The sequence below is a fragment of the Dermacentor variabilis genome, chromosome 6, assembly GCF_050947875.1.
Source record: "Dermacentor variabilis isolate Ectoservices chromosome 6, ASM5094787v1, whole genome shotgun sequence".
Taxonomy (NCBI): Eukaryota; Metazoa; Arthropoda; class Arachnida; order Ixodida; family Ixodidae; genus Dermacentor; species Dermacentor variabilis.
This window is the reverse complement of record NC_134573.1, coordinates 67874387-67946475: the sequence shown is the minus strand read 5'-3', so window position 1 is coordinate 67946475 and position 72089 is coordinate 67874387. Positions and strand designations below refer to the sequence as shown.

At 45.3% G+C, this 72089-nt stretch overlaps 2 protein-coding genes across 4 annotated transcripts in view; both read left to right on the top strand.

Moving 5' to 3' along the window:
- LOC142584199 (uncharacterized) overlaps positions 1–17293 on the top strand; it is a 19302-nt gene extending 2009 nt beyond the window's left edge. Inside the window, exons 2-4 of one of the 2 annotated variants that reach the window (XM_075694360.1) lie at positions 4530–4583; positions 5197–5272; positions 17048–17293. In XM_075694360.1, coding sequence (XP_075550475.1) covers positions 4530–4583; positions 5197–5272; positions 17048–17061 — 144 coding nt within the window. In that variant the 3' untranslated portion in view covers positions 17062–17293. The remainder of the gene's footprint in view (positions 1–4529; positions 4584–5196; positions 5273–17047) is intronic. The other variant, XM_075694359.1, reaches the window with a different exon arrangement.
- Positions 17294–20108: 2815 nt separating this feature from the next.
- LOC142584836 (glutamate receptor ionotropic, kainate 2-like) lies at positions 20109–67538 on the top strand. 2 transcript variants are annotated; one of them, XM_075695131.1, is made up of 16 exons: positions 20109–20214; positions 30415–30554; positions 32527–32690; positions 34731–34995; positions 35803–35981; positions 36833–36886; positions 39612–39773; positions 45730–45888; positions 47592–47696; positions 47953–48066; positions 49698–49907; positions 50819–51379; positions 54936–55161; positions 58848–59119; positions 60634–60869; positions 63503–67538. In XM_075695131.1, the coding sequence occupies exons 2-15, from the start codon at positions 30470–30472 to the stop codon at positions 60817–60819; spliced, it is 2742 nt and encodes a 913-aa protein (XP_075551246.1). In that variant the 5' UTR covers positions 20109–20214; positions 30415–30469; the 3' UTR covers positions 60820–60869; positions 63503–67538. The 2 variants fall into 2 exon arrangements, with proteins under 2 accessions (XP_075551246.1, XP_075551245.1); XM_075695130.1 differs by lacking the exon at positions 20109–20214 and adding an exon at positions 21774–21929.
- The last annotated feature ends 4551 nt before the right edge of the window (positions 67539–72089 follow it).

Here is a 72089-nt window from a genome sequence, read left to right as displayed (position 1 = left end):
GTCACAAGGTGGGAATCCCTGGTAGTTCCTGTTCACAAGGTGGGAGGCGCATCAAAATATTTTTCTGAGTCCGTCGGAGACCTTTTCGCGGACATACTGCGCAGCAATAAAGTGGCTACGAAACTTATAAAGTTGCCAGACCATTTCTCCATCCCAAATCTAAAGTTACGGAACCTTTCTGCGGCCCGCAAAATGGCGGAGCGTATGCCGTTACGAAAGGGTGACATCCACCACCGAAAACGACACCTAACCGAATACATTCCGTGATTAAAAGGCATATTGAAAGGTTAAGAACATAACAGTGAGTGGCATGATACACGAAGTTGTCGGTGTTTGGCCTCGCCTGAAGATCGTGAGGATTAACGGCACCCTTGCCGGGAAGCTTCGCACAAGCGGACTTTTTGAAACCCTCTCCTTGAAGCAAAGCAAGGCTGCTGTGGCCTTAGCGTGAGATATTGCGGATATGTACTTACCTCAACGAGCAGCAGCAGCATCGGGGCCTCTACCGCCTCTTTCTGAAATCACCACTAACCAGCATACAGTGATATTGTGCTACGGGCCCTGGCCTCGTAATTACGATCTGTCCAAGCAGCAAAGACAAGATCCACTTGTTTTGTCCAACAATGCATGGTACACAGATCGGGTAGAGGTGTGGGCAGTGGCGGGGGTAGTTCCCGTTCTAAAAGTCAGAAAAAACATCGTTGATTTCTCCTCGTAGCGTTTTGTTTGTTTCCGCTTGTGGACCTGGCTATTAGGTGTTTCTGATGGGAAACCGCCTGAAATGATAGAGGAGGTACCTCTTCCTCTGGTTTCCAGTAGGTATATGACGTATGTTGAAGATTAAGCCGGCTTTTGCAAAGCGTATAACTGGACAGACCATCACCGGACGTGCAATAGTGCATGTGCTTCCATTTTCGCCGACCTTGAGAGCATGCGTTACTACAGCTGGTTCATTGTAGTCGAGGACCACAGACACAAACGAAAACATGACAGCAACAAAGTGATTGAACAAAACACCACTATATTTGCTAATCGATGCCATCCAAAATCTGAACTTTGTCAAGAGACTGGCCCTAACTCTCTATATTTGGAAACTGGCCCCTGGACATGTTGAAAAGGTGCGAATTCAAGAAAGAGCATTCTCATCGCTGACTAGTTCATGCATGGCCAAGTTGGACACACTGAAAACCGTTCGGCTACTTAGACACAGCGGTGCGTTCTGTCATCACGCGTAGTCGTCGCACGAGGGCTGGCGTCATTTACTATGTCGGCAGTTTCATCGCTGGTATACAAGCGCTCCTGTCCTCTTCAGTCAAGATTCTTCAGTTGCGTTGTCTTGACTGGTCGGCGAACCTAGAGCCTTATCGGCGCAAGTAAAGGTCAGTTACGTAAGCTAACCGCTATGAACCTACATTGTCGCAGCCATAGAGTTTCTCCGTGTAACACCTAGAGGGAAATCTGGCGCCACCGTCTACGGGAGTTTCCTAAGGGGCGCTGTGCCGTCATGGGAATGATGGTATACGTGCCTGCGAGGCTTGTGTTGGCGGGTGTTGTAAGAGGCTTCGTATAAAACGTGGATATGGGTACACAAATAACGCGTTCTTAAAGTAAAATCTTCATAAAATGCTTACCACTTTACTCACCTACAATGCATGATCAAGCGAAGAATAGCAAAAACAGACGACAAACTGTTTCAAAGCAAGCGCGAATCTTGTCTCTCCTCCAACTTTAGCGGCCCGCTGTTACATTTTACGTTTAATATAATTGTACATGGAACAACAAGTTCTCATAGTTAAATAAAACATGTTTTTGTGTAATAATAAAGCTAAAACAGCTTTTTACGTGCTGTTTTAGTAGAAAATGAATCATTGTGACAGACGGAACAGTGCTTGCCTGGCTCTCCGAGACCGTTGCCAATCCGAAGTCACAATATACCGGCACTCCCACGCATACCGCAGCGCAGCATCGCCAGATTTCCCTCTAGGTAATACAGTGAGAAACTATATGGTCGTAGCGGTACAGTTCTATGACTGCTTGATGCTGGGTCATGTTAGCATGGTCTACACAGGCCAGATCAAATCAAGTCCTCACTGCAGATACTTATGCCCAAACTTCACTTATATTACACAAAACAAAGCGCTCGCACCGCAGCGGACTACACGAAGCGAGTTCGAACGAATGTCCCAGGCTGAAAAAATAGGTCACCTTAGACAGATAATGACTATGGACAATTATACCTACACCGAGACAACAACTTGATACGCTGTGGGAGGAGGCGTTCGCCTCCTCCCATCTGGTAGCAAGAAGCGCATTCTATAACTATTCGCCTAACGTTCATCACGCTCTTCAATAAAAAAAAATACTTTAACATTTCTCCGAAGAAATAAATATTTGCTGGCGTGCACTGGAGCAAGCATGTAAGGTCGGTGCCCAAAGGACGCAGTGTCCTAATCACTAGTAGGATAGTTCACTAACTGCCACTGATGTGTTCATTAGAGAGCCAGTATGAACGGTTAAATATTAAGCATAGAAAAGGTATCCGTTTTTTTTTGCGTTCCTCAAGCATGCTTCAGGCAAGGAAGTCACACATGAGGCACACTGTTTTCGTTTACCTGCACTGGTCTCCCAAGCGTTGTTGAGCTAACTTCTGCGAGTGGCTGAGGTCTTCCTTCTCAAAAGCGCTTTCCAAGTACTTAGCAGTAGGCCTATAGGTAGCATTAAATATACTATAGTATATTTACTGTAGTATATACTACAGTATATAGGACCGTGGCACATTGCTAGACTACACTATAGTCAAGATTGATCCATATTTTTGGTTACATAGCTAAATAGCCAGTAAGAAGATTGGTCATATAATGTCCAGCATACTGTGTGCAATAAAAATTACATTCTGGAGCGTTATGTGACAAAAGCACGATTTTGTTGTGAGTCAGGCTGCAGGGGGTCGCCGAATTATTTTTGACCACCTAGGGTTCTTTAACGTGCTTCAATGCACGGTACACGAGCGTTCTTGGATAGGCATTCTCGATCTTAAGAGTCCGAGAGAAAAGAAGCGAGCTGATCCACCTTAGTAACCGAGGACGTCGTTTACGGCCTACCAATTCCTGGGCTGCACTCGAAGCGATTGACTCCTCCTTAGGCTCGATGTTCAATGCTGGAAATGTTGAACACGACTTATCCGAACCACCTTAATGCCTACATTGACGAATAGCTTAGTGGGATTCTTATAGCCGTGCAGCTCTCGGTACTGCACGACCAGGACCTTTGAACCGCCTGCTTTCTGCAACTATTTCAAAGAGACTACTGCTATCGTTGTTGCACTTCTGGAACTCATGACTGGACTCGGCACAAAAAGCTGTCCTACTCTTGGATTCGATTTTGCCAGTTCAGCAACTTACTCGTGGGATGCTTTCAAAAATGTTCCGTCGTCAGTGAGCGGCTTCATTTGAAGATGCCGACAACAAAGATGACGTTTTAGTGAATACCTTGGCATGTTGATGCCACTGCATAATGAAAGAGCAGGTGTTTTTTTGTCAATAAATGCCTTTTCAAGGCAGCCGGCAGTGAGAGCTCCAGTTAGTCACCAACTCTATAATAAATAGACAATCGGGCTTCGGTTTGATTGTCTTCCGACATCACCGCGTTAGCTCAATGTTGTAAAGAGAATTGGCTGCAAGGAATTTAACTGGAAACTTTCACATAGTAAGAGAACAGGTTTGACGTATTCACTCCGGCACGGGCTAATATTGTGGGTCGTGCTGCTTTTCCATGTTGCACTGATTGCAGTGATATCGGCAACATGAAACAATTCACCTGGTCCTGTCAGAACTTTTGTGTTGAAAGGAAATGGACGCTGGATAGCATGAGACGAAGAGAGTTTTGTCACATGGTGACGGAAGATTTATTTTTTCTAGAAGGGTCGCTCATAGTTGGAAAAGAATATGTGGAAAATGAATTGCTTCCTTTCTTCTCTTTGTTGACTTTTACGCACAATTTATATCTTGGCGATGTCGAAGAACGGTGGTTTCGCGATTTGTTCTGTGGAGTTTATTCACGTACGCGGTTAGAAAAAAGCGATGCAGAATATTAGCATAGGTTTATACGCTTATTAAACTACGAATTTTGCACACATGATCGAATGGAGTTTGGTTCGGAAATTGTTCGACTGTTCAACTATGAGCGGCAGGGTATAGATGAGCACGGCAGAATGAGTACGAACCGACGAGCGCTGCTGAAGAGAGAGACAAGTTATTGCGCTGCCTTAGTGCAGGTCTTTGCTTTTGGGAGATCGTGCGATGGAAGTTGTCAGCTGTGGAGGTAAAAAAAGTCGGCAGATTTTATTGTTCGTCAATATATCAGTACAAAGGGAATGAAAACTCAGTTTTTCTCATGAAAAATCAGTAGACGCTGTATCACTGGTTACGTGCTAGCTTGGGGCGCTATCAGCTCATGCCAGAAAGCAGTTTGTTTCCATCGAGATGTTTTGTGTGTAACGTTGCATGTTCAGCGCTCTTTTTTGTTCGCAGTCTTCCGCTGTTGTCCGGTATGACGGCCTTCCAGAAGGACAGTACTGCATCACGGTAAGCAAGGCCTTGGAAAATATGAACCACTGTCCGAGTTGCGCATTTCGTAGTAGCGAACTCGACTTTGATCTTGCGAGCAGTGTTGAACTGTACAGCTGAACTCCGGATGTTTTCCAGCAAACGAATATTTCTCTTCTAAAGCAAGTTAGTACAGTCTCCTCTTTATAAAACAAGAGGGTTATCTGGCAGATAAAATTTCTGTTTATTATGTATGTTGTAGAAAAGCCGTGGCCTACAGCACTTCTCGTTTTCTGTAACCACGATGTCACTGGGGCTGTCCTTCAACGGGGCTCCAGGCGTTGGTCTCCCACAATACGTGGAACTGCTCACTTTGCAGTAACGCCAAAGTGGGTGTACAAATAATTTCACTAAATTTAAGGAACCGGTGCAGCCGTGGTGTGCCTTTTAATTACACAAAAATATCCTTTACCATCGCGCCACAGAAACCTCGCGCTTCAAATGTCATTTACGTGGAATGTGGTCTAAACATTGTGCTTGGAGAAAACGCGTAAGCACAACTTGGTGGGTTTGACACATTGTGGGGTTACTACATTCATTCAAAAGATCAATCTTGAGATGTGCTTCAAGGAATGTCCACCTTGTTTTCTAGGTGGATCCTATTACTGCGCGCTGTTTCCCTTCAAACTTTTGTTACAGACTGACTACCTCCACTTTTCCCATCAAAGGTGAGTTGTCTGAACGAATTGTTAGATTCACGTTTGTTCTCGCAGAGCCAAATTTAACAATTCAAACGAAAAAATAAACTGCAGCCTAAGCCTGTCAGCATGTACAGGTAGACGTAATACGATGAATGCCTGTAATCCGAGTGGTAGTACGTATCGTTGCCACCAGGCTCTTCCTACTCTCCTTACATTTCCTAAAAGTACTGACATGACTTCTATTTGAAGCTTCTCTTGAGAATAGCATTACTAATCAGCCTCCTTAGGTCACCTTGGGTCTCTCTTGCCACTGCGCCGTACTTGAATGAAAAGAAATATTTAAAATTTACCCGTCGCACGATGGAATCGAACCCTTGTCGCATGCGTTCCTGAAGTACTGCAGGTCCACGAGTTAGCGCTGGGCCACCACTGCCCATGGGAACCAATGGAATAATTCTCATCGCTTGCACGCACCGGCGTGCCACACATATCGGAGGCAAGGCTTGGGCTTTGTCGACTCGCCGCTAGATAGCGCAGCCTGCATGGAGCGAATAGAGTTACTGTATATGCTACCGTAGGTAGCAGAGTTGCGCGTAGGTCCGCCATCTTGCCTGAGAAGCAACCAAGTCTATGCGGCGAAGCCGCACTCCGTTTTTGCAGGCGACATGCCTAGCGCATTGACGATCGACCGTGGGCGCTTTTGCATCGCTGTGCACCGCTTTTCCGCCTAATCGCAAACAAAGCGCATCGAAACAGCTGACTGGATTAGATTGTGAAGAAAAAGGCGCTGCCCTTTTTTAGCGCGCGGCGTAAGATGCAGCGCGTATATTAGTTGTTTTTTGGACTTGCATTCACCTGTGCACTTTCTCCGCCCTAATAACGCATGGGCACTCGCGTATCTAGAATAGATTGTGTATTCTATATACGCCGATCAGATGCAGCATTCGTGAACCGCGACGGTAACGATTAGATCGCACCGAATAAACTTAGGGAATATTGTGATGTTATTTTATAGATGCCGGAAATCCTACAAAAAGTTTTGTATTTATACTTTTTGTGCGCAAACAAACAGGGACGAAGAATAGGGGCAACACAAGGACGAGCGCTTTCTAACAACTGATAGGGGCAACACAAGGACGAGCGCTTTCTAACAACTGTCCCTGTTTGTTTGCGCACAAAAAGTATAAATATGAATATGTTCCAACTAGGCCGACTCGCAGTTATGCTTCAGTTAAAAAGTTTTGTGCAAAAAAGCCACTTCACAAGGTAGTATAAGGTTCGGAATAACAGCGTATTAAAAACTGGACAAACGTTAGTAATTGAGGTGAACAATCAGATACATTAATAACCTTCATTCGCTTGAATACTGCTTGGCACTCAGGTTTTGTTTCAACAGAGATAAATACGCTACTAAGAGCAGTGCAGTGCTCTTTTAGCATGTAAACAGTAACAAAAAGCACCGAGCCGCAACTGCCCCTTTTTTTGGCAATAAAATCACAATGCGAATTTCAGAGAAAAAAACAAGAACACTAGTGTATGTGCGTGCAAATATTTTGATGTAATGACCTTTATCAATTGGTGCTCTTTTACAAAGGGAACTGTACTAAATATAATGAGGCCCATACTTGCTTATGTGCCATAGCTCTCGACATGTAGCCAGTCTAAAATATTACTGGTCAATCAGTGACCAACCATTCATATTTCGACTCTGGTACCCCATTAGATATTGTGTAGGAACATATCCATCTACCAGCAAGCAATGGATACCAGCTACACCGGGAAGTGTGACTTCATTATGTGCCTTTTCACTGCAGGGATTCCAAAAGTAGCCTTCTGTGGGAGTGTAGCGAAAGTTTTTCTCGCAGGATTGACATAGCTACATTATAGGGAATAATTCAAAACACAGTTAGGCCCTTACCGTATGTTAATTGACGACATTCATTCCTCTTGCATCCTGCTTCACATAAGCTGTAGCAGATTAAATATTGCCACGTGGTGGTGACGTTGAATAACACAGTAGCAGTACTGTGAACAAGAAAACTAACTTTTATTGGGCGAACCTGTGCCTACAAAACAGGCTACACTTATAGCGCAACGATAGCGGCGAACACGCTCGGCGATCGTCGAAAATCTGATCAGCGGGTCAAGCGCGTCGGCTTTTATGCAGCAGTCATCGAATGTTCCAGACTAATCGTTGGGACCCGCATGCCTTCTACAAAGTTCTACACCATTCGCGTCAAGCGATGAAATCAGATAACACAAGGTTCGGCGACAACAGACAGCCGGGTAGAAGCATCGATAACTTTCCAGAAACGTCGGATACATGCAGGCGCGTCCCTCGCTGTGCGATTACATTTGTTAAGCGGCGAAACGTGGTCGCCCGATAAAGATAAGTACACGTGTCAATATATTTACTTAGTAGTAACCTCTTTCATATTCAGAAACAACCCAAGCAGTGCATAATCATGAAAATGTGAGCTGGCTTCTTTTAAGACACTTCTGTGAAAGCAGTGTGGTGCATCACATGCAGAAAACTGGTAATTCCAGCTAAATCTCCTGTATAGCTCTACGTGCTTCCATTATTTTTAAGAAAATCCAGACTTGCAGAATATTCCAGCTGTGAATTTTTTAGCGCAGCCCAAAAAGCACGTAGCTGTTAGTCAAGCAATTTAATCTCATACACACTTGACGCAATAGGCAGTTGGCTCGAAATTTGTTTGTTCAGGTGTCTTTACCTGAACACCCTTCACTAGTTTTACAAAGGAAGAAAAACAATTACTGCAGTAAGGTGTCACGAGGCAGGCCGACGAAACAAACGTGAGATGCGCTGCGCACGTTGCGTTGTTGCTACGCAGCTAGCACGCACGTGGACAGCGAACGGCAAGATCGGCCGGATTGGTTTGAATTTGACTGGCGATAACTTGTGTCAATCCAGTTCGCTGCAGCGGCGGCGTCGGGAAATACAAAAAAATTGGCCCGAACATCTGCTTCTCCGCAATGCACGGTTGCTTGGCTACCACGTGGTGACGTTCTGCCAATAGAGGCGCTAGCGGCGTGATAAAACAGACGCGCAACTCTGCTACCTGCGGTAGCACATACAGTAACTCTAGGAGCGAATCGCGACAGAGGAACCCCATGGGAGCCCGCTTAAGGTAGACGGCTGACACATGACGCGTTTCGTTGGTGTTCATACGGGGGTTCGCTACATTGCTTGAATGCTAGTCACATTAACTTCGACAGTCATGTGATTGGTTCTGCCGGAATTCGCGTTCTTTTTTTCTTATTTCTTCAATTTTTTTTACTCCTTTAATAGCGCGACCTGCAGTGATTTCTTTTTTTCCTACTGCCGTACTGCATTCGTTGTCGTTTCGCTTTAGTTCTTACGATCTGTCATCTTGCTCTTTGTTTTCCCATTCCTTCCCTTCTTCCTATCTTCCATTTCTATGTTTGAATGCCTTCCTTTCTGAATAGTAGGCAGACGTTGTATTTCTTCCGCTGGCAGTTGCCAGGCGGCTGCCTTTCTTTTTCTCTATTTTGATTGCATATATGTTTTCAAACCAAATAATAATAATAATAATAATAATAATAATAATAATAATAATAATAATAATAATAATAATAATAATAATAATAATAATAATAATATTAATAATAATAATAATAATAATAATAATAATAATATTGTGATATTAACAAATATGAGTTCGGAAACATAACAATACTAGTCATTATCAGCAAATGCTTGCTTAGTGCCTACCAAAGAGCTTTAGGAACTCGTCATATATTCGCAGTTCTTCTGTCAAGGTAGCTCTTGGAAGGATGTTCGGGGTTGTGAGGGACTGTGAAGTGCTTAGTTGCGACGGATTTTGGGAGGTCATAGGGACTTTGTAGAGAAAAAACATTATTTAAGCTGTACTATTGTATGGGCTCTTATACAATACCAAGAAAGCAACTTTTACTCTTAGAAGAGTCTTGGCAAGTCATAAAAGAAGTAACATCGAGACACCACCAAGTGGCGGCGCCGTTATAATGTTATCGCACTAGGTCGTCGTGACGCCATGCATTTTGAGGGCGTCTGCTTGGGCCTAGTTATCTATTTATCGGCAAAGATGGACTACATTTAACTCTAAGGGAGTCGAAGACTGACCTTAACAAGTTCACTTTGAGATCAGTGATGTCACACTGACGTATCGGCGCTGTGGTTCCCTCTCGACATTTAAAATGAAGAGTTCTGAGGCTTTACGAGCAAAAAAAAAATAATAATAAAATATACCCACACACTCCCTGATTATGAGGCAGGGCACTCCGGAATAATTTTTGCCACTTGGTACTCTTTAACATGTATCTAAATCTAAGTACAAGGGCGTTTTTTTTTGCATTTCGCGCCTATTGAAACGCCGCCACCACGACCAGGGTCGAAGCCGCGACCTTAGCAGCGCAACGCCATAGCCACTAAGCTACTGCGACGGGTATCCAAGTTTGGATAATGGAAGGGTTTACGTTTATTTTATTTTCGAGTAATGAACCGGTCCACACGAAATCACCTAAAATAGAGTTTTTAGCCGTGAAATTGACTTAATGTTTGTATTTGATGTCTCTTTAGCGAGCCCTCAAAATAACTCTAGTACAGACTCTTGCACGTAGGTTACCTTAGAACGTACTTTACGTTGTCTCGGCAAAAAAAAAAAAAAAAAGTGGGAACTTATTGTGGGTGCATATGGGGGAGCACCTGCTCTCGTCCACCCTTTGGTGTCGCACCCGAACATCGGCGTTTTCATGACATCACAGATCCGGGGTTTTCTTTTAAGTAACATGGCAACTCTGTCACGTTACTTTCGTTCTTACATTAAGGCAACTAAATTTTTTACGCGCCTTACTGACAAAGCTTTGCTCACTCGCCGTGGTGGTTTAGCGGCGTAGTAGTAGTAGTAGTAGTAGTAGTAGTAGTGGTGGTGGTGGTGGTAGTGGTAGTGGTAGTGGTAGTAGTAGTAGCGGCACGTAAAGGTCAAAATTAACCCCGAGTGCCCCGTCCTGCGCAACCTTGAGCGATCGGAAAGCGCGTTTTCCACGCCTGGCCGGCGGAGAGGGGAGGCTTCGTTCCGGCCGCGAAGCTCTCCACATCCCCGTAGGGAGCCTGGTGGTGGTCTCGTGCTGATGACGCCCTCTCGGTGAGCGCATATTCCCCCCCTCATCTTTTAAGAGATTCAATACATACAAGCATTTGTCTCGCAAACCAGATTAATTTCAAGGGAATTTTCCACGTCTCAATTATTTCTCTCGTCGTATTCGAGTGCTCATTGCCGTGTTATAGTTTATTAACGAAACTACCCCTCAATTCTAAATATTGTAAGGCAGTTTGTCGTGTGCGTATCATGGCCACGCATGCTTATATCGCCTTTCCGTTTCTCTACCACGGTTGCGCTTTAAAACCACGGCGCTGCAAGTTTGCTTTCTTTTCCTTCCCTCTTCTCCGCCCTTAAACTGGCTCTCTTAACTACTACACGCAGAGGCAAGAAACAGCGCGAGCTTTAGATCCTATAGATGAGATGAATATGTACAATTATTATTAGGGTTATAATTATATTCGAGTGCTGAATGCCGTGTTATAGTTTGTTAACGAAGCTTCCCCTCAAGTCTAAATATTGTAAGGCAGTTTGTCGTGTGCGTATCATGGCCACGCATGCTTATATCGCCTTTCCGTTTCTCTACCACGGTTGCGCTTTAAAACCACGGCGCTGCAAGTTTGCTTTCCTTTCCTTCCCTCTTCTCCGCCCTTAAACTGGCTCTCTTAACTACTACACGCAGAGACAAAGAAACAGCACGCGCATGCGATCGCATGGATGAGATGAATACATATATATAGAAAAGCATCAGTCATAGCTCTCGAAGTATAATATAATATAGTATAGGATAGCTCTCGAAGATAGCTATTCCGGCGGCTAGCTTCCCACGCTATGCGTGCCATCCTCGCACCTGTTAAAGCTTTTCCTAGACGCTAGAGCTACACTATTCCTGCGCAACCTTGAGCGATCGGAAAGCGCGTTTTCCACGCCTGGCCGGCGGAGAGGGGAGGCTTCGTTCCGGCCGCGAAGCTCTCCACATCCCCGTAAGGAGCCTGGTGGTGGTCTCGTGCTGATGACGCCCTCTCGGTGAGCGCATATTTCCCCCCTCATCTTTTAAGAGATTCAATACATACAAGCATTTGTCTCGCAAACCAGATTTATTTCAAGGGAATTTTCAACGTCTCAATTATTTCTCTCGTCGTATTCGAGTGCTCATTGCCGTGTTATAGTTTGTTAACGAAACTACCCCTCAATTCTAAATATTGTAAGGCAGTTTGTCGTGTGCGTATCATGGCCACGCATGCTTATATCGCCTTTCCGTTTCTCTACCACGGTTGCGCTTTAAAACCACGGCGCTGCAAGTTTGCTTTCTTTACCTTCCCTCTTCTCCGCCCTTAAACTGGCTCTCTTAACTACTACACGCAGAGGCAAGAAACAGCGCGCGCTTTAGATCCTATAGATGAGATGAATATTTACAATTATTATTAGGGTTATAATTATATTCGAGTGCTGAATGCCGTGTTATAGTTTGTTAACGAAGCTTCCCCTCAAGTCTAAATATTTTAAGGCAGTTTTCCTAGTCTCTAAAGCCGCTCGAGTTCACGCTGCTCCTCTGGCGGCCATTTTTCCAAGAAATTATGCCTTCCAACCACTCAGAATCGACTGTCGCGGACAACACCAGCCCCTTTCCACATAAGTATGAGGCTCGGAGCAGGAGCTATGGCGCTTGAAAGTAACCGCTGGCTTGACGAACCAACCGACTGAGCTACCTTTCCGGGCAACATTGAAGGATCACGAGTTCAAATCACAAGTTATGTTCCTTTCCCCCCCCCCCTTTTTTTAATGTCTTTTCCTTCATTTTATCACTGTACGGAAACCCTCCTAAAAGAAAATTATATATTCTCAATTATGTGTGGCCACACATGTGCAGGTCATAAATACCAGGTTCTCTAGCCGAGTGCCATCCATGCGGTATAACCGAGCTCAGATTGGCCCACCTTGTCTGATCAAATTGGGCACCACTGTAGGTTAAATGAGGCGTACAACTCCTGCGGGACCCGCCGTGGTTGCTCAGTGGTCGTGGTGTTAGACTGCTGAGCACGAGGTCGCGGGATCGGACCCCGGCCACGGCGGCCGCATTTCGATGGGGGCGAAATGCGAAAACACCCGTGTACTTAGAATTTGGTGCACGTTAAAGAACCCCAGGTGGTCGAAATTTTCGGAGTCCTCCACTAAGGCGTGCATAATCAGAAAGTGGTTTTGTCACGCAAAACCCCATTCTCCAATTTCTAATTTAACTCCTGCGGGGACGGTAGAGTATCCGTCTCCAGTGCAAAAGGACCGTGATTCAAATCCCGGTGCAGCGCAATTCTCCACCGGAAAATACAAAAAAAAAAACGTGTGTTGAGAAAATTGCACAAACAGGCCTGGAGTGCGGCCTGATCCCGGTGACCAGAACCGGTAACGCACTCTCTCACCAGAGCAGGATTGGCCACCCTGGTGCAGTACTGGGCCACAACCTCCTATATGAATACAACAATCAAACCCCGGCCCTCAGTCCCCAGCAGCCGCGAAGCAACTGACCACGGCGGCGGTCAGATCTGTGACGCTGCAGAGGGTGCTAAGAATACCTGGCTCCGGACAGGCCGCCATTGGAATCTGAACCTGGCAACGTTTAACGTTAGAACGCTATCTAGCGAGGCGAGTCTAGCAGTGTTATTGGAGGAATTAGAGGGTAGTAAATGGGATATAATAGGGCTCAGTGAGGTTAGGAGGACAAAAGAAGCATATACAGTGCTAACAAGCGGGCATGTACTGTGTTACCAGGGCTTAGCAGAGAGACGAGAACTAGGAGTCGGATTCCTGATTAATAAGGAAATAGCTGGTAACATACAGGAATTCTATAGCATTAACGAGAGGGTGGCAGGTCTTGTTGTGAAGCTTAATAAGAGGTACAAATTGAAGGTGGTACAAGTCTATGCCCCTACATGCAGTCATGATGACCAGGAAGTCGAAAGCTTTTATGAAGACGTGGAATCGGCGATGGGTAAAGTCAAAACAAAATACACTATACTGATGGGCGACTTCAATGCCAGGGTAGGCAAGAAGCAGGCTGGAGACAAGTCAGTGGGGGAATATGGCATAGGCTCTAGGAATAGCAGAGGAGAATTATTAGTAGAATTTGCAGAACAGAATAATATGCGGATAATGAACACCTTTTTCCGCAAGCGGGTTAGTCGAAAGTGGACGTGGAGGAGCCCGAATGGTGAGACTAGAAATGAAATCGACTTCATACTCTGCGCGAACCCTGGCATCATACAAGATGTAGACGTGCTCGGCAAGGTACGCTGCAGTGACCATAGAATGGTAAGAACTCGAATTAGCCTAGACTTGAGGAGGGAACGGAAGAAACTGGTACACAAGAAGCCAATCAATGAGTTAGCGGTAAGAGGGAAACTAGAGGAATTCCGGATCAAGCTACAGAACAGGTACTCGGCTTTAACTCAGGAAGAGGACCTTAGTGTTGCAGCAATGCACGACAATCTCATCGGCATCATTAAGGAGTGCGCAATAGAAGTCGGTGGTAACGCCGTTATACAGGAAACCAGTAAGCTATCGCAGGAGACGAAAGATCTGATCAAGAAACGCCAATGTATGAAAGCCTCTAACCCTACAGCTAGAATAGAACTGGCAGAACTTTCTAAGTTAATCAACAAGCGTAAGACAGCGGACATCAGAAACTATAATATGGATAGAATTGAACAGGCTCTCAGGAACGGAGGAAGCCTAAAAACAGTGAAGAAGAAACTAGGAATAGGCAAGAATCAGACGTGTGCGTTAAGAGACAAAGCCGGCAATATCGTTACCAATATGGATGAGATAGTTCAAGTGGCTGAGGAGTTCTATAGAGATTTATACAGTACCAGTGGTACCCACGACGATAGTGGAAGAGAGAATAGCCTAGAGGAATTCGAAATCCCACAGGTAACGCCAGAAGAAGTAAAGAAAGCCTTAGGAGCTATGCAAAGGGGGAAGGCGGCTGGGGAGGATCAGGTAACAGCAGATTTGTTGAAGGATGGTGGTCAGATTGTTCTAGAGAAACTGGCCACCCTGTATACGCAATGCCTCATAACCTCGAGCGTACCGGAATCTTGGAAGAATGCTAACATAATCCTAATCCATAAGAAAGGGGACGCCAAAGACTTGAAAAATTATAGACCGATCAGCTTACTGTCCGTTGCCTACAAAGTATTTACTAAGGTAATCGCAAATAGAATCAGGAACACCTTAGATTTCTGTCAACCAAAGGACCAGGCAGGATTCCGTAAAGGCTACTCAACAATAGACCATATTCACACTGTCAATCAAGTGATAGAGAAATGTGCAGAATATAACCAACCCTTATATATAGCTTTCATTGATTACGAGAAAGCGTTCGATTCAGTCGAAACCTCAGCAGTCATGGAGGCATTACGGAATCAGGGTGTAGATGAGCCATATGTAAACATACTGGAAGATATCTATAGCGGCTCCACAGCCACCGTAGTCTTCCACAAAGAAAGTAACAAAATCCCTATAAAGAAAGGCGTCAGACAGGGAGATACGATATCTCCAATGCTATTCACAGCATGTTTACAGGAGGTATTCAGAGGCCTGGAGTGGGAAGAATTGGGGATAAAAGTTGATGGAGAATACCTTAGCAACTTGCGATTCGCTGATGATATTGCCTTGCTTAGTAACTCAGGAGACCAATTGCAATGCATGCTCACTGACCTGGAGAGGCAAAGCAGAAGGGTGGGTCTGAAAATTAATTTGCAGAAAACTGAAGTATTGTTTAACAGTCTCGGAAGAGAACAGCAGTTTACGATAGGTAGCGAAGCACTGGAAGTGGTAAGGGAATACATCTACTTAGGGCAGGTAGTGACCACGGATCCGGATCATGAGACTGAAATAACCAGAAGAATAAGAATGGGCTGGGGTGCGTTTGGCAGGCATTCTCAAATCATGAACAGCAGGTTGCCACTATCCCTCAAAAGGAAAGTGTATAACAGCTGTGTGTTACCAGTACTCACATATGGGGCAGAAACCTGGAGGCTTACGAAAAGGGTTCTGCTGAAATTGAGGACGACGCAACGAGCTATGGAAAGAAGAATGATGGGTGTAACGTTAAGGGATAAGAAAAGAGCAGATTGGGTGAGGCAACAAACGCGGGTAAACGACATCTTAGTTGACATCAAGAAAAAGAAATGGGCATGGGCAGGACATGTAATGAGGAGGGAAGATAACCGATGGTCATTAAGGGTTACGGACTGGATTCCAAGGGAAGGGAAGCGTAGCAGGGGTCGGCAGAAAGTTAGGTGGGCGGATGAAATTAAGATGTTTGCAGGGACAACATGGCCACAATTAGTACATGACCGGGGTAGTTGGAGAAGTATGGGAGAGGCCTTTGCCCTGCAGTGGGCGTAACTAGGCTGATGATGATGATGATGATGATGCCCCTTTACGGTGTACCTCATAATCTAATCGTGGTTTTGGCCACATGAAATCCTAGAATAAATTCACAAAATTTAGTATGCATTCTGATCATTCGCATTATTCCGTATCATTAGCGCAGAAATGATACAAACAATGTACGAAATTAGGACAATAGCATACACATTTTTCTGTAAGATGATTGTCAAGAACTACTGTCGCCAAAGAGATGAAACATTATGGCGTCATGGAAATCGCTTTGAGGATTGGAAGGTGGCCCTTCCAGTAACTCGCCAAAAGAATCCGCTGTCATATACCTACATATTAGGGTCTTCACCATTACAAGAAGTAAATTGCTATAAATATCTCGGTGTAACACTCACTTCAAACCTGTCTTGGAATCTTCATATTGATAATGTTTGTTCATCCGCCTTCCGCAAGCCTTGTGTTCTTAAACATAAACGTAAAACTGCTCCCACTAATGTTAAGCTGCTCTGCTATACTGCTCTTGTGCGGCCAAGACTGGAATATGCGAGCATTATATGGGATCCTCATACTAAGCGCAACATTGATTGTCTTGAACGTATTCAGAGAAGGGCCGTAAGGTTTATTTCTAACAAATTTTCAGCATTAGATTAACATTCTGATTTAATACAAGCAAATGGCATTCCCGTATTACAGGCAAGAAGGCAAAAATTTAGATTAGAATTTCTTTCCAAACTTTTGGAAAACAAACTAGCGCTAGATGCATCAACATATTTGTCACCCTTAAATAGCAGGCCCACCCGACGCCACAATGAAAACGCCCTAACCCCATATTTTACTCGCACAGACATATTTAAGTTTTCTTATTTCCCGAGAACCATTAGTGAATGGAACTGCCTTATCAAAACAAGTGGTCAAACTGTGAAATAACCTTTCTGAGCCTGTGTTATTGTTGCTTTTTTTGTTGCTGCTTCTTTTGTATTCCTTGTATTTGTATCGGCCACTCTGCTTGGACCATGAGTCCGCAGTATTGTATAAATAAATAAATAAATAAATAAATAAATAAATAAATAAATAAATAAGAACCCCTCATTTAAAGAAAAGCAACGCGTTCATGTCTTCTTTTGCCTAACCGCGTCGTTGGTCTCCGCAAAGGTAGTCTGTTTCCTATTAAAGCAGCGTATTCTGCCAATCTGCTATAGCTGAATGTTGTTCTTTACTGTCTCCTCTTTTTATAACTGGCAAATTTTGATAGCGCAGTCGTCTGTTGAACTTATTCCAGGAATTATGCCCTAACTTGCGCAGGAGTTCGGAGACCAGGAGGGCAGCTTTGAGTGACTACGAGCATTGCTGAGTACCACCGTCAGGAGCAAAGAAGAAACAGCTGAGGAAGAAATGAGGGGTCACGGATTATCGTCGGAATATGTTGTCTGACGGACGCCTGGAGAGCGGAAAGAGGCCGCGTATGAGTTCAAGATTTCTGCAGCGGTTTACGAGTCTCGGTGGTGCATTAAACAACTCAGCGAGTCTTTATGTCTATACTCCGTGCGCTGTTTTTACAGTCTCTAACCAGTTGATGAGTACTTGTCGCCTCAACGGCGTCATCAGCTTGGTGTGAGGCTAGAAACTGCGTTATGCAGTTTCCATAGTACCGCTAACGACGTGTCCTCAAATCGAAGGCTGCTAATGTTCACCAGAGCTTCCACTGATATATGTGACCCGTCTTATTGTCATGGAGGTAGCAAAGAAAAGGATTACCCAACCTTTGCCCATTGCCCAACCAAAGAACCGAACCCATTGCCCATCGAAGCCAAACGTATGTGCTTAACACGTGATCGCCACGTCAGAGCGTGCGGTAGCTTTTAGTGCAGCCGCTCTGCAGGCATAGCTACAGTAGGGCAGCCGAACAAATGCGCATCGAATTAAAACTACCGGAAACTAGGCTGTCATCGCCAATACGCTGATTCTCAGAAGTCGTGTGTCGGGCCGCTACTGCGAGCGAATAAGCGAAGAAGACGTCTTGATGAAGAGTTCGCTTGCCAAGGCTGGCTGGGAGACGTAATGCTTCCTCCTGTAGATTATTTCTATTTTCCACGCGCATTGTTTTGCGACCATCAACGTCACATAGCGGCGCTTCCAGACGTCGTCGGTGGCTGCACCTATATGCCGTGGCGCCATCCTTCCCTCCGGTCTATTGTGCGGGTGTCGTAGAATGTGCGCGAGACTGGCCTTGGGAGTGTATACCAGCGCCCCTCATGGCCAAGCCGGCGAATGACGGATATCCTTTCGACAGCAGGCGTCACGTGGTACGCGTGCTTAGGAGCACTCAAGTCGCAAATAAACCCTCGTACGCTGTACCTCACGGCGTCAAGGTTGCCAAACTCGAGGCTGTCGCCATGCAGGGAGCGAAAAGAATACGGGGATCTGGGGGCCTCGCGTTTTTTGTTATTAACAACCATATACGAGCAAATAGACAAATTGAAGACAAATCAATCAATCAATCAATCAATCAATCAATCAATCAATCAATCAATCAATCAATCAATCAATCAATCAATCAATCAATTTATTCTAACATCGAAGCAGACGTACAATCAGTCACAACAGTGATGCTGCGGGGTGAAAGCAGAAAGTCATTAAGGCCTGACAGAGGTTTCGCCTCGCTTCACAAAGCAACAGCAGTAATTGAAAAAAAAAAGAACAGGAATCTTATACAATGTTGAACATCGCCGTAAATATCACAGCGGGTGCATATTCCCCGCCCGTGTAATGTGCACAAGAAAACTTTGGCAAAAAACTTTGAAGAAAAAGATATGCAGATCCCACGCACTCCACAGTTCCGCAGTCGTGATGCGATGCTATGTTAAATATTAGCTTGCGCAAACCACTTGCGTTTGCCTACACGTAGTACGCAGACCCCACCGCGACACGTGTTTCCTCGAGGCGTTGTTGTGCGCGAGTGTTCTTAGCCGGCGATAAAGTTAGCACTGTTATTCCCTCACAAGGGCGCATGGCATCGTGGCTGCAGTGTTGATTTGCTGGACAGACGCTTGCGCTTTGTCTTCTTGGCGCTCCGGTGCTTTGATACGGCTTTGCGTCTGCACGCTCTGCGTCAGTTGACCGCATGCACAAACTTGCACGATGTTTACTTTTCGGAAATAGCTGAAACGTACCGTACCATACGTTGAATAAATTTTTTTAGTCCCTTCGCAACTGTTGCCATGTCAACTAGCAGCGTTTCTTTTATTGAAGAGACCCCAAAAGAAGCATGCTTACTGACGGAGTCTTTCCCTTCTCCCGTGATCCTGCCATGTATGCAAGCTGCCGCGTGCGAAGAGTGAAAAGGCTGTTTTTCGACCGTTTCGTCCGGGAGTTGTCTATACGCATTCGCCGTCTCCTCTTTCTACCTACTATCCCCTGGATTAAAATGAGTAAAAGCCGAGGCTGCCGCTTATGGCGACAAAAATTTCGATGCATCGTGTGATAAAGTTTCTAATAACACGACGCCCGGCACTACATGTGAGTTGCTCCTGTGAATATTATTATGCGTTATACTTGTCAACTACGGCGCTCGGCGATCGTCTGTAACGCTCATATTCTGTGTGTGATCCGACGTGAGGTAGTGCGTCATCTTCGCTTTCGGTTTCTTTCTTCTCTTGCTTCTTCAAGCGGGCGAGCGTGGTGTCCGTTTCAGGAGGCAATTGTCAGCCTGCGTCTTTTTCGGTCTGTGCATCTGTGGAGTTTATTTTATGTTTATATAATTGATAATGTTAACTATTTAAACATGATCCATGATGCGTTAAAGCATCACGAAAGTAGCCGGAATGTCAAAATTGTAGCATACGTGTTACCATTCTACGATAAGGTATACCTCAAACTTGTTACCTTTACGAGGTTAGGGAGCCAAGCGTGCGCCAAGAAACATTCATTCATTCATTCATTCATTCATTCATTCATTCATTCATTCATTCATTCATTCATTCATTCATTCATTCATTCATTCATTCATTCCATATTCATTCATTTCATTCCATTCCAATAGCAATGTTTCCTAGGCGCAATAAATATTTTCGGTGCCTGTTGCCGAGCGCGCCTGCCCTGCATGTTTTGGTGCCATGCATTGCGTAGCCTCGCACCCGAAACCGGCGTGAAACCACCACAACAGCACACTGGCCACCGCACTCTTCCCGCGGCTCGCGGGCGAAGACGCGACGCGTGCAAAGTCTATCAAGGTTTCGACCTCCGAACCCTTTCCTTCCCCGGCGGCGGCCGCGGCGGGTCAGGGAGTGCTGGGGGGAGGGAGAAAGGAGCGATGGGAGACGGGATGCTGCGGCACCGATCGATGCCGCGCCATCTTGGATCGGCGGCGGGCTGCGTCGGCGCCCCAGCGTAGTCTCCCCGTGCTCCGGCGGTGAATTCCCCCAGGGACTGGGACGCACCACCCGGCAGGTAAGTCTTCACGCCGTCCAACCTGCGCAGGGGCGCAGCTTGGAAGTGCACTGAGGTGTTCCGACACTCGCCCGAAACGAAAGCTCGTCAAGGCGTTTATGCGGCGCAGTGCGCGCCGACGACATCCCAAAGCCGACGGCGCTGTGCGTACTTCTATCAAGTGCTTCTTTCGTCTCCGTCTGCTTGCAGTGAGTTGTGTCGCGCACACGCGTTTCTTTGTGAAAACGTTTTGTCCCTTTTCTCTGTGAATGCAGGTATTCTTAGATAAGGCCGTTTGCTGTAGTGTGCGTCGCTGTATCCACTGTACGTTCGGGACGTGAGAGAAACATTAACTATCACTGATACCGAGTACTTGGAGGAACGTTTTAAGAATACCTTGATTTTATGAATCCTCAGCTTCCCGTCTCCGCCTGGAAACACGCCTTTGCAGGCAGCGCACATGAATTTAGGCAATGCAGTTATTCTTTGTAACTTTCAAGCTACGGAGCCATTCGAAACGTTTTTAGATCGGAGGTTCGTCAGAGTCTTCGAGCTTGAGAGTCCTACTGCGGGTAATTAATGGCTAGTTAAAAACAATACTGCCTCTTGTAACGCACTCAATGATAAATGAAAGAAGCTAATGAAGGCTTTAACAAGAGCAATATATATATATATATGAAGCATAAATATGATAGTATCTGCATGCCTACGCCATGAAGATGTCCAGGACACTATATCTGCTGTTCTGAAATATTAATGTGGGGATTGGATAAAAAACCATGGTAAATAAAGTGCACCATATCGCAATGTTCTCGAATATGCGACAACCTCCCTTACGGCTTTCACTACGAACCTTTCTTGGACAGTATTTTTTGAATGAACGGTTCGTAAGCTATACTAATTTCAGGGCGCCATGCAGCTGCCTCTAAAGGGTCGCTAGTTTGACTTGAACTTTTAACTCCACGTAATCAAGGATTGTCTACGTTTACTACGTGTACACGTAATTGTTTGATGACGCCAAATACCACTGTTCGCGGCGTAGAATAATAGAACGTTAATTAATTGGACGCATAACCTTAGCTGCATAGATAGATAGATAGATAGATAGATAGATAGATAGATAGATAGATAGATAGATAGATAGATAGATAGATAGATAGATAGATAGATAGATAGATGCTATGAAGTTGTATTGTTCTTGTGAAACTTATCTCGTCAAAAAACTGGACCACATGAGTTTCCTTCATGAAGTGATAAACCTATTCTCATATAATACAAAATTAGGGACAGATCGGAGTTTCAGCATGGTGTTTGATTTAAGTATTGTTGCTTTTTCGACTCGGTTTACTGAGCGACAAAACACCCGAAATCACTTGCTTCTCTTTGTACTTTGGAAGAAACTGCGAACCTTTCTACGTTGTGGTATTGCCATTTACATTGTAATCTCGAAAAAAAAAAAGAAAAGAACGGGCAGACGTCCAGTGGTGCTATAGATCCGCATTGCGTGCGTCTTCCGTCGCATCTGGTCGCTGCACAAAGCGCCTTTGTCTCAGAGATCCCGCTCATCGTCCGATGTCTCTGCTATGCGAACGCCTCTTTTGACAGTCCGAACATCTGCTATTCACGACAAACCCAGAGCGACGGGGTCCCGCGAAAGAAAGCTGCGCCGGAACAGTGTTACGCAACCCTGCAGCTCCTCTGTAGTCGCGAGTGGCTGAGTAACTTGCTCCCAAACGGTGAGTGCTGTTCGCGCCACAGCGGCTCGGCAAGTGCTTCTCTCATATAATGTAAGCGACAAGTCAGGCGACGCTGAAGTTGTACTTATTGTTCTAAGGTGTGAAGAGAGAGAGAGAGAGACAGAGAGAGAGAACCGACAAGCTCGTAAAGCCTTCGCAGCCTTAAATTATTCGCTGCGATAAGCAGTTTAGCTTGTAGACGTTGCTGTTGTTACCGCTCCACAGGTGACGCATGTCCAACGTGCGTTATCGGCCAGGAAGTTGGTACTTCGACGTTGTTTTTGCTCGCTTCGCTTCTCCTATTGCTTCTGCATGGACTTTGTTTCCACTTTGGAGTTCTCGGAATCCTGTTTACCTTTATTTTTCTCTTTAAATGTACAAAATTGGAAGGTAGGCCTCATTAGATTGGGCTATCCCGGAGTTCCAAGTAAACTCAAGAAAAAAATAACGAAGGAAACTCTGTGGTTGCAATTGTTGTTGTTTTCCAGCAAACATATATGGCTCACATACACACCCCGCGGGAGACTGGCCAAGAAGTGGATTCACTATTCCAAGTTATTATCGGAAATAAATTTTCAGGGCAAATCATAGTAAATAATGCGGAAAAACCAAGTTTGACCACCTGGGATTCGGTGACGTGCGCCAGTGCACTGTACGCGCGTGTTTTTTTTTCTCTTTTCTTTCTTTTTTTCTCATTTCGCCACCATTGAAATGAAGCCGCCGCGGCCAGGTTTTGATCCCGCACCCTGGTGCTTGGTAGCAAAACGCCATTTCCCCTAATACATCACGGCGAGTAAAAATGAGAACAGTAAAATGAGTAATCATCAGTTGAAAAGTACAAAAAAGAAAGCAAGAAAACAAAAGGGAGGCAAAATTGAACTGGGCAATCGGGTGGACTCAATAAGGAATTCCTGTACGGGGAAGCAAGCCCCAGCTCCGCGTCGATTCTCTATGCCAACTATGTCTTGGGCCGGCCTACACAATTGCACCCTCTATGATATTTTATTGCGCCAACTGGCACTGTCCAGTGTCACTGAAAATTTATATCTCACAGCTTTATGCATTCTGTGCGCTCTCTACTAAACATCTTGTCTCCTTATCTCTTTTCGCTTGTCCATGACGATCATTCAAAATAGGCAAAGTAAGCGTGACGCACATTACCTATACCTACCAAAATTGTTATGGCGCAAGAACTTATCAGGTGTAAAAGAAAAAGAAAGCTACCTAAAAAAATTAGGGGGTTTTCCGTGCAGAAACCACGATCTGATTATGAGGCACGCCGTACTGGCGCACTCCGGAAATTTGAACCACCTGGAGTTCTTTAACGTGCACCTAAATCTAAGCACACGGGTGTTTTCGCATTTCGCCCCAATCTAAATGTGGCCGCCATGGCAGGGATTCAATCGCGTGACTTCGAAAGCTACCTTAATCGTAGATCACTATGAAATGACGCATAAATTAACATCACCCAACATGGTGGCGCCGTGGATGTATATGTTTGTGTTGTCGAGTACGACGTCGCGGTTTCGAAGCCCGGCCACGGCAGTTGCATTCCAATGGGGGGAGAAAAACAGGAAACACTTGTGCAGTACGCACTTTGTGTGCCCGTTAAAGAAACTCAGGGGTTCAAGTATAATCAGGAATTTGCCACTACATATCATATGCTGGTTTTTGGCACGCAAAACAAAGAAAAATTTTTTTTTGCCATTGCGCGAGAAGATACTACATGTCAAAGAAAGCGACACAGGTCCAAAGGTGCATTTACCTGCGCACAGTGACGCATGCCCTTGTGAGCAGCAGGCTATATATACACTATAAAGAATACGCGAATGAATTTGCGACTTCATGGCAGTGGAAATTATGGAAGCATTTACGAAAAGAAATAATGCGGTGGTATAAGCGACCTTTAAATTATGCTTCGTAGCGCGGAGTATAAATTATGAAAGAAGTTTACATTATTATTCCAGGCTTAGCTGTTCTCGTTTTTGTATGTGCATAGCATGTAAAAAGATGCCGTAAAATTTGCACTTGTGTATTTTTTGGATGCTGTATGGGATGGTGCGTACGAATTAAGAAACACAGAGCGCCTGTGTCGCTATTTTTCGCGTATAGCATACTATGAAAATAGAGAAATGATACTGTTTCATTTGCATCGCGGTCGTTTTCGGTGTGTCCTTTGATGTAGCGGCTTCGTGAGTTCAGTGATAGGTGGCGCATTAACAGCGGCTAAGTGCGAAAAGTTTCTGCCCGTACATTCTCCAAAATGCGCGTCGAAGGCAAGTTGTGTTGTTTAGTAGCACAGCTAGAGCTCGTGGTGTCTTGTCAGGCGCAATGAGGCACATGCCTGCTTTTGCTTGAAACGTGCTGCTGAGCTTCTTAGTTCGTGGCTCAAACCTGGGAGTAGCAAATAAAAACAAACTGCACGCGTATAAGAATCACAGGACGGGCGCCAGCTTCTAACGAAGCCATTGATGCAAGAACAACTTTAGAATGTACGCTACGCGTTGATTCTACGATTGCTGCGATGTTTATGGTTGGCCGGTTACACAGCTTCGTCGTAACAACTATTCGAGGTCGAACGGGATTTTTCTACTGCAGCTATCTCGAAGTCGCCATTTTCTTAATGTCGCTAATAACATGAGGAATAGCGAGAAGTCAGGATTTTTTAATCTGTCCCCGTGTGTCTGTGTGTGCGTGGGGGGGGGGGGGAGAGGGGGAAAATGCCGCAATCACCTTCACCTTTCTTACCTTTAGGGAAAGCGGTCAAGGACAGAAATGTCTTAGCAGAAGCGGGAAGGTGGGTACGGGAGTAAAAAATAAGCTTCGAGAGAGAGCGAGAGCGAGAGCGAGAGAGAGAGAGAGAGAGAGAGAGAGAGAGAGAGAGAGAGAGAGAGAGAGAGAGAGAGAGAGAGAGAGAGAGAGAGAGAGAGAAGGTGATCATGGCGTGTAAAAAGGCTTTCTGCTGTTGAGCGCGATGTTGCTTCACGAAACGTTCATGACAACAGACACTTCGAATGAAGGTGTTAAAAAGCCTACCAGAGAAAGCCTGTGTCATGAATCAATGAAAAAAAAAGAACGAAAATCTGAGCTTTGCTGTTTTTGAAATTAAAATTGAATTTGAAATTGAAATCACGAGATATTTACTCATCTACCCAGCTCTTGAGGTCCTTGGCAAACTGAGTTAATTTGACGATGATGACAACTAACCTCCTCTGTGTAGCCTGATCATTCTGTTAAACTATGTTCAACTCTTCCGAACGAACTACAATTGTCGAAGAACACTGTTGTACTCGAAGAGAAGCATTGACAAAGCGTCATGCCCAGCACCTGCTTTCCAAGAGCGTTCTTTTTACTTTTTCTTTTGCTTATTCTTTAGTTTCTCATGTTTTGGAAGCCGATTTCTTGAAGTATATAGTTCAGTGGATGTAAGCTGAATGAGCAACTTCACTAATGAGCAAATTCACTAATGAACGTCACATACAGCCGTCATGTGGCTGTAGGTGTGGATGAATACACTCCCGTTGAATTATTACCTTAGCATTCAATGTTTGAGTGATTGCTCGTATATGTTAACTGTTCCTGTTCGAATTTGCTTCCTGGTTACGTGCCTCACATGTAAAAATTGACTGATGTTTCATTCATTTTCAATACCTTGATCTTAGTCCCGAAATGCACTCAATGCTCACTAAACATTACAACATGGTAACACAGCTTGAAATGAAGTTTGCGCATTTGCACTGACTCGCAGTTTTAATTGTCGTTGAACAGTAAGCAAACATTGCCTTTCAGCTATGTCTAATTTAAATTATTTACCAATTAATGCACGGAAAAAGTACGGCATAGATTTGTTTCCGAGGCTTATATATGTAATTGTTTCCTTAATGTGCCTAAAATATGGTGAATTTTTTGTATAATCACTGACTTATTCCTATTTTGTATTTTGCAATCTCTCTACACCGTGTTGTTGGTTCCGTTTGGAGCTGTTGTAAATAAATGTGAAAATGGTGTGAGTGTGGCGCCTGACTATATGGGAACACAAGCGGCTGTCAAAGCGAAGCTTTGCGGTTTTTTTATTTTTACCCATGCTAATGACGCGATGGCAGAGAGACAAACGAGGAAGTAAAGAAGGTTAACAGAGGGGAAAATCCGGTTTTCTACCTTACAGTAGGTAAAGGAAGAACGGATGGTAGAAGCAGAGGAAGAAAGCAGAGGAAGAAAGCACAGGGAGAAAGAAATGGGGAACACTGACACACGATCACAGCCCGTCACAGCCACCGCGCACTATCACAGGACAAGTGTAAGTGCAGTACAATGAACGCCAATTCAGGGTAAAGCCTATTGTACAGGTAGGTTTTCCTTTAGGCTGTGGCGGCTTGACTATCGCCTCCACAGCCGGTGAAGAAGAAGACGGCTGACGTGCACGCAGCGCGCTCGACCCATTTCTTGGCCAATCCCCCATCGTGGGTAGGAGCCACACACGGGATAGGCAACAGCGACCTCAGCGGCCGCGGCATCTGCCGCTCCCGAGATCACGCTGCACCATGGCTGGTCGGCCTAAATAAACCGTTACTATGGCGGCTACCCCACAAATTGGTGAACCGGACTACCGAGCCCAACCATGCCAGTGTCAACGCACAGACTCTACCAAGGCGCGAGTGACGTGGCCTCACGCGGTCCGGCAGGCGTCCCGCGGTTGTAGGGAGTCAGGGAATTCTACATAGGCATGCCGGATGTCTGGTTCATCCAGCTGGACAGCCACTTCCATATTGACAAGATTCCAGGCTACGGCTGCCATTCACCGGCCCCGACTTCTGCGAGGACTCGCGGCAAACCTCCTTGCCCACTACGCCACCTAGAGCGTTCAGTCACAACAGCTCTCGCCATTTTAACCGTCGCGTCATTCATCGGCGCCATTCATCGCCTGTGTCCACCTCTGCCGATCGTCAGCACGTTCCGGTCCCATGCATCAAACTTCTTCTCGGTCCGTTAGCCTCAATCCTAGCTCAAACGCAGCTGCGTGACGACTCTTTCCGAGGAATTCACGGGGCCAAACGCGAGCGCTTTCAGCTACTCTACGGCCCGTCGCTCTCCTGCCTTGGGCGTTACCGCAAGCTGTCCGCTTTTCGTTTGGGGGCACCTCACTCATCAAACAAAAAAAAATTAAATTATGGGGCTTTACGTGCCAAAACCACTTTCTGATTATGAGGCACGCTGTAGTGAGGGACTCCGGAAATTTCGACCACCTGGGGTTCTTTAACGTGCACCTAAATCTAAGTACACGGGTGTTTTCGCATTTCGCCCCCGTCGAAATGCGGCCGCCGTGGCCGGGATTCGATCCCGCGACCTCGTGCTCAGCAGCCCAACACCATAGCCACTGAGCAACTCACTCATCACCGATACAGAGGTTCTCCAACCGGCTCCACTAGGCGCAAATTTCACTCTCGCAGGCATGGAGACTCCACAGGCACAACCTTCGCAATGCATTGAGCGATCACCGCAACCCTAATGCTATTGACATTCGAGATTTCACCGCAAGCAACAGCAGTAGAGTCTTACAAAAGCGTATGCATGGCCTACCGAAGTTTTTCATGAGCTGCTCTACCATCTTTTTTTCTTCAGCTCGAGAATCACTTCTACGCCAACAACGCGAGTGACCCACGCTTGCGCTATCTCCACGCAAGTCGCTAGCTGCTAGAGAGTCATCTTTTGGAGCTCCGACATCGGCTACTTCTTCGCGCCGCCTCCGACACGGTCAAAAGAATCGATAGGGAAATCGAAGCGGTAAAGTATTGTGGGTTTCAATTCATGGCACCTGGCACCTAACATGACGCTAGTGCTTCATCGGTGCAGTTGAAGTGACTTGTATCAGTATATTTTTTATTGCGATATCAATTACGCTGACACTGCAAGCGAATTTTTGCCGTCGCCGTCGCCGTGATGTTCCGTATAAAGTCCAAGGGCGATAACACCGTCGCCGCGCGATCTATGCTGTATTTGCTCGGGAAAGCACGCGAGGGAAGCCGACGCTCGCGGCTCAACAAACGCTGGCCCCTTGGGAGCCAGCGTTTGTGTACATACCCTGGCATTCGAAGACCATGGTAAAATTAATTTATATGCCGCTGGGAGGCGGCTATCAAAAGTTCAGAGCTGGCAAACCAGCTCTGGGCCGTTCGGCAAGCCGAAGATGCCGCTCGAGTCCAAGGACTTCGAGCCGTCACCTGAGGCCACCGCAGCAAGAACTGCCGGACTATTCTTTAATAAAGTTTCTTCTTCTTCTATATGAAGGCACAGCCACGCAACGTGGTTATCCGTCAGTGCATTGCATTGGTCAAACAAGCACAAGTGGGCACTACAACTTTATTTCCAGCTCCATGCTTAGGCCGAGAAAAATAGTTTTTTTCGCAAGATATGCAGACACCAGACCTTTGCTTACAACTTTATGTAGACATTTCACCTATGTATTTTCACCCTTAGATATTGTTATGTATACCTATTATTTATGCTCAATCATTAATCCAATGTTTCTGTTGCTGTATATACGGGATACAGTCTTTTGTCAATCCAACACTTGCTTTTTTTGCTGTACTTTCCAACAATTGAATATTGTTGTTAAAAAAACAAATACAGTACAAATATTTAGGCAATGTTAAGGATGTTAATAAATAAATCGCTTAAAGCAGCATTTATTCGTGATAGTTGTAGCTGTTTCTGGAAGCTTATTCCATGCTGAGGTGGTCCGAGGTAAAAATGCATTTGAATAAGTAACAGTTCTACAACGACGAACATCAACTTTCTGGGGATGGTCAATTCTACATGATATGGAGGGAATTTAATAAACTGTTCACGAAGACGATTGCTGTGATAATAAATTATATGAAAAAGAGTTAGCCGGGCTATCTTACATTGAATGGTAAGCTCTGGATGGTTAAGCAGTGTCTTCATCATGGTAACACTGGCTGTGCGGTCATGATAAAATAAGATAAAGCAAATGGAACGATTCTGCACTCTTTCGAGTTCGTTTATCAGTGTAGTACCGCTAGGATCCCGGACATATTACACCTATTCAAGTGACGGACGAATGTAAGTAGTGTAGAGAAACTTTTTAAGTGATACAGGTGCCGTATAGAAGTTTCTTCGAAAGTACCCGAGTGAAAGGTTAGCTCTGGCGATCATGTATCTTATTTGATGGTTGCATGATAGGTTACTACAAATATGAACACCGACATATTGGTAATATGCAACAGACTCAAGAGAAGTATTATCAAGATGATAGTGTGGACATGCTAATGAGGTGCGAGATACGTGCATTGATTTGCATTTTCAAATGTTTCATTCCATGTTCCACCTTTGACACCTGACAAGCATGCTATTTAAATCGGTCTGCAGTAAGCCGACTTGGTTAGCTATTTTCCGGTACATTAATACAGTCATCCGCGAATACGCAATCCTCTAATTAAATGTTATTGGGTAGGTCAGACTTGAAAATTAAGAAAATGAAGGGTCCCAACACAGACCCCTGGGGAACAGCCAATAGCACTGGCTGGACTGGGGAATCAGCAATATTAGCAGAAACAAACTGAGGACGTACGGCCAGAAAGGAAAGCTCGAATCCAGCTAAACACATAAGGAACTAGATTTAACTGGCCGAGTTTAAGATGTAGTAAACGATGTCTAACTTTGTGAAATAATATAAAGTAATTTAAAAAATGCAGTCTATGGCGAATACAGAATCAAGCAAATGATGCAGGTTGTTAGTAAAGACCAGAAGCTATGTTTCGCGAGAAAAATTGTATCCAAGAAAAATAATATCCTCTTGATCAGGCCCATTGTACATAATATTGCACAATGTTTTCAATCCTCTTTACATTTCTGTACGAAATGATTACGTAAAATATTTATCCCATATATGCAGTCAGATGCCGGCAGAATTGTATGGAAGTGGTTTAGTCATATTCTTGCCTTCGACGTTCCAGAATATTGACACTAATGTGATCTAGACCATTCTCTCGCCACATACGATGAAAAACACCCATGAAACGCGTTTCGAATACTGCAAGATGACAGGAAAACGCAAAATACAGCACCAGCCTTGGTGGAGGTGGGAGGGAAGGGCAACTTATTGCACGGTGTGACATCTTAGTCTCGTTGTTTAATCAAAGGAAGGCGGTACTATTATCATAAACTTGTCGAGGTGGTATCATGGTCCTCGTACACGGAGAGGCTGCTCTTTCACGTCTCAGTGTTGTATATAAACAAAAATGAAATTTTCATGTTCGTTACATATACGAGTCGGTGATATGTTTCGATAGGTTTGTATTACCGAGTTTATAGCGGCAAATGTAAAGTAATATTGAATAATACCAACTTAATCGGTTAGTATTACAAACCAGTCGGTAATATTAACCGACTTGGAAAACGAATATGACTCTGAGCTACAAAAAGCGTATATAATATTGTGGCAGCCTGTCCTGTCTCCCACTCGTAGGCTTGCCATGACGACCCCGCTCGGCTGAGCGACGATCAACGCTCAGGACGCCACAATGCGGGAGCACAAACTCGTCCCGGTGCTGCTGCTGCTGCTGCCGCTGCTCAGCAGCCGGTCAGCCATGGCTGACATCAAGATCGGTAAGGGCCTCGTCAAGCCTAATTTTGCTACCTTTATTAATACGATCGTTGTCACGCAGCGTAGTGCAGCATAAATTACAGTGTCCAGGTTCCTGCGGAAAGTCCTGAAGTGCCTTCAGGAACTCATTGTGCATGGTTAACCATCACCCTGTATTCAGGGACGTCTGTCCGTATCCCGGTGCCCTTAGGTTTTAATTGTCCCTATTTATTGACCGAATTTCACTAGCTCCAAGAAAGAGTCGTTAAATCACTAGCCACGTCAGCATAGTTCCGCCAGATGGCACGTATTTTACTTCTTATGTCGCCCGAAATACGCTTTTGCTACCATCTAGAGTCGGCATGAAGTAAGCATTCCGTTTTGCCGATTTTATTTATTGCTACCAAACATCATTAACGAGTGGCCGATCGTGGTGATAACTTGGGCAGAGACTGATAACGCGTGTGATCGGACCACTGACGACACGCGGAAGGGATATCACTGGAATAGAACCGTGTAACGTTATGTTTAACAGCTTCAGCAAAGCAATTCTGCAGAAATTCGCAAGGTAGGAGAACTTTCATGAAAGAGCAGAATCTTCTAAACAATAGCATGAAGCTACAAACTATGCCTTCATATGTATAGTATAGGACAGGATAGCTTATTTTGGGTTTATGAGGGCTTTTCCAAAGTGAAATTCCGCCGTTGATGGGGCCTTCGTCCTGCCGCGAGGATGGGAACGAATACGAAACCCTAGCAGAACGTAATGGCCGCATAGCCATGACAAGAGCGAGAATGGATTCTTAGATTATATATAATATTGAATGGAATATAGCTAAAATAAAATATAGTGGACTTGCGCGCTGTTTGTAGTGAAACGCCTCCTCATAGGACGTTCTTGACGCGTTTTATTTCGTGAAGCACTCACGATTTGCGATTATCAATAATTTCACTGCATATCGTGTAAAAAATGTAGCGAGATAGAAAACTTAGGTGACTTGAGTATATGCGGACTTGTACACTTCTTTAAAACAATTTAGACGCTTCGGGGCTTATCTTTATCCCACGACAATAATTGTCATCTATCTTGCGCGTCTTTTCTTTCATTAACGCTGCACGCCCGGCACTTCCAGGTCACGAACGACATGCGCGTCATTAACGTGGAATAGCATTCTTCAGAGGAAAGTAGCCAGGAAAGAATTTTCAGAAAAGGAAACGCAAGCAGGACAGAATACGATTGTTGTTTTGAGACAAAGATACGGCCTTACTGAGCGTATAAGCAGTCTTTAGAATGTATTATATTGAAAACTTATGCTTGCTCTATTTTCAGCAAATAATTTTAACTTGCCGCCGGAAAGGTTCCGATAGAGCTTTAGTAGCCGATTCATATACCAATTTTTTGCCGATTCGATCGAATTTTATGTTTTGTTGTGAATTCTTTTGACGAAAAATTGGCAAACAGAAATGCATAATGCTCTGGAGCATCGCATAAAGACGGGGGACATCCAGCTGAAGAGATTTGTGTAAGGCTCGCTGGAAGCGGGAGAGCTGGCACTGTGGCTATGGTGGCTAGCCACCATACTGTGGCACCGCACTCGCCCAGTCGCCGCTAGAACCTCGGCTGCAGGTGGATTTTGCTTACGCTCCGGCACTGGCGTCCCTGGTTACGTTATTCAGATACGCATAGAAATATACTTGAACGTGCTTAGTTCTCCTTGGTTCCCTTTTTTCATTATTATTGAGGCCTAGTTTTGCTCGTTCAACTTGAAACCGAAAAAAGTTTCAATATATATATATATATATATATATATATATATATATATATATATATATATATATATATATATATATATATATATATATATATATATATATATATATTGATTGACTGAATGATTGATTTTTGCTTAGAGAACACCAACTAAACAATTTAGCGAGTCACTAATGCAAAATAAGTGACAATTTACCCTTCGATGTTTGTCACCTCGACCACAGGCGGGATCTTTGAGACAGGCGAAGACGTGCTCGAAATGGCCTTCAGCTCGGCCGTGGACCGGATCAACACCATGGGCTTGGGCGAGCCCGGCGCCCAGTTCGTCACCCCTGGTTCACGCCTGCTAGCCCGCGTCGAGCACACCGAGCGCCTTGACTCCTTCCAAGTACGTTAGGACCGCGATCACTTTCTATTCTTACCGGAAAGACAAAAAAGATGAAAAAAAAAACAACTTTGATACGTCAGACTACGGAGGAATAAGTACAAAGCAGAATACAGAATACAGAATTAGTTGGAGTGCATGCACCAAACTATGCCAAGTCACGACAGACAGCTTACCGCTAGCCTTCAAACAAATATTTTATAATCATTGCATTACACCGGTACTAACTTGAGGGGAAACTTTGTTAGGGCAACAAAAATGCTTTTGATAAGTTAAGGACCACGCAGCGAGTGATGGAACGAAAAATAATTGATCTAACGTTAGGAGACGAGAAGAATATCGTGTGTATTGGAGAGAAAATGGGAGTAGCCGATACTGTAGTTGAGGTCAACAGAAACGAATAGTTAGGCACATCATGTAATGCGTACTGCGGATAACAGACGGCACATTAGAGTTACCGAATGGATGTCAATAGCAGTGTTGTAATCCGGTTCTGGGGTTCGTGGTTCAGACTCGGGCCTCACTCAGAGGGTGGCTTGCCTACGCCGTCAGGGCGCCTAAAACATGGTAGCTGGCCTGCGCTATATCGGGGCGTGGCACTGAGCTGGCTAGGCGGGCCCACGCCGTCGTGCTATCTATCAACGCAAATGGCCTGTTGGTGAGGAGGTGAGGTAGGGAAGTTGAAGGAAACGTGAAATAGGTTTATTTTACATATTTACGTATGGAAGAAAATACGTCTACGTGTATACCTTTACATGTATACCAAATAAATGTATACATTTTAGATATGAAAGCCCGCTGCATGTCGGAAGAAAATACGTCAGTTCTCACTGCATGTATGAGCACACACGTGTCAGCACACACATCACGAACAAAGGTGTCCGCCTTTAAGACGGTCGTTTTCGCTATAGGCAACTAGACGAGCGAATCTGATGACTGAGTCTAGGCCAATCAGATTGGTCGAACTGTTCGCAAAATCCCACCAATGATCACACGACCTTGCTTGGACTTCACCTCTGCATGATGTCCAACCTTCGAAGCAAGGACGAGGCAATCTGAAAACAAGGGTTCAAGCTTTTCCAGCGAAAGTCGTCGACACTGGTTCCTTGTTCTCCGTGACGGTCAGCTTGTCTGGGTCATGAGACTGACCTTAGCGGCGGTTACCGCTTCTACGGAGAGCGGCGGTTGTTGTCACGTTAAGGGAGCTACTTTGTTTGCGCGTCACAGTCGGTGTCGGGACCCGAACAAATGCAACCCGAATGAATCCAACGAATGCCTACGGCCGTTTTGAAACGAAACAGCAGGGAAGTGAAGTCGTTATGGCAGAGAACATGGTGGCTTGGTGAAATTATCAAATTTGCCCACCTAAGATGGGGTAAGCCGGCCCATAGTAAGGGTAATTTAGGATGACTGGCAGAGACCGTTTTCTGCAGAGCACATAAATTAGCTGAAGATGGTGACGATAATGAATACATATACTTATACGGGAATATGGCCTGCTTGCTTTTATGAGTAGTCGTGGTGGTCGGTTGTAGCAGCAGGCGTGTTTAGCCTCGATACCAAGGCCTTTATCAGTGACGTGGCCCATGTAGAACCGAATACCCGTAAAAAGATGGGCCCCAACGACAATTGGCACTTGCCATATTTCACTGGTGGTTTCATATATGTCGAGATACTTTTTATTCAAACACTTGGTTACCTGAAATTTTGTGCCGCCTGAGATTTTCAGTGGGTTAACGCAGTCGATGTTATCTTTGTCACACAAATAAATGTGTGACCGCATGTTCTTTGCAACTTCTAACCTGTCCATTAGGACTACTTTTCTTTTCTCGGGCCAGTTGGTTCAACGCAAGTAATAAGTGAAGGGCGCACATTGACACACAGACACAGCGAAGTGGCTGCCACTGTCTTTGTAGGTTCTGTTGCGTGTGCGCGCATAGATTCGGGTGCCTCCTCAATTTGCTATGTCTATTAGGACAATTGACCTCACCACACTTCCGACGGAGATGCGAACCTCGCATGACGCGTTACCATGGTGCGCAGGCATCGCGCAAGGTGTGCGCCTTGCTCGAGGAAGGCGTGGCCGCCGTGTTCGGTCCACAGTCGGGCGAGGCGAGTGCCGCGGTTCGGTCGGCATGCGCCGTGCTCGACGTGCCGCACATGGAGACTCGCTGGGACTACCGCGTGAGGCCCGACAACCACTCGGTCAACCTGTTCCCGCACCCGGTCGCCCTGGGAAAGGCGTACCTGGACTTCATCAAGCACAAGGACTGGCGCAACTTCGCCGTCCTTTACGAGGAGAACGACGGTGAGCAACCCGCTGATGCTAACGACGAGGTGCAGATGGTGCCAGCAGTCTTCTGCCCGAACAGGGAGACAAGGAAACTTGTCTATACGTGAAGGCCTCTATTTCGCGCGCTCGTGCCGTCTGCACCGAAATTTACGTGAGTCGCTTGAACTAGAGAACATTACACAAATTTAGAGCCTGTCGTGCGTCTAACAGAACAATAAGCACGTCAGAGCACTTTGAGTGGACCCTCTAGAACGCAAGAGCTACCGATAATTTGAGAACTCAGCTGAACTGTTCTCATCACGTAGCCATTCTGTACTCTAAAATTATGACAAAAACTCACCGCACTAAGATTATATATCTGATTGCGCTTGCAATAGCCCGTAAACCTTTGGCTTAGCTGGCACACTCCGCCAGCATTGAACTCTACCTAATCTGGTGCTTGATCGGGCTTACGTGATAGGAGATTAGTGCACAGGTATTTGGAACCTGGATCCCAGCTCATTAATTTGCGCGTACTTCCATCCTAAAGTGCTACATCCACACAAGACACAGGATCACATGCAGTATGGTGCAGCACTCGAATTGATCGAAAGATGGTTGATCAAAGGATGTCCCAAGTTGGAGGTGACGCTCCGACAAGGGTACCTGTCTTCGTACCCTTGACGTCGACGATGACAAGAGCGTTGGCTCCAGCCTGAGACTTTGCTTGATTGACCACCTTTTGGTCACTTCGAGTGCTGCATGTTTTTTTTTTTTACTAATACGCGTTGCCTTTCACACGGTGTTCTCGCGCTAAACAATCCTCTCAATCGGCGTGTGCAGCGCTGATCCGGCTGCAAGAGATCCTGAAGGACCCGCTGATGCGTGAGCGCAAGGTCGTCGTCCGGCAGTTCGAGCCCGGCGCCGAGTACCGCAAGGTGCTCAAGGACGTCGGCAAGAGCGGCATCAAGAACATCGTGCTCGACGTACCCATTGAGCACGTGCACACGGCGCTCAAACACGTGAGCGGCCTGAACCGCTTCGTAGGCTTTAATAGCTCGCCGAATGTCGCGGCGCTGTGCCTCATTCGGTGGACCCGAAAACGAGGATGGAGTGGAGTCTTGTTTCTTGAACGCAGAGGCATGTTTCGCACAGCGTAACTCGTGGTCCATGCTGCACGCAGAGTTCGTTTTCTGCGCGCCTATATATCCCTTTGTTGCGTAGGAAATTGCCGCCGAATGTTCCGCTGCTGCTCAGTTTGAACCGGCGGCGCCAAAAACAGACTAGTTGACGTAATCTCCTCGTGACCTCCTTGTATGCCACTCTCTGCGAGTCGGCCGTAGCTGATGGCACATGCATGAGTGATACTGTAGTTAACTATAGTCTGTTTAATTTTCGTCACTTTCCCGCTGAGAAAATCTTCGTTCTGGCTACGAATGACGACTTCGTTATTACAGAAGTCTAATCTTTCATTTTACCTTGACTTATTCGTAAAGTTAATTCGTGCCAATGTACCCTACGCTGACGTCAGTGTGGGGTTCTACCTCTACCGCCACTCACTTTCGTAATTTAAGCTTGAATGTTTGTCGTTAGCTGTGGTCGGTATAGTGGGTAGTGCTCCAGCAGAGTGATTGCCAGCGATGTTTACTGGCATGTAGATCAGGCGAGGACCTCACCTCACTCTATCCTTATCGACAACATCGTTTAAGCGCATTCACTCGCACACCTTCACCGAGCACATGTCATATACGGACAGGATACGCTAGAATGACCAGTTTTCTTGTACTCATGTTTACCGTGCGTTATAGCTTCGATGATATCTCCTAGTAGGCGCTTTGGCGATAACGATTTCCGCGCATTTCCATGTTTCCAGGCCCAGCAGGTTGACATGATGTCCGAGTACCACAACTACTTCATCACGTCATTGGTGAGTGTCATTTGCTCATACAGCACCACCTGCTCAGGCAGTGGAAAATGTGTCACGATGGGCTGAGATAGGCGTACCCTGTGAGAATGGTGCGCTAAGAGATGTAGTTAATTGACCCGTTTGTGCGAAAAACAATTTTCTTACGTGAACAAAAGTAAAAAAAAAAGATAACCTCAATGAAAGTGGTATTGCCAACTCTGGCACAAAAACAAACGAAACAAACATAAAGGCAAACGAAAGTATCGGCTAGGCCACCACGCAACTAAAAACAATTCAATAATTGACTGCGTATGACGCTTATAGGGAAACAATTCCAACGCGTGTCGTGTGTACGTTGAGCCATCAGCAAGGTGGCATTATGAAACGCGTTTATTGACTGTTGATGCATAATTTCTTTTTCCAAAATTTTGACGCAGCAAAATAAAAGGGGCGACAGAACCAACATGGAATTGTCGCATGTTCCCTCGTTCATCGATATTTTCTGCACAATTCTTTAGGTTGCTTTCGTTTCATTGCGTTATTGCGTAGAGAACAGAGCCGTTATACAGCAAACAAGCCGGTTCTTCATATGTGTGTTGTCTCCCACGATGCGGGCGCCTGCGTGCGAGCCGATCGCCAACCTCCTCTCCCGCAGTCGCCTGAAGGGAAGAAGGAGGTGGGAGAAGAGGAAGGTTATCGTTATCCTTCCCGAACACTCCACCACAAACGCTAAGGTCCAAGCCTTCGGAGGCTAAAATTACTCACTTGTTGAAATTGCGAATTCTGAGCTGAGTACTGTTGCAGTGATATACTGAGTACTGCAGCAGACAATGCTCTAAAATAGGGATTGCCATAACAGTAATATGCCAAGCTTTAAGAGGGAGGTGTTTAAAAAATGGTTAAATGTAACGCAATTACATGTTTCATGCCAAATTTTGAAGATATTACACAAGTGACGCTTCTTCTGCGATTTCTGCTAAGCAGGGTTGACTTCACTGCCGTCAATTTCGAGATTTCCTTTCGTAACATAAACAGAAATTGAATATTGAAAAAGTTAATTAGCCGACATCTTTAAATAGCTACTTGCTTGTTGGGATTAATCATGGAAGTAATGTCGGCATCTTCCGATAATCGACCTTATGAAACAGAATTGCGCTTTCACAAGCAATGCGAAAAGAAAGGAACATTGTTCTATCTAAATATGATACATAAAACATGGCATATGTTTCAAAACTGCTTGAATTTGATATCGCTGGCGCAACTTGTTAATGGAAAATTAGCCATAAGTGTGGCAAAATAAAGAGCTAGCGTAGGTGCAGTTCTGTCTACTCTTGTCCCTTGCTCAGCCCTGTTCTTTCTTTTTTTTCTCGTCGTGAACGCGCTGTTGTGTACGTATTTACGCCACGCTGTTTGCTTTAGGTAATATTATGTGAGCATTTTACAGGGCATAAGCAATCATCGTTTAGCAAAAACTACCGGTACCTGTTCAAAAAAAATTTTTTCGTTATGCTGCTACGGCAACTTCGTCTTGCATGGGGACACGCGATATCCCTTCGCAACCACCCTACAATTCTGTGAATCCTCGAATGTCTGATTATTTTTCATGGTTCAGATCCACACGGCGTGGTTAAAAGCCTTCACTCTCAGTTCCGCTGCTTAACTCCCGTAGCTACCGACGTGACCAGCATGGCAGCTGTGTGCGCGTGATCCTTAATTGAACATCACACCGTCGGCAGCGATAAAATGAAAACGCCGAGCCCTTGCTATAATTTAGCAGTGATGCCACTAATTTTACAGAAAGAGACGCGATTTGCCAATTAAGCATTAATCCACTGTGCAGGCAGTGTTTTGAAAATATTCTTGCCGCCTTGCCACTGCGAATGGCGTTTCTCCCTCCAACGACCACGAGGGTTCTCTTCGTAGACGGTTTCGTCAACGCAGAGGCGGTATTATGGCCGTTAGCGTACCTACGACTCCAACGTACTTACGGGCGCCATGGGTGTAGCACCCAACATTGCCGTAAATAGACAGTTTTAGTTACACGTACGTAGAAGCTTTGCGTACGTAGAGCTTCTACGTGTCAGCAGTGCGCATGCGTAGAACGTAGCGGGCGCGCGCGCGTCTCACGGACGTATGTGAGATTCAACTCTTTGCGTGCGTTTCTTGCGCACGTAGACAGCTTCGCGCGGGAGTTCCGCGAGATTACAAACAAGCGATAGCGGGCCGTGCGCGCGCAGACGGCTTGCATCGAAACACGGCGACAGGATTGAATTGGCTACCGCCGTGTTCACATTTCCACATAGATGTACCTACGGGGTCCCTCTTGGCGTGCGTCGCGTACGTGTAGCTAAAAGCGTTTCAGATGGCGTGCACGTAAGGTACGTAGGCTTTTCACGTTTGCGTACGTGAAGCCTCTACGTACGTCTAAATAAAACTGTCTAATGTATTTTTTTTTATCCCTTACGGCTATATTTTGATGAGTGCAAGCATAACAAGAACTCGCCTCGTGCTTTGATCTTTTGTGCGCACTACACTGCCTTCAATATTTCGCGGTAACCCTAAATGTGGAACGTTACTAACAGCAGAGCAAAAGTGGTGAAAGCCGTAGGGTCCTGTATATATGGATCGTTGCAGCCTGCTAGTTTGTTTTGCTTGTGTCAATGTAGTAAGTTTGGTGGCGAGGATATGCACACAGGATACGCAGGGGTGCGCAGTGTCCACAAGTACGTTCCCCTCTGTCGCCCAGGATGCCCACACGGTGGATATGGAAGACTTCCAGTATGGCGGCACCAACATCTCGGCCTTCCGCCTGGTCGACACCAACGCCAAGGAGTTCGATGAAGTGGCGCGGGACTGGATGACGCGGCGGCTCCGCCATGGACAGAAGGGCGAAGGCAACTTGTACCGGGTGAGCGGGTAGGAGGGAGGGGGGGCCCTTTAACTTAAAGCGACCCGAACTGGGGTCTCGCCCGCGGTGAGGCTTGTCGGTGTGTTGCGGGTGCATATGAAGCATATACACAGAAGTGTGCGCAGGCGGTGTCACACACACACACACACACACACACACACACACACGCACACACACGCACACACACGCACACACACACACACACACACACAAACACACACACACACACACACACACACACACACACACACACACACACACACACACACACACACACACACACACACACACACACACACACACACACACACACACACACACACACACACACACACACACACACACACACACACACACACACACACACACACACACACACACACACACACACACACACACACACACACACACACACACACACACACACACACACACACACACACACACACACATCGTTGACATCGACGCAACGATTGGTTGAAGCACGGGTAGCTGTATGAATACTGTAACTGTTAGGTATTGAACGAATATGTAGAGGTGTTAAGATTATTGCATGAGAGATACTGCACTATTACTATATTTACAGCAAGTGAGAAAGAACAGGCAGTTGTATTTGCTTGTCAGCAACCACCTACGTATGCAGCGTATGAGTGCGTGCGTACGTAATGAAGCGCGCGCCCACGAAGCAGCAGTAGTTGGCCGGATGCGTCAGTTGAGAGATGGATTGCTCACTGGCACGCGTGTGACCCGGTCGCGTGCTGCTTTGGCCAACTGCTGTGGCCAGCTCGCGCGTCTGCCCTCGTGCGGAGCCATTTTGAAAAAATGCGCTCTCCTGGACACGCGAGAACGTAACGCAGAGCACGCAGAGAGCGCAGTGGGCGCTGTACGCAGCGCCTGGAAAGCTGCGGGCGCGCGCGCAAGAATCCGGGCGTGTACTGAGTAGGCGCACTTGTGACTCCGTGGGCTCCCTGCGTACGCACAGCTGTTGCGGACGCGCAACTACAGCTGTCTTGACTGCATTGAGATTGAAAGAACACTAAAGCCCATTGGCACATACCTTGTAGCACAGAGGCAGTGGCACTAGTGCACATGTCAAGTCGCCCCCGTGGCGCATAATTTTAGACGGCGTTATCCCTTGCATCGGCTTATGAAAATTGCGCGATAAAATCTTCCGCCAGACAGCCATTGGACTCGAAGAATAATGGTTTGTTAAAAACAACTCGTCGGTTCACTAAGGCGAAAGCTTTGGATTTGTTTCAAGGTCGCATTGTGAGGTACAGAAAATAGCACGTGACCCGAGGAAGGTCAGAAGCCAATCAAAGCATGTCCAGCCGTGCATAAGAGGTGATTAGTGGTTAGCAAAGTTAATTATTGATCGATTAGTCATTGGATTAAGGTGGAATAGGATGTATTAAGATGTATTAAGGAGGGTTAAGGAGGATTGAGATGGAATAAGGTGAATTACGGTAGGCTTTACAACGCTTTAGCCTTCGCGTCTCTTAGGTGATGGCTAAGGACACCCGGTACTTTTTTTTAACCGTTAGCTTCCTTGCGGCGATACAATCCTACAACGCATGGTCGGTCACGGCTCTCACTGTGTAGCTGGAGAGGGTGCATGTAGTGCGATGGAGTGTGAGGGTGGTGCAGGCGTGCGCGCGTCACTGGCTCAGCGCGAAAATGAGTGAGAGGAGGAAATAGCGTGTCTCCAGCTATGCTCGCTAGTGGCGAAGGCGGTATCATGCGCGGCGGAGAGGCGTGCGCTCGGCGGTAACCTGCGGCGGTAACCTGCGGCGGCACCTCACTTGCGCTTGCGTAAGCGCTTGAGTTGTTTGAACCGCTGCTTATCACGCCGTCCTCCTCCCCAATGTACGTTTGTTGTTGCGTCGGTCCTTTAGGCGGTTTATATAAAATGCCCCCTAAGAGGATGCTTACTGCTGTCGTGATAGAGGAGAACGAGGTGCGAGCCGAAACCACAGCTCAGCGTAATACTTAAGTGTAGTTAACACTATTTGTGCTAGTTATTATCGACGGTTTCCACAGAAATTTTTTAGCTCTGCACTACAGTCAGAAAATATTTAACACGCACAGTTCAACACTCGTATTCTAGGATCTTCCGCCGCTCGATACAACACATCTACTCAAGAAAATACGGAACCTCCGTATACCAGGTGTTTCTGCGAAGACATTAAGTAATTTTTAAAAATCGCCTTTGGCAGATAGCACTATTCTAGTCCGTGAGCTGGTCTACTGGAAGAGGCTGACATTACTTTCACGAGAAATGGAAATGTATAATCTACTAACTTAATTTTAACCAATTGCTTTGCATCACATATTCCAATTTACAAGTGGCATCTCGTGAGACTGCAAGGTATATTATCCGATTGAAAAGGATTCTGTGGACATCATCATTTTCGAGATAGGTACCACCAAACTCGCTGTATATATATGCACTGTCGTTCCGCTTACATATTAAACAAAACGCCGTTTTATGCGTTGATGCACCAAAGTAATTGGAATGCCAATGCATTTCTCCCCGCAGTTCGGGAATGAACATCTCGAAACTGGTGTCATCCAGAGAATTCGTTGGAAATGGACTTGCTTGCAGACTAGCAGGCTACGATTTGTAAACTACAATGTGTGCTATAAATAATAAGTTAAAAACCAATTAGTGAACTCTTGTTAATTCGTCGATTATGCATTTCGATTTCTCATCCAAATAATGTTCGCGTATTAAGGCCATCCAGATCAAGGATTATAATTGTGCTAACTGGCTCAGAGAATTTGGAAATATTACTTAAAGCCTTCGCAGAAACACCGGGCGTGCGGCGAAGCTCTGGGAGTGCAGCCTATGAGCGTTCCCTGAAAAAAAACGATGGTGAAAGTCGCTCCTAAACGGTCACTATTGCGATGTTGAGGATGAATGTCCTGAATTTATCCTGCATGTCCTGCAATAATGTTGACATAGCACTAAACCTTGGGGCGTTAGGTATCACTTGGCAGACGCAAGCGACTTTCAAGAATGGTCGCTTTGTTCAAGTCTACATAAGAAATTTCTGAAAGAGTTCTTTCCTCAAGTCTCCGTGAGCCAAACTGGTATTTTAGCCTGAAGGTTCCGTAGTGTGTTTGAATTCATTCATGTAGAACGGCCGAGCACCGCTTGAGCATTACGTCCGTACAAAAACTAGCTTGGCTAGCTTGGATCTAAACTTATTCCTCGCAGGTGAAGGTAGGTGTACTCGTCGCTTTGGTGTCGCGTTCTGCGAGCTTGCGCCGTGTTCCCCTTGTCCTACACTTCACTGCAGAGAAAAAGTGTACACTAGTGCCTGCCTTTCATGCTTTTCACTCTGTTTCCGTCAAGTGCAATCCAGTGAGCGATATTAAATGGGAGCATCCAACTTTGTATACACCAGGCCATAACGTTCAAGATTTGCGTCAATATTTAATGGGAAAGGCCCTTGACACCTATTCCCCCGGCGGGTTCGAATTCACGGGTTACAGATAATCGGATTATGAAAAATATAGTGTTCTCTCTTGTGTCCAGTTCGCAACAGAAGCCATAAATGTGGTTTAAGCACTTGCCCTGGTAATTGAGGTTGCTACAGGAGCTACATGGTGTGATATCGCGGCTAAACGCACTGCTAGAGGTAAGATAGAAGGTCATCACGCCATAGACGGACCAGACAGAAAGGGAAATTAACGAAGCGTTTCCGATGCATATCATTGACAGATCCGTAAGCGATCCTTCGATCACCCTCTCAAAAAAGGAAAAGAAATAGAATTTCTAAATGCGGCACATGAAACGACTCAAGGGAACGTGTTAGTGATAAAGTAAGTTGTGTAGTCTTAATCTCCCTGTTATTTCACTGTGTCAGGCTTCGTCAGTTATATATGTTTTTTTAAATGTTTACGTACATAAGGCGAATGCCGACATGAAAAATGGACTATAGTTGTTAGTTCACGCTTCATCTTGTCTGTGTTTCTTCTTGTTCCTAAACCGTCCTTCGTCTTATTAGATCAAGCAGCGCATTTAGCCATGATGAAAGAAATTGCCCGTTTGTCAAGTCCGTAGTGTACTCTTGTGCATGTATGTTTTTAGGTTTTTCGGTAAGTCGGAGTTCGACGTTGCCGTACCGCAGATGCAGTATGGTATGGTATTAGATCCCCTGCTGACACTGCAGATGTCAGCAGGGAAGACCTGATGCAGTTAGACAACGGGATGAGCATAGGCGGTAAGTTCATTGGCGTGACGCAAGCAACACTGAATGATAAGTAGGAGGCAAGCGACTTTGAACGAAGGCAACACTGGAAAGCACCGTCAACTTCATGATGCTCTAAAGTATGCGTCGAAATGGGTAAATTATAGACCAGAGCAGGAAATAGTCGGGAATAAACACTGAACGTACGTTGAAACTGGACATGGCTGTTTTGCAAAAATGATTCCAATGTGGTCTCTACTGCCAACCTTGCAACTGATTATTCACGAATCATAAATATTAGGGAAATATCTGCACGTCTGTGATTCTTGCAGCAAAAATTACATCGTACATTTGCTGATGTTGCGGGAACACATCGACGAATCATTGTGTAACTAGATGAAAGTTACAGCAGTGTGGCCAGCACTTCTGTGCCAATGAAGAAGAAACTATTACGTAGAAGCGCTGTTTAAAGTGCATGAACAGCATGTGGTAATAATAATATTAATATTTGGGGTTTTACGTGCCAAAACCACTTTCTGATTATGAGGCACGCCGTAGTGGAGGACTCCGGAAATTTTGACCACCTGGGGTTCTTTAACGTGCACCTAAATCTAAGCACACGGGTGTTTTCGCATTTCGCCCCCCAGCATGTGGTATAGCAAGATGAAAAATATATAGTAGTCTATTCTTTGTTGCCTAGCTGTGGCATTGATCAAACTTGTGAAGGCAGATGCGTTATGACACCTCAAAGATTATTACAAGCGTCAAGGTAATGCATGACTGGTGTAAACTATTATACTTGTGAAATATCTAACACGAAATTTTTCTCATCTTCCTGCCTTCCTTTCACGTGGAAACATGTCAAGAATTTAACGGTACGTACAAATTTTGCCTTCTACAAAGATTCGCCTTTTTACATATTTAACTACCTCACATGCGTTAAGCTGAGATTTTGTTTTCAGTCTCCTTGTGTTAATAGAACTGGCAAGGTCATTGTGCGGTATTGTTAGGAAATATTCTTGGACACTACTGAGACTATCTCGACTATCATGGTGGTAAATATATTTAGAAGGAAAGCCTAAAACCAAAAATAGACTTATTCAGTGAAACAGAGACTTCGTAATACGGATGTGAAGAATCTCTTGGCCAACAAAGAGATAGGAAATTTGGAAGTTTTGTGAAGCTTAAGAAGTGCTTACTTAGCATAAAAAGGACAATGATATTTAAATAAAGGAGTATTTATATTTTGTGCAGTAATAAATCCTTTTTTTTTAAAGGATGGCTATTTTTACCTATTTAGTATAACATGGCTTCAATTTGATTGGGAATCACGAGACGTTAACGACTGCTTTTGGGGGAAGGTGCGTGGGAGCCTGTCATTTAACCATCGTCACTTTATATTACATATCATATATGCTTTTAGTGCATAAAACAGGTATACTGCTTACTACTGCCAGCACGCCGCTACTTGAAAACACTGCTTATATCTATGTTTACTGACACGTTCACTTAATTCACGATATAGAAAATGTTCAAGTGCGCTTCACACAACCCGTCCGCCCTAACCGTTATGGCGGACCTCATGGTTTAGTCATAAGTGACGTGGTTAAATAGACCGAATAAGCTCTGATGCAAGAGACGCTGTTTAGGATTGTTTCACTCGATTGTTTGTGCATCGGGTGCAGTGGACAAGGACCTATGTTAAAGACTTCAAGTGTGACAGCAGCCCTTGATTGTTCACTATTTTCTCCTGTTACCAGACGAAAGTTGCTCTGATGTACGACGCCGTGAGGCTGTTTGCCACGGCACTTCGAGACCTGCAACCGAACAACGGACCCAAGATTCAAGTGCGGCCACTTTCGTGCGAAACCGAGGAACCGTGGTCGCAGGGAAACTCGTTCGTGAAGTACATGCGAATGGTGAGTGCCGCGAGCTCGCGAGTGAAGCTCATAAGTGGTATTCAGTCTATAAATCGCTGCAATGAAATACGCAGTGCTTTATTTGGCAATTCAATTTTTTTAATGAAAGAGCAATTACGGTGAGACACCTACCACCTCTGAATACTTGTTCTACGGCAAGGCGGAAATACCTTGCTGCGGCTCAAGTTGTTCTGAAAAGCCTAATTTAATCCTTGAATGGCTTTTCCCTACGCCTCCCATCACATTTTATGTGATAAAAAAAGAATCAATCAATCAATCAATCAGTCAGTCAGTCAGTCAGTCAGTCAGTCAGTCAGTCAGTCAGTCAGTCAGTCAGTCAGTCGGTCAGTCGGTCAGTCAGTCAATCAATCAATCGGTCAATCGGTCAATCAATCAAGCGGTCATTCGGTCAATCAATCGGTCAATCAATCGGTCAATCGGTCAATCAACCAATCGGTCAATCAATCAATCGGTCAATCGGTCAATCAATCAATTGGTCAATCGGTCAACCTATCAATCGGTCAATCAATCAATCGGTCAATCAATCAATCGGTCAATCAACAAGATGTGTTAACTTCTTCATTTAACTTGGTGGCAGTTGTTTATGGGGAAAAGTTGTAGGGCGTCACAATTTGTGGCATACACACTGTTTCTTTCATATATAAAAAATCGCACGTAATTTGAGATATTCGTCGTCAAAATTCAAGGCTCGATCCAAGCAAAATTGAGACAGCGCGTTCCGCTTGGCGGAACTCAGGGGACCAATTGCAATGCATGCTCACTGACCTGGAGAGGCAAATCAGAAGGGTGGGTCTAAAAATTAATCTGCAGAAAACTAAGGTAATGTTTAACAGTCTCGGAAGAGACCAGCAGTTTACGATAGGTAGCGAGGCACTGGAAGTGGTAAGGGAACACATCTAGTTAGGGCAGGTAGTGACCCTAATCAGAAGAATAAGAATCAGAATAATCAGAAGAATAAGAATGGGCTAGGGTGCATTTGGCAGGCATTCTCAGATGATGAACAGCAGATTGCCATTATCCCTCGAGAGAAAAGTCTATAACAGCTGTGTCTTACCAGTACTCAGGTACGGGGCAGAAACTTGGAGGCATACGAAATGGTTCTACTTAAATTGAGGGCGATGCAACGAGCTATGGAAAGAAGAATGATGGGTGTAACGTTAAGGGATAAGAAAAGAGAAGATTGGGTGAAAGAACAAACGCCAGTTAATGACATCTTAGTTGAAATCAAGAAAAAGAAATGGGACATGGGCAGGACATGTAATGAGGAGGGAAGATAATCGATGGTCATTAAGGGTTACGGACTGGATTCCAAGGGAAGGGAAGCGTAGCAGGGGGCGGCAGAAAGTTAGGTGTGCGGATGAGATTAAGGATTGCAGGGACAACATGGCCACAAGTACATGACCGGGGTAGTTGGAGAAGTATGGGAGAGACCTTTGCCCTGCAGTGGGCGTAACCAGGCTGATGCTGATGATATATATATAGGTGATTTTGACAGTCTACGAAGTTTCTTGCCACAGTTTTTGACACAGGTTGAGCATGTCGCCTTTTTTGTGCAGCAATAGTGCGGGCCGCGCTTCAGCCCCCCCCGCCCCCCGCCCGGCCCCCCCTTCCTTAAGAAAAACAAAAACAAAACAAATAGCCCTGTTTGTAGCTGACCTAAGGTGATTTCACTTGCACTGCAGATTAACATTCAAGGCTTAACTGGCAACATCAGATTTAATCCCAATGGCCACCGGACGGATATGAGGCTCACCGTCATGGAAATCACTCACAATGGGCTCCGCGAGGTAAGTGCGTCTGAAAATTGTTACATCGCGTGGGCGGGATCGCTGAGAGTAATAAATCACCTTTTGTGAATGCTTTAATCTTATGACTGGTTCACGAGCGCTGAATATAATTTCGTGGCTATTACTTTGAATAGATTAATCAGGGGACCCCAAATTAAGAGCTGTTGGAATCTTTCTTCTTAGCAGATATTCATGATGATGCGCAGCTCGAGCCGTCCGTTCTGCGCGTTTTAATCGACCTCCGTGCACATTTCAGGCCGGCGAATGGACAATGCACGGCGGCATCAACATCACCACGAACTACTCACGGCACCTCGAAGAGGCCCGCCTGCACCTTATGAACAAGACACTTATAGTCACCACGCTCGTGGTACGTTTTCTTTTCTTTGCACTTGTGTGAGTGAACCTTCTTTTTTTCTATTAAACATTTCTGGAAAAACTCGCATGCACATGTGGCCATGTTTTTCTCCCTCTGTGGCTTTCGTTGTTTCTGCACTGCCGCTATGGCTTGTTGCGTGTCGCTAAAAATAAATGCTACTTTCGGCCAGTTTTCTAGCAGTTGAGAAGATGTTTGAGAAACGTATTTGTAGTTAATGAATGGTGGCGAGGTATGAATTGCGTGGTCACGAGACCGAGCTTAGCGTCGTTCGGCGAGTGAAATATGTCGGTCAACTTGTAAAATCACTGAAAGGTGCTCGAGCACTATATCTACGGTAAAACCTGCAAAATGTCGATAATTCATTACAAAGCAAAGCCGACACGCACGCTTATATTGTCATGTCGGATTAACTTTATTGACCTCTGCTTTGAGTTAAACTTGGACCTATTAAGTTTTTTACATTTTGGAAATTCAATAATCTCGGTATCAATATACATGGGAGAAGACCAAATACAATGAGGGTCATTCTAACCGTTTCTTTTAAAGAAAAGTCTGAAAGCTTGTTTTATAGGCAGTGCAAATGAACGGATGGCTTCAGGCGAAACACTTAGAAGAGATCACAAAGCAGTGCATTATAATTGGGGCTCATATTGAAAGAGTAGACTTTAACGCTTCCGCTTGATATCTCCGGCTTTTCTTCACGAGACAAACTGACGCCGTGTAGAGATCCTTGTTCCACATGGGCAAAGTCTTTTTATTTCAGGCTCAGAAATTAGGAAAAGGAAGTATTACGAACGAGACTACAGAACTCTGACATTAATGTCAGGAATCAAGCATTTGTTTGCTTATCATTTATTTTATTTCTTCATACTATCAACCCTTTGGCAGGGTTATTACTGGAGCGGTGGTTTGATAATAGCATACCCATAAGGCAGGGGCAAGAAAACAGTTGCCTAAAATGCAAATAAAGAAGAAGGAAGAAAAAGAACGCCCAATGCATGGCACTAGTGTAAGCGTAGCAGTTCGCGTAAAACAGGGTGTTTTACTTAACTTGGGCCTCACTTTAATAAGATGCAAATGCTACGTATCTGAACAGAACCAAGGTAACGTTGTTGGCTGTCGTGTTTCTTTCATAATCCTACATTCAAGCCGTATGTTAATAAAATAAAGATAACACTATTCATATAAGGTTAGAGGACAAATTCACTGCTAGAAGTAAAAAGTCCAGAGATTACAATAATTTGCTATTTTGATGATGTGCGTGTAGTTCGGAGAACGTTTCTGCGGTGAAGCTTCTTGCAGTGTAATTCATCTTCGAATGTGCCTTTATGCTATATCGCAAACTGCGTGCGCTGAATACCTGCATAGCTATCATACTTGCTGCAACGTACGTCCAGAAAACCCCCACATCCTGCTGTACAAATAGGTCGTCAACATTTATTTCAAAAGTCCAGTAGACGTCTCTCGACGTTGTCAAAAGCGGCGTTCCTTCTTTTTTCTTTACTATCGTTATACTTTTGCAAGCGGCTTTTCGATGTAGCACTTTTACGGTGCCCTATCTGTCTGAAGCTGCACTCGCGATACAAGATAAGTGAAGACCAATTTTTGCCCCCTGTGTCTAGCAACCCCCGTACACGATGCTGAAAGAGAACCACCAGGAGCTGGAGGGCAACGCTAAGTACGAGGGCTACTGTATCGATTTGCTCGACGAGATCGCCAAGCTGCCGGACATCAACATCAAGTACAAGATTCGTGAGGTGGCTGACAAGGCGCACGGCAGGCGAGACGACAAGAACGAGTGGAACGGCATGATCGGGGAGCTGCTGCAAGGGGTTCGTTCCTTGCATATACGTCGGCCGCGAAATATTCTTTCTGCCTGCTTCCACCGGTCTCGGGAAGCCTGTAATCTACTGCATGTGATGAGACGACAGTGTCCCTTCGAGCGGTATTAATCTGTACGCATCGAGCATATTTACTCTATTCGCAACAAACACAAACAAACGACGAGGTACATGGCCATAACGTTTCAACAAAAAATGCCTGACCCGATGAGTAAGAAAAAAAGATGAGCTTACGACGAAACGAAAGTTAGAAGTCCATAGTATACCGTATCTTTCCGAAAAGAAAAAAATAATGGCCAGAGCGCTCCCGGTCTGCATAACAGCGAAGCTCAAGAGACACCAAACTGAGTTCGAGCACTACACAGCGAACAACTCCGTGAAGGCTAATGTAGCGAAGTATCAAATGAAAATGTGGCTGAACTGCCTAAAGATACGCAAGGGAAATTTGCAATGGATTAAACAGAGAGGGCAGTAAAGGAGAAAATTGGTTACAAAAACTGTGCAGTTGTCACCAAATGCCTCTATATAAACCTGTTTTCCAACCTCTTCATATACTTCAGCTCCCGATCAAGTCCTGGCTCCTAATGCACATCTTGGCGCCCAACACAGTTAATTTGAATGTTCCATTCGTTATCCCTGAATAACAGGTGTCACAAAACATATTTTACCGAATTATGTTAATTATAAGCTCTAATGGATCGTTTCCGGTGTAGTGTAATTTTCATGAATATGCCGATGACAACGCAAATGGGTCAGCTGTGGCTCAACGTTCGTACTGCGAACTACATATAGTACGTTGCTCCCCAATGTGTACGCACGAGCATGGCGCCACCCAGCCCCGCAATATGTCGCCCCGTCTCTTGTGTGAGGCCCCAAGACACCCTTCTGTGACCCTTTTGCAGAAGGCAGACTTGGCCATCGCCGACCTGACCATCACGTACGTACGGGAGGAGGTGGTGGACTTCACGATGCCGTTCATGAACCTGGGCATCAGCATTCTCTACAAGAAAGCGGACAAGAAGCCTCCGTGGCTGTTCTCTTTCTTGGCGCCGCTCTCCCTGGAGGTGTGGATATACATGTCCACCGCATTCCTGGGCGTCTCCCTCTTTCTCTTTGTGGTGGCGCGGTTCAGCCCGTACGAGTGGGTGAACCCACACCCGTGCGACCCTAGGCCCGCCGAGCTAGAGAACCGTTTCACCATATGGAACACCCTGTGGTTCACCATTGGCTGCCTGATGCAGCAGGGATGCGACGTGACCCCGCGTGCGCTGTCGACGCGAGTAGCGGCCGGCATGTGGTGGTTCTTCACCCTCATCATGGTCTCCTCGTACACGGCCAATTTGGCCGCCTTCCTGACCGTCGAACGACTCGTGTCTCCGATCGAAAGCGTCGCGGACCTGGCCAAGCAGACGAGCATCCAGTACGGGTGCCTGCAGTCGGGATCCACCCAGGCCTTCTTTAAGGTGCGTGTGCACTTTTGCATAGGAGCTTTGTTCGATACACACATGGTGTTTCAGCGAACGCTTTCAGAAATGTTTAAAATTCACCTGTGGCAGACAGCACAATTCTAGTCCATGAGCTGGTCAACTCGAAGAGGCCGACATTACTTGCGCAAGAAATTGAAATGCATAATCGACTCTTTACGAAAAATTCACTAATTAACGTTTTAGCTAATTATCTTATGGCCCATATTGCGATTTAGAAATTATAGCGGGTGAGAATGCAGGGCACATCCACTTGGAAAGAATTGTGTTGTTCATAGTTCATAGGCGGAAAGCTTCGATATTTTACGGGGTGGGCGGGGGGGCCCGACCAGCTTTCCGAACCCCTCCCCCGTATATATATATATATATATATATATATATATATATATATATATATATATATATATATATATATATATATATATATATATATATATGACCTCTACATGCAAGTGGCTACGATAAATGTTATGAATTTTAGAAGAGATTTTTTTCGTGAGTCGTTAGCATTGCGCACGGAAAGTGAAGCAATCGTGAGACACATATCATTCACGTACATTTCGCATGCCGTTGATGAAAGATTCTACTGAAGGGATCAGTAAAGTCTGCAGTTTTTTTTTCAGGGTCAAAAGAGCACGCAAAGCAATTTGAAGCGACGAGAAAATACAGTAACATAATCATTCTCTAGGCGTAGGCTATCCATAACATCGCAAATAATTGTTAGCTAGCTACTTCTTTCTTTTTTACAAATATATTAAACATTGTCCTGTGCATATGTTTACATATATTGTGTCTGTGCATGGCACTCACAGGAAAAATAAAAAAAAAATGTTTAAGTGAAAAATACAGATGAGGTAGCCGGCGCTGGTGCTTCGAATGCGCTTGTCATTTTTTTCGTCAGGAGTCGTAGAAATTAAGGGGAAGTATAAATTAAATTCTTTGCACGTCCGCATCGACAATGATGCATTATTAAGCTTTTAGCCGCAATAAAATTATAAGTGAGAAGGTAGAGGCAACTCAAAAGAAACCTCAATTGATGTGGGTAACAGAACTCTGACACTTCAGGGGAGCGCAGGGGGAGAGGGGGGTAGTAGGCTTCAGCATTTCCGGCAGAAGGGCTCGCCCCTCCCCCCCTCCCCACCCACAAAACTTCAGAGAGGGCTCGGGCCCCCGGGCCCACGAGCCTCCGAGTAGTCGGCACCTCTGGAGTGAATGACACCATTTACGAAGTCATCATCATCATCATCATCATCATCATCATCATCATCATCATCATCATCATCATCCTAGTTACGCCCACTGCAGGGCAAAGGCCTCTCCCATACTTCTCCAACTACCCCGGTCATGTACTAATTGTGGCCATGTTGTCCCTGAAAACGTCTTAATGTCATCCGCCCACCTAACTTTCTGCCGCCCCCTGCTACGCATCCCTTCCCTTGGAATCCAGTCCGTAACCCTTAGTGACCATCGGTTATCTTCCCTCCTCATTACATGTCCGGCCCATGCCCATTTCTTTTTCTTGATTTCAACTAAGATGTCGTTTACCCGCGTTTGTTGCCTCACCCAATCTGCTCTTTTCTTATCCCTTAACGTCACACCCATCATTCTTCTTTCCATAGCTCGTTGCGTCGTCCTCAATTTCAGCAGAACCCTTTTCGTAAGCCTCCAGGTTTCTGCCCCATATGTGAGTACTGGTAACACACAGCTGTTATACACTTTCCTTTTGAGGGATAGTGGCAACCTGCTGTTCATGATTTGAGAATGCCTGCCAAACGCACCCCAGCCCATTCTTATTCTTCAGGTTATTTCAGTCTCGTGATCCGGATCCGTGGTCACTACCTGCCCTAAGTAGATGTATTCCCTTACCACTTCCAGTGCTTCGCTACCTATCGTAAACTGCTGTTCTGTTCCGAGACTGTTAAACAATACTTTAGTTTTCTGCAGATTAATTTTCAGACCCACCCTTCTGCTTTGCCTCTCCAGGTCAGTGAGCATGCATTGCAATTGGTCTCCTGAGTTACTAAGCAAGGCAATATCATCAGCGAATCGCAAGTTGCTAAGGTATTCTCCATCAACTTTTATCCCCGATTCTTCCCACTTCAGGCTTCTGAATACCTCCTGTAAGCATGCTGTGAATAGCATTGGAGATATCGTATCTCCCTGTCTGACGCCTTTCTTTATAGGGATTTTGTTGCTTTCTTTGTGGAGGACTACGGTGGCTGTGGAGCCGTTATAGATATCTTCCAGTATCTTTACATATGGCTCATCTACACCCTGATTCCGTAATGCCTCCATGACTGCTGAGGTTTCGACTGAATCAAACGCTTTCTCGTAATCAATGAAAGCTACATATAAGGGTTGGTTATATTCTGCACATTTCTCTATCACTTGATTAATAGTGTGAATATGGTCTATTGTTGAGTAGCCTTTACGGAATCCTGCCTGGTCCTTTGGTATGCGCCGTCAAATCGGCGCTAAAAGTGCACTGTCGTTTCAATTACTTTCTCAACAAAACGTCGTTTTATGCACTGAGGCACAAAAGTAACTGGAATGCCAACGCATTTCTCGGCAAAGCTCGGGAATTAATACCTAGAAACTGGTGTCATCCGGAAAATTCATTCCAAGTGTATCCGTCTTGCGAAGTCCCTGGCTAGAATTTGTAAATTGCAGTATGTGACATAAGATAATTAGCTAAAACATTAGTCATTTTTGTTAATTAGTCGATTACGCATTTCAATACCTTGTGCAAGTAATGTCCGCCTCTTTGAGTAAACCAGCTCGTGGACTAGAATTGTGCTATCTGCATTGACAATTTTTGAACATTTTTGAAAGTGCTCGCTGAACACTCGGTATATTTCTCTACATGTTACAAAAGCATGCGTATAATGTTGTATTTTTATTGTACAGCTTTTTTTCCTTTCTAACTACAAAGCTATTGTTATACTCTGCGTTATATTCTCCGTTTGGATTTACGAACAAGCACCAGTCAATTGTCTCCACCTAACTGTGCTCCCATCTGTGTTTTCTCTATCTTCATTTTATAAATTGCAGTTTTGCAGTGTGAACATTACTGCTCAATGCTTTTAGATCCTTCTCGGTGCTGTTCATATTGTAACTCGCCATTCGCTCTAGTTATATTAATGTCGTAAGTTGCATGCTTCAAAAAAACCTATGTAATACCTGAGTATATGTTAGGGATTGTGACGCTACTAGTGAAAAAGAAACGTAAGCGAACAAAAGGCCATAATGCTGGCGACTGCACAAGCGGCGCCACTGGTATCAGCGTACACTGACGCACTCTCACGGACGTCAACAAGATACCCGTGCGGAGGCAGCAAGGCTAAACGCCGCTAGGTCGCTGACGTCATTTGTCTAGTGTAGCACATCACAATCGAGTTGACGGTTTTCCCAAAACCAAGCCTTTTTGTAAACGCACGACAAATCTACGGCACTTCCCGAACTGCAGTGTCACATTCCGTATACATTGTGCGAAGTTACTTCAAGAGAGAACGCACTGCCTCTTACTCTCGCGCAGGAATCCGAGTTCCCCACCTACAAGAAAATGTGGCACGTGATGCAGGCCGCACGGCCCAGCGTGTTTACCGAATCCAACTACAAGGGCATAGAACGAGTGCGTCGCGGGAAATACGCCTACCTGATGGAGTCCACATCCATCGAGTACGCGATCGAGAGGAACTGCGATCTCACCCAAATCGGCTCGCTCCTCGACAACAAGGGCTACGGCATTGCCACGCCGCCTGGTGAGTGCACGCAGCGCGTGCCCCAGCTCGACCTGGGCTCTCCAACGCTGGGCCGTCGAAGTAGTTCCCGGCGCCAAACGCGTACCGTACCGGCACCTTCGAGCCCCGCTCTTTTTCATATTACTTTCTTTTGACCCCGCTTCCACAGTTTTCTCACCTGCCTCGCAATTTATTTCTTCGTTTTATAGCAGCGGTCTGTGATTGTATAGTACATGAACTTGGGTCAACCCCGGTAATCGAAAAGATGATAGCCAGGACACCGGAATATGATGAGGCCGTCGCTCTTGCGCACGAGAACGTGTTTATTAATCTTGCAGCATGTCCTGAGTGTGACGGTTTACGTGAATATATATATATACGCGGATTCCAAGTGCAAGGGGAATTCGTTGAGCAAGAGAGAGATAAATTTAGTTACAGACAGGGGGGCAGAGATATCGGACTGAAAAAAATTGTTGAAAAATGTCGTTGAGCAAAGTTTTCATTGCTGTTTACAGAAAGTGCTGTTCCTGTTTAGCGACCATTTGCAAGTATAGGGCGGACGACCAAGTTTGATACATATTCTCCGGGAAGCGCTTCTCCCAACATAAACTAAGGGTGCTGGATCATACGCATCCAACGGATGACGACGAATGCTACACAACTTTATGACGACGACGCAGTGACCACGATGGAAAGTCCACGACCTTATGACAACGACACAAATGACGATTGCGTAACGTCGATCGAGTGGTGAAAATGGCACGAGGACAATGAGATCACTACGACAAAACGACGACGATGGAAGGAGCTCAAATGCATGACGACGACAAAATGACGGCGATAGAATGACGATGACGGCAGGATGAGACTGTAACAGATACGAAAGAATGATGATCATGGAAGGATCATGACGGTGGGACGACGTCGGCATGAGGACATTCTAATCACTGCGGCAGGATGATGACGATGGAACGACTATGGCGGAATGACAGCCATTGTATGATGACGACGATTGTATGACGGCAATGGGATGACGACGCTGGTATGACCAGGTGATGCTGGAATGATGACGATGATATGACGACGACGTCACAGAGACAATGAGTGGCGAAGCTAGAATGACGACGATACATGGCGACGACGTCGACAGCTTGACGATGCTGAATTTATGACAATGGTATGACGACGACGATGGAACGACGGCAACGGCGTAACGACGACACTATGACGACAACTGATTGGAATGACGAATAGCCTCCCACAGGAACTCTCCCGCTGACTGGTCTCTGTCGTGCACGGGATCCTATGTAAGTATAATAGAAAGTTGGGCGAGTTGGTATGAATTCATTTTCTTGCAGAATTCAACACGCACAAATGACGAGATCGTAAAAAGAAAAGGAAACACACTTTCTTGATAAGTGTGTTCTGCAAGAAAAGGAACCCCATTTACTACTCTTGCTGCGTCACGCAGGACCACATCGGGCGTAAATTTGGCTTCTCGCTCGTCCGTTCCGAGAGGCCTAGCTCGGCAGTACGTTTGTCGATACTAGCGGAAGTGGTCGCGTTTGAGAGAATTCACTCAGTCACAGTAGGCGTAATTCATCAACCTGAAACCTGTGCCTATCAGGAGGTATTAGGCCTACAAGTGTGCAACTTTTTGCAGAAATTTCACACTTGCTCGGCTATGGCGCCCTCTCTTTCGACACGTAGAATCCAGAAATGGCATGAACAGACTCGGGTAGCAAGACAGAGAGATGCCGATTCTCGCCCACCTTCTTGACCACAACGGACCCATTTCCAATCGGGATCGAGCATCATTGCAAAGTTAGACGGTAGGACCACCACCAGCGGTATCATAAATAAGCAAGCTCTCTAATGCGCGAATAACTGTCATGCTTCATACCCTGGTATCGTTGAGTAGAGGAAAGAAGCCATTACTCCATCATGCTTGTGTCGCATGCACAGTGGCGTCGTTGTCGGGCCACGCATGACGCAATGAGAGCTAGATTTGGCCTCTCGCTAGTCGTTCGCAGAGGCGCAGCTCAGCAGTACGTTTGTCCGTTCGTGCAGGAGCGGTCGCTTTTGAGAGAGTGGTGACTATGCCATATTCGGTATATTTCCCAGAACTCAAACCCATGCACATAAGGAGTTATATGGCATGTAGGTGTGCAATTTGCTGCAAGAAAAAATTTCCTGCTTTCGACACGTATGGTCCAGAAATGGCACGGAGGGACTCGGGCAGCAAGACCCAACTCCTTGGACCTCCGCGGAACCATAAGGAGAACAAGCGCAGCCTCTCCAACCATCTGCAAGTTCGGCGGCGGTCTCGAGTGGGCTCGAGGCAGTATCGGGCGCTACCAGTCATTACCATAGTGCCCAAACACCTTCTGCAAAACAAACCTTCCCAGTACGAATAGGGGGCGAGTACGATCGCAAAATTAGACCATAAGGGCCCTACTAGCTATAATATAGTATGAGCATGTAAGCTTTCCAGTGATTGAATAAATGTAGCTTGTGCAATTCATCACGTCTATTCTGCATCCTAGTGCTTATACACTCTCTGAAGCACGCAGTAGACGTTTCACGTCGTACCCCTCTGCGGCTGCCTCTCTGATACAGCCTACCCGATTTTATATGGTGTGTCTATAGCCAGTATGCAGTCTTTATACGGTTATCACATCGAAGTTCACATCACTGACAATCGTTCTTCAAAACTACGTGTCGACGCAATCATATGTAAAACCAATCTCATGATTGATTTTACGGAATTCTTCACTTGTTCCTGCAGCGTTCAAAAGGCAACTATACATCAGTTATATTTGTCCTAACCTGGAATACACCTCATCAGTGTGGGACGCCGGTCAGGTTACACTAACCAATAAACTCGAAGCGGTGAAGAATCGCTCAGGTCGCTTCATTATGCCCGACTATCATCGCATTGCCAGCGTAACCAGCATGAAATTCAGTCGAATCCTTCCTTTACTCTCTACTCGACAAAATCTACCACGCCTGCGTCTCTTTCATAAAATGTATCACAATAATAGCGTATTCAAGGCACATTGGATCAGACTAGCTCTCATCCTTTCCCCGCGTGTAGACCACATGCTCAAAGTTAGCATCGCGCGTCATAAAACTGTCACTTCTTCCCAGCTCTTCGTTCCTAAAACAAACCACGACTGGAACCACTTTCCTGCCTTGGTACTCCGCATTACGGACGCTGATCGTTTCCGCAGATCGCTCGCCAGCCTTAATCTGAATGACATTTATTTGTGCTCATGTCTGTCCAGTTTACGCGTTTTCTTGTTTCTCTTTTTTTCTTTCGTTTGTACGTCTAAAAGCACCATTTCAGTTGAGGGAAAAAAAATTATTTTATGACCTGATTTTTATTTGTTCACTGTGTTCTCCTGCTTTATTTTGTATTTTCCCCCTTAAATTTGTGATGATAGCCCCTCCCCTCTATAATGCATTGTATGGCCTGAGGGTGCAATAAATAAATGATTAAATAATGACCTTGAAGTTTCCGATAATAATTTCTGTATAATATTTATGTGCTATGCATAATTAAAATGAAGTATCTATAGAGATGTACAAATAGTTCACAACACCTCTGCAAAGAGTGTGTCGTATGCATGCATCTAACTTCGCAAGCGCAGCTAGCGAGGAGCGCCGATTCCGTGTAACGGTGTGCTGGCCACGTGCACGCGCAGGGTCCCCGTACCGCACGATGCTGTCCCAGGCGATCCTGCAGCTTCAGGAGAGTGGCACCCTGCACGTGCTCAAGGAGCGTTGGTGGAAGAAGCGGCACATCGTCAAAAAGTGCCCCAAGGAGGAGGCAAGCGCGTCCAAGGGCACCTCGGCCCTGGGCCTGGCGAACGTGGGCGGCGTCTTCGTCGTCCTGTTGACCGGCTCCTGCATCGCCTGCATCACGGCAATCGTCGAGTTCGTTTGGCGCTCTAGCAAGGCGCTGCCCGAGGAGAGGGTACGTCACTACCACTTCTCGGGGGGCTCTCCGCGTGGCGGAGGCATCCTCCCACCGGGAACGATAGAACACCGCTCCTAAATAAAAAAAAAATCGCCGTCATTCGAGGATACTGCAATTAAGCGTTAAATGGGGCTCTGCAACAACATTAACGCACGTAGCCATTCCCTTGCTGCCACCGTGGTGTTATGTGTCTTTCGTCGTTGCAAAAATAGTTGCGTGCCAGTGCGGAAGAAATTAACTGTTCGCTGTCGTAATCGCCTGGGTCGAAAATGAGGTCGCGTTTAGTCGTCGCTTGCGTTATCGAAAAAAAGAAAAGATGAACTGTGCTTGTTGGGAAACGCGAACGAGATTGGTAGCAAACGCGCTTGCTTTTTCGCGGTGTGGCTCAAGGGGGGAGGGGGGGAACTCGCGATTTTCCGCTACTCAGGTGCGACCATTCGGCATGGATAATGTTTAATCGTCTTTGGCTCCTAATAGACAAAGAACCGGCAACCACCCGCTACATCTAATCTCGCACGTTTTTGGAGAAATTTTAGTTGTCTTCGTGATAAGCTGAGGTCTTGCAAAAACTAGCTATCATGCAACTCTTAAGAGGAATCTCGGGAGCTCCTATCCAAAGACATGGGAAAGAAGAATTCGTTTTCTCGGTAACCATTGCATCAAATTTGATGATGTCTGTATCGTTTAAAAAGAAATTTTATGCTCTCGTGACTGCTGGTAGCGAATGTCTTATTTAGGCCGTTAATTTTTTCATAATGATAGTTGAAAATCGCAAATTTCCAGAAAACGAGGCTATCAAGCTTACGACTTGAGAGGTGTGCAACTCAGCAATTCAAAACAGTATACCAGAATTCTGCAAATTGCACCTAATAGTACATCTGAAGCGAAAAAAAATTGATGCATTATACGTGATTCTCAAATAGACAAATATAATATGATTAAGAGTTCACCACAATGCTTGTAAAGAATATAACAACTTCACCTAAGATATATATTGATATGAAATTTGTCTGCTTTAAATGCGATGCAGTTCACAAAAACGCGATGTCTATTTTTTGTGGAGAGCTACAAATCTGCCCACTTCATGCTTCAATTTTTTTTACATCATCAATTTTTTCAAGCTCTTAAAACATTCGAGCCCTAAATCGAAATTCCGCTTGCAATAGTCACTAGAATGTAATTTTCACTCTCAAATGCAATAACTTTATTTCAAATCGGCCAGTTGGTTATCCCGGAAAAGTGTTTCTGCGTTTTACTTGTATTTGAATATGTGGAGTCTGAGCTGGGCCTGAGCTAAAGCTTCCTCTTAACACGCGCTATACAAGAAAAAAAAAAGTATAGTTGCCGTTAAACGACCCAACGCATTCGGGAAAGTAAGTTGAGCGGCGAAAACCGTCACGTTTATAGCACAGTACGACATCTGGGGCTCGAATGATAAAGTGTTTCCACGTTGTTTCTCTACGGACATTTCATCGCTCCTCACTGACCGAAACAACGCTGTCTCATCGCAGGAGCCCCTGTGCTCGGAACTGTGCCGCGAGCTGCGGTTCACGCTGACGTGCGGCGGGAAGAAGCCCGTGCGCACCAAGGGCGACGACCGGGGCGTGCCGCCGGGCTCCGGCAGCGGCGAGAACGGGCTGCCGTTCATGCCCTTGACGGGATACGGCGCTGTCGTCTCCAAGGACAGCTTCTCCTGACAGGACGAGCCACGGGGCGCGCCCGAAGACAAGTTCAGCACCTGCTACCGGTGAGGATTAAGGACATCTTAGCTGAAACTAAGAGAAAGAAATGGGGGCAGGACATGTAATGAGGAGGGAAGGTAACCGATGGTCATTAAGGGTTACGGACTGGATTCCAAGGGAAAGGAAGCGTAGCAGGGGGCGGCAGAATGTTAGGTGGGCGGATGAGATTAAGAAGTTTGCAGGGACAGCATGTCCACAATTAGCACATGAGCGGGGTAGTTGGAGAAGTATCATCATCATCATCATCATCATCAGCCTGGTTACGCCCACTGCAGGGCAAAGGCCTCTCCCATGCTTCTCCAACAACCCCGGTCATGTACTAGTTGTGCTAGATGTACTAGGAGAAGTATGGGAGAGGCCTTTTCTCTGCAGTGGGCGTAACCAGGCTGCTGCTGCTGCTGCTCATGATGATGATGATGACCGGTGAGGGCGTTTGCTCGTCGCCACACTTGAGTGACCGACCCTCCGCGTTCCGCGGGCGCACGCTGTATTCTTCTAGCCTGTTTCACAAGGTGCGATTTTACGCTGCGTTGTTTATCGCAGCTGCGAGTTTTGCAAATGCCAACTTCGTGCCAGCGTTTCACATGCACTGAGTGCGGCATTTTCGCATTTGCAAGCACCGAGCGGAGGATCGAATTACTCTTGGCGTCAGTTGGCTTCGGTGAAAACAAAGTAAAACAAGTTGGGAACTGTTTCCGTGAAAGCTTTTTGTGCTTGAGTTCATTACCTTATCGAAACAAAAGTTAAGCTGGCAGGACACAGTGACGTGCTTAACGATCTGCGTTGTAAACTTGGTAAATCGCAGACTGGGTGTTTTATTGCGTAGAATAGTGTATGCGACGCCTTATATGAAGATGGACGCGACGGAGAAAGGCAAGGTGGAGGCTATGATTAGACAGGCGTATAAGGCGGCCCTTGGGTTGCCTAACAATACTTCTACCGAAAGGCTGCTGGGATTAGGGGTGCACAACACCTTGGAAGAACTGCAGGAGGCACACTTGGCGATGCAACTCAGTAGACTTTCCAAAACGAAAGTAGGGAGGGATATATTGGAAGGGATCGGCATTGGAGTTGATCCTCCAGCTGGGGACATGAAAATTCAGGTGAAGCGAGAAATGCACAAGGGCTTGTACATAAAAACTTTACCTAAAAATATGCATCCGATACATCACGAGAACCGTAGGAGGGCAAGAGCCAGAGCTTTACATGCTAAGTACGGGAAGTACAACGGGGCAGTCTACGTAGATGTCGCCGAGTATAAGAACAAGGACGCATTTGCAGTTGCGGTGGTGGACGGGCGGGGACGCTTAGTCACCTCTGGATCAGTCAAAACCCGCTCCTCAGAAACTGCAGAGGAGGCGGCGATAGCGCTAGCTATAGGTAATACTGAAGCTGACCTGATTTTCAGCGACTCTAAAACAGCCATCCGAAATTTGGCGAGGGGCAGAATCTCTGCCACAGCGGCAGGATTACTGAATCGGGCCACGGGGCGAGGGACTACGGAGGTGGAAATTGTCTGGGTACCGGCCCACTCTGGGAACCCTGGGAACGAGGCGGCTCACATGAATGCTCGAGGTTTCGTCAGCCGAGCAGGTGAGCCGGACGTTCCAGGGAGGTCCACGAGAGATGGGCTGGTGTCCTTTCACGACATTACTAACCATTACAAACTTGAGCGGAGAATTTACCCTCCACCGGACAAGCAATTGGTGAAGGCGCAGGAAAGCGTCTGGCGAAGATTGCAGACGAGATCTTTCTATAGCCCATACGTGTTAAACAAAATCTACCCGGACGTTCAGCCGGAATGCAAATGGTGCCAGGAACTGGCCACCTATGACCACATATTATGGAGCTGTAGCATGGCGCCGCCACCGGCGGATATTATGCGTGATCCTTCTCTCGAGCAGTGGGAGGCCGTGTTGGCCAGCTCAGACCCGGTCGTCCAGACCAGGGCCGTGGAGTGGGCCACCCAGGTCGCCGTCAGCCATGAGCTGATGGCCATCTAGCACGGAATCGTCCGCACATGCGTTCTGACGAAAATAAAGTTTTTCCATCCATTGCGTGAGTCAGTAACTGTCTCATCTCAGAGCGTATGTAAGCAAGAATATAAGATTAAACATGGCGTCACCCTAACACGCAATGATGTCAAAGTTAAATGAAAGAAAGAAATGGAGGAGCATGTACTTACATCGATTGACGAAAACCAGCATCGCGATGTCAAAGTTAGATAAGCGTAGGTGGAGAGACAAATAATTATGAATGCTCTACTTAATATGAATTATTTAACCATTATTAAAATCTGTAGATCGCAAAAAGTGCATACCCTTTTAGAACGAAAATTAGACCAAGTGCAAATGTAGTACGGAAAGTTGTAAGTGACCAGAAGAGAACGAGTGCACTGTCTCAGCTCGTCGCTGACATATTGCAGATAGTCTTGTCCTGTTCGAAGCCTTGCCTTAGAGTTCAGGCACAAAGGCGTTCCTTAGTCACCATAATTGTTGAAAAGTTGGCTCAAGGCTGAATCTAAGTCATAACATTTGTTTACTAATGTCGCGCTGATCTGGTGCAGCAGTTCTACCGGAAACACGAGATCAGAAAGAAATGATGAAGCCTTTTCTTTTTCTCTCTTCCTTCACCACAGCCCTGTCCGGGATTCCCCTAGAAGTTACCGACCCGAGGACACCGTCGGTACTGAAGTCTAGACTTCAAGCCGTAGCGGTCATCGTTAGCACTTCGGCGTACTCTCACTTCTATCTCTCTCTCCTAGGGCCTGTCGCGCGCCTCGCACTTTATCTCTTCCTTTATCCAACACTTCGATGTTGAACTGACGCACTGTTACGTATTGCCGCAGTAGTGTAAAGTCCTTTCGAGTTACTACGTCTGCATCTTCAGCTGTCACTGGGAACCGAAAAGCGTAGTTTTCTTTTTTGTTGACTTTGGCGTTTTGAGTCCGGAGTCTATTTAAGCATACTTTATTTTCAGAGTAAGAGAAATAATGTTTATACGCCAGATCTTACGCGAAATTCTGCAAGAAGTTTTTCGCACATGTTTATAGCGCCTTAATCGATGTGGTAGACGCCGCGCTGCCCAGACTATTGATGCTCAGAGTTGCAAGCCAGGCGATAAAGAGAAAGAGGCGTGCCTGGAATGGGGCCATCAATTGCACGGTCTAGCTTTGTTCTTGCGTGTCGCGCGACGTTCTCTCCCCTTGGTTGGGTCAGACTCACGGCATGGAGACGCAAACTTGCGAAGTACTGGCTTAGGCCTATAGGTGCTGAATGTTGAGGATACCATCTGCGCTGTAGCAATCGATCAAAAACATACGGTTTGGCTAGGGCAGATATACGACGATTGACAAAGACATTTGTTGTGACTTGTTGTGTGCTTGTTACTTCATTTTATGCGAATCGCACACGGTCGTAAAAAAGTGACCTACAGGAAAGAAACAGACGACCCTCGTGGTTCCAACGAAATATTTCCGCAGCTGTTTTGGGGTTATACGTTGTTGACGAGGAAGAAGGCATGTTTGCGATGGAACGCCTCGTCGGACTGGTAAGGTCACTGTTCTTTTTCTTTGTATTAATTTATTTCTGAACATGATTACCCAAGCGGCAATAGTTGTTGCCGTCATCACGCGTATGCCGTTGCCGTATCAAAGGACGCTCAAAATTTGACGACAGAATTAGCGCCACTTTCGCACATTAAAAGAGTAATCTTTGCCTGTCCTTATAAACATAAGGGCAACAAAAGAAGGAGCTGTGCTATTGTCTGTTCGTGGTAAAGGAAGAGTTGATTGGTAAGATCAGCCGTTGTTGCATGCACCAATGAATGTTGCACACAAAGCCGCAGGGCAAAGCGAATGAGTCAATTTCAACGCGATTGGGCTCAATGCGTTGGCGGTGCCAAGGCAGCAAATTTGAAGTTGTTCAAGAGCCCATGATAAGACATTGCCCCTTCTATGTATCCTTTTTCTGCAACAAATGTACGCTGGAAGAATTTTTAGGAGTGACACGGCCGTCACCTTTAGGCTTTCGAGCTGATTGTGTCGCTCACTTAAGATTGTGTTCTACGAGCTGTTTTTCAGTCGCTCGGTAATGACAAAATCAGTTATTTTTTGTCATGCATATGAAAGTTAACCATTCAACACTGAACTGCCAGATTCCGAATATGAACACTTAAATAAAGATTTTGCTCAGTCATTCACTTCATTTATTGCTAATGGGTTTGTGAAATGTCAGGCACTGATACAAGGGCTATTGACTGATACTTCACCAGCTGAAGGTAGTTATATCGAGTTTTAACAGCAAAAGGTTAAATTTGTGTATGGTGCGTCGGGAACATTTATTCTTATTTAAACTTAATTTACTTTCCTGGCATAGTTTTGGGGGATGGCACGCTAGAAGACCACAGTTTAAGGCAGAAAAAAAGGCGATATTTCTGAAGGCTGTGTGGGCGTAACCGAAGTCTCCGTGATATTCAATTGCGGAATCATGGTGACGCTGTATTTAGCATCACTGTCCCTGTGGGCTTCTTTGTCATCCATGTTGTTTCTTGCGCTGTACAAGGGAACTGAAAGATGAATTTAGCGTCGGTCGGTCGTTGTCTTTCTTTGAGCGCAGTTCTACAAAGAGAAAGCCATTTGACAAGAGGTCTCCGAATGTAACAATGGGCTCACGAAGAACTCGAGAAACAACATTCCTCATCCTATATCGCTTGGTTCTGGCTTTAATTTAATCATGAAATACAAATATTGGTCTTGGTTTTGCAAATGAAAGCACTCTGACCAAAGCTCGATACTGAACTAAACAGCACAGAAATTTTAAGTTAGACACTAATAGGCCTGAAAAAGCATTGAGTTCGAAATTATCAGATTTATGATGACGATTGTTGTTGTTTGCATATCGTTCCTTCGTAATCTTTTCCACGACGCGTGAAAGAAAAGAAATCTGAGGACAGCTCAACTGGGGCCGTCTATTATACACCGGACTAAAGTTGTTCGAAGGTTGTAGTTGTAGTGCGGAGCTTCACACAAAGGTATTCACCGTCACCCACGAAAATGCAGAAGATATTGCTTATGTTTGTACTAGGGACTGCATATAGTGAGTATTTTGTTCAAATGGTGGAATATTGCTTTCCGTCACTAATTAAAAATTATTTGCTTAAAATTTGGCATTAGGTTTGCTTGCATTTGTTGGCAGAGGTTTAAGGCTGCTAGATATGTCTTTGTACCATCATCGAGCTTTTTATTGACAGCGGAAATATAGCTCGTCGGGACTTTTTACGGAGGTAATATATATGTTTGACAAGAAGAAAGTAATTCAGTGGTTTTCAGATGTACGTAGTGCTGTTTATCTACGATTCTTTTCCTATGACGTCATACAATTCCTATATTCTTTCTGTTACCAGTATATGTTTAATGAATGCTAATGTGCACTTTATTGCGACCTTGTTCGTTTTCATGCATTTGTATACATGTCTATGTAGACCTGTAGGTTTATGTAGGTCCATGGTATTTATGTAGCTTCACGGTCGAGCGTAATATGTTGTACCATTATGGGGAGCAGTAACAAAACTGCTGCTTTGAAGCTTTGCGTTGGGATTGCTGCTTGGATGAACAAGCATCTACTTTTTAACAGTTTCAACCACTGCTTAAACGAATACGAAAATGCCCATATGCCCCTACCAGATAATTCAGGGAGTTGAGGTTGGAATTAGAAATTCTTGAAATATTTGGTGAGACATCCAAAAGTATGGCTGACTTAAAGAACTACGTTTCTCTTCAACCATTTCGTATTTATAAATATGATTCGTGTAAAGTTGAATTTATTATGTGATTGACTCATCGCTCCTCAAAAACTCTGAGACGAAAAAAAGCAATAGAAACAGATATTAATTGGTTATTGTGGACGTCTCGTTGTTTATTTGCCGATAGTTTCATGATGAGAGACATGCATGACAAATAGTGAGAACTGTTATGTTGAGTGCACAGCGTTTACTATAGGTGCAAGATCTCAGATACGAGTGATTGTAATGAAAAAAAAATGTGTACGCTGTTGCAGTGCTTTTGCTCGTAAACTTTGCACGTTGGGAAACCAACGTTGAAGGAACAGCTCTGTTATTTCTGAAAATCTAGTGTCTCCTTATTTTTGACATCTGTGTAAACGTGTGTTTTCCTTTCTCGCATGAAGCTACACGTGCGTTTCCCGAAGGAAAACCACAGTTGAGTAGATGTCTTGAGCTGGTGTTGTGTCCGCCACATGAAAGGACCACAGTACGGTGCTAAGATGTGTCAATTTTCAATCCACTCCATCAGCTTAGTGCTACCTGCAAACAGCGGCCGAGTATGGAGCCAACACAGCACCGCTGTACATAATTTGAAGTGTTGTGGAAAACGGGATTACGCTCACATCTCGGCAGTTGCTTGCAGATGTGAATCACGGCGGTTATTTCTGCTTGTTGAGCCAACATCGGCTTGTATGACCAAGTTTTTTTTCTAGTTATGCATATTTCGACGTGAGTAGAAATGAATTTGTTACATAATGCGCCATGCTTATCCTTGAGGTTTGGCGCGTGCACCAAAAAGCTGTGCTCAAGAGATTCATTGTTGGAAGGCAATGACAGCTGGGTGTTCACTTTTCTTTGTATTTGCCTGTAAATAAAGTTTTCCGTTCACTCCAGTTTGAATACGCAGTCGTTTCCTTGCATGCCATTAATTCAAATATTTAAGTCATCCGATCAGGAGTTAGAACACTGAGGAAGTGAGTGCGGATGCCACTTGGCCACGTGAGTAAGCCTAGGTGAAAGGAGGGACGCCGTTTTGAAGTAAACGTGAGGACATTAATCATAGACTACATGAGAAGGTCTTTCGCTTACACTTCTTGGGTACACGGACTGTCTTCGAAAAAAGCCGGACGGAAAATTGTGTGAAATTTGCTGCTTCTCAGAAACGCGTGGATAGAAATCTTGAAAACGAAACTTCAGCTGATTTGTCATCTATTCCTCAACGTGTGTTAGAGCAATAAATTTACCGCATAGAAGCCCTAATTGGTGTTTATTGTGTTTCACACTAAACATGATAATTGATGTTAAGTATGAAATTAGGCTGGCAGGTAAGTGAATGATGCCAATGTGCTAGATTACTAGACAATGGTTTGTGAGAAATACAGGCTCCACAGCATAGTTGTCAATGTGAAACAGGAGATTTGCAAAAACATACAAACGATCAAGTCGATGATAAAAGACGCCTTGAAAATGTGCAAAAGACATTCAGTAAAACGTGTACGTTCCCACGTCTAAAATATTGTGGTCATGCATTATATAGGTGAAGCATAGCAGCACCTGCATCATAGCGATTCGTTAGGTATGAACGATCTCTGCTGTGACAAACACCACTAAAGTCCCCGAATATTATCAAATCTCTGGTAGTGTCCATCAGCAGAGTAATATAGAGGAAGAAGGCATTCCGGTCATTCGCTTTTAAGAGAGCATGTCTAAATAAAACGCCCATTACAGGAACTACAAGAGAGGTCATACCATGTAAGGCAGCTTTTCCCATGTACACGTAGCGACAATTAAGAATGATTCAACAGTTTTCAAACTAACAACAACAACAAAATTCCAGCGGTAGAACCACATGCTTGTCTAACGTACACCTCGTAACCTGGTAGGAAATTTTGTAGGGCAAGGGTGCCTTCACTAGCAGATGGATTCTTGGTTTCTTGCGCGGCGCCAACAAAAATTTCACGCTGCCTAAGCGCATGAAGTAAAGGCCGCTGGCGCTTGTATTCCGCCACCCACGCCCGTTCAATGTCGCTACAGGTAAGGCGAATGTGAAGGCGGGAGCCATTTTGTCCCCCCCCCCCAAATTTTGTTTCTTTTTGATTGCCCTAGGCCGCAGGCGAAGGTGTGACTTTTTTCCCTTTGCAGTACCCTTCTGCCGACGCTCAGAAAACAGCCGCAGGACAGCATCATCAGGGGAGACAAGCTGAGCACAGGAGTGTTTTTTTCACAGGTGCATGTACTGCACCCCCTGTTTCTTCGTCATTGGACGGTGCCGGACGCTTGTTCTTGTTCCCTATTTCTTTGCCTGAATGTTCTTATTTTTGTTCCTTAGTGAAAGGGTGCAACCTAGTCTGGCAAGTCGGCCATGAAACGGGCGGAGAAATGAATATTATCGTTATAATTTTTTACAAGAAAATAAGGTGAAATGATATTTAAAACTTTTAATTGTGAAATAAAGCTGTCAGCTGTAACAAATATTAAGGCTCAAATATCGAAATATTGCAGTAAATCTATGCGAGCATAAAAAGGAAAACTAATAACTTTAGCACGCAATTCTTCTTGTCTCGATCAGAAAATTGCAGTGGACATCAAAAATGTTCCTGTGGGTATAACCTTGTATGGCATTCCCAAAAGGATATGCTTATCCTAATAGTCAAATTCAAGCCAAGGATTCGGAAACGTTCTAAAAATCTGTACCTTTGAATACTGAACCGGTGATATGCAAAACAAAAATGTTGCAAAGATTTACTCTCAATGCACAAATGACACAGAGGTGATGAGCCTGACCAGACCTGTGAAGCTAGAAGTTCAGGGATGGACTCAGCCCAACGTAGTCTCGAAATCAAAACTTCAAATTTGCTAGAAGAGCACGATTTGTTCTTCCAAACAAAATTGAGATGCGCGAAATCAGAGGTGTATAAGTATGATTTGGCAGAGTTACCTGTGCTAGCAAATTTTCTGAATAGCGCCGCAGTGATGAAAGCCGACGTTGGCGGAATTGCAATTGCAGGAAAATCAAGGGATCCTACTGCGAGTGTATCTGCATAATCATTTGAGGCTAAACATTTGTGGCCTGTGTCCCACACTAAACGAACGAGACGTAAATGTCTTGAGACTGCTCCAAAGGTATTTGACAAATTGGGTGTGGTTAGCGAAGAGCAGACATACAGACAATCGGTTAAAATTACGGCGATATTACGGTTATGACAGAGAGGATGGTAATTTACGTAAAGCTAAAACAATCGCCAATAATTCAGCCTGGAAGATAGACGCGAAGTCAGGTAGTCCAATAGAGAAAAGAGGCTCATGTATGACGATACAATGGCCACACTCGACTTCTACTCAAAGACGAAAGCATCAGTCGCTATCACGGTCTTTGTTTATAGGCGTGCAAGGTGGTCTTCCAACATGGTATTTAGGTATGGATAGGGCAGATGTTTAGCATTCTTCGGAATAATGTCATCGACTTCAATTTTAGCGACTGGAACAGAGGAGTTTAATAAGAATAAAAAATTTCCACTGGTTCCAAGGTTGCCTCTATCCTTGGTTATCTGTACCTCAGCAAGATTGACAAATATTTAGAGGACGCATCAGATGATCCCGTTATTAAGGCATCTCGTTAAGTAGAGGATTACCTGATTTTATGTAGTAGGGATGAATTTGAATTTGTTGCTATCTCAGAGAGCGTCTAATTTTAAAGTAAAAGGAGGAGGGTTATACTCTAATGCGGAATTGCTTCGAACTAGCGCAGTAGAATATCTACACATTTCCTTGACATTTCAGGGGAACCACGCGTGCTGGCAGTACTCCCCTAGATCTTCAAAACCGTTGCTAAATGTTTCATCCAAGCATAGTAAAATTGTAAAAAACGGATTTGCCATGTCATGCCTGAAGTCCTCTCTCACCAAATCAGGGGCGCACAAAATTCAGCGCCAGCGTCTCAAATAGTGGAGGCTTTGTCACAGCACTCGCGATTGTGCTAGGCGCAACGAGGGCAGCCGACAAGCGCAACCGCGTCTGGTGATGAGCCGGCGATCCAGGTGTGGCTGTTGCATCAAGATGTTTGGTGCTGCTGTCAAGCGATAAGTGGGCGCGAGTGAGTACCACCTGTGTGATCAGTCAGGGCGACACAACCATAAGCAAATTCATCGGTCACATATTAAGTCGAAAATATATTCAGATGAAACACAGTATGTTCCTGTCGACAAAATGGAAAAGTTATCACTCATAAGCGGCGTCGTAGCGCGAGAAATTGTCGCGAATGTCAGCAGAGGAAGTGTCACATCCCCATTCTCGGGACCAATGTACAGCGACAACTTGTCGGCTAGAGTGTGGTAGAGACTTCATTAAGGTCATTGAGTGTTTGTGTTGCGTCTAGCACAAGAAAGTAGTGTCTGCGATAACATTGGAGAAAAAGCGGTGAGCGAAGTCCGCGATAAGCTCTTGAAGATAGCTATATTGAGCGTCCACGTCGTGTGGAAGAATGCCTTCGACATGATTGACGCAGGTGGACGAGAAAGCTTGAGGGATAGCTTACCGTTTGGCGTATTTGATAACCACAGCAACAGACACGCACTTTGCGAAAATTAAGTGGAAAATGGCCGAGTGAATAGAAAAATAATTAAAACGAAAATGCTCGTATGGTAGGTCAACAAAGTGACGAAGACAATCAGGTTAGATCGACTGCTTTTTCGAGCTCTGGCAGAGTTCGTATCTGGCGACACAACGAGGAACAGTATAGTTTATGCCAAGCCTAAAGAATCAGCGAGGCCATGCTTGTGGCACGTCGTGGTTGCCTGACGCCAGTGTTACGAAGTTGCGCGATGACGGTGCATCTTGAGTGCTCGAGGATGAAAACTAGAGACATCATTTGCACGCTTTACGGCGCAGATTTTAGGCGCCCGCTCCTGGGTTGGGCATCGGCGTACCTGTGCGCAGCCGCGCGTTCCTCGTCGTCTTTTTCTTGAGCTGACTCCGATGCCGCTCATCATGCCAACGTTCCCATATGACCCGTCCCTCTCTGCGATGGCGCTGGCGGCACTTTCCCACTCCCCGTCGGTGCAGTGATTTCAATCTCAAATTTTAGCATGCGCTGAAAAAGCTCACCGAATAAAGTGTTTCTTTGATAAATAAATTATTAATTAATTAATTAATTAATTATATTCGGAATAAAAATAAGCTCGCTAATAGAGAGAGAGAGAGAGAGTAAAACTTTATTTCATGTAAATAAAATAAGGCACGATGGTTGGAGCCCCTATTCCAGGGCCCCACTGGCACGAGCGGCTCGCTGGGCTTGGTCCAGAAGAGCCTACTGGCTCTCCCGACCCTCGTCCGCAAGCCATGCCTCCCACTGCCTATTCCTCATTAGTGAATGTTGGTGTAATATGGGACTGTCTATGCGCGGAGGCCTCCTGGGGCACTGCCATGTGATGTGTTTTAGTGTGGGT

What these genes read in the sequence shown, in the direction of transcription:
- LOC142584836 (XM_075695131.1), top strand. Translation starts at nt 30,470, where the DNA reads ATGCGGGAGCACAAACTCGTCCCGGTGCTGCTGCTGCTGCTGCCGCTG. An exon ending in TTATAGTCACCACGCTCGTG is followed by an intron (nt 48,067 to 49,697) that starts GTACGTTTTCTT and finishes CCCTGTGTCTAG; the next exon opens with CAACCCCCGTACACGATGCT. An exon ending in CCACCCAGGCCTTCTTTAAG is followed by an intron (nt 51,380 to 54,935) that starts GTGCGTGTGCAC and finishes ACTCTCGCGCAG; the next exon opens with GAATCCGAGTTCCCCACCTA.